The sequence below is a fragment of the Calliopsis andreniformis genome, unplaced genomic scaffold (assembly GCF_051401765.1).
Source record: "Calliopsis andreniformis isolate RMS-2024a unplaced genomic scaffold, iyCalAndr_principal scaffold0022, whole genome shotgun sequence".
Classification (NCBI taxonomy): domain Eukaryota; kingdom Metazoa; phylum Arthropoda; class Insecta; order Hymenoptera; family Andrenidae; genus Calliopsis; species Calliopsis andreniformis.
In genome coordinates, this window is record NW_027480432.1 from 11,769,980 (window position 1) to 11,821,780 (window position 51,801).

At 35.6% G+C, this 51,801-nt stretch overlaps 1 protein-coding gene across 2 annotated transcripts; it reads left to right on the forward strand.

The window, feature by feature from the left end:
* Positions 1–377: 377 nt before the first annotated feature.
* LOC143187208 (uncharacterized) lies at positions 378–43,300 on the forward strand. Of its 2 annotated transcripts, none has more exons than XM_076391286.1 (8): positions 378–909; positions 1,068–1,596; positions 23,370–23,637; positions 37,579–37,776; positions 37,921–38,088; positions 38,171–38,363; positions 38,446–38,724; positions 40,826–43,300. In XM_076391286.1, the coding sequence occupies exons 1-8, from the start codon at positions 787–789 to the stop codon at positions 41,066–41,068; spliced, it is 2,001 nt and encodes a 666-aa protein (XP_076247401.1). In that variant the 5' UTR covers positions 378–786; the 3' UTR covers positions 41,069–43,300. The 2 variants fall into 2 exon arrangements, with proteins under 2 accessions (XP_076247401.1, XP_076247402.1); XM_076391287.1 differs by having other exon boundaries at positions 861–985.
* Positions 43,301–51,801: the final 8,501 nt, after the last annotated feature.

A 51,801-nucleotide genomic window follows, 5' to 3' on the forward strand; every position in this document is an offset into this window, starting at 1 on the left:
AAAAGTGCATACAATTAATAAATTTTGTTCAAAATGTTTTGTTCATTGAGATTTATGATGGGTTCATCATAATGGAGTAACTAGATTACCTTTTAGTTAACAATTTTTTTTACCTTTAGGCAAATATGACAGTATAACGCTATTTGTTTGTTAAGAAGAGCAGAATGTCGCTTTGTTATTGTATACATGAATCTATCACACGTAAAATACTTTTTTACATATTTATGAGAAGAAAGTCTATATTCTTTTACTACAGAACAATAAAATATTTGTTACTTTATTTGACACCTATATATTTCTTTTATTCACTATCAATTGTTGTGTGAATGTAAAATAATATAACTAAACATTTCTAAAATTATTTGGGTAAGGTAAACCATGCAAACTTGAAAGTTCTAACTAACCTTACTGATTACCACTGTCATGTGGTAATGATTACCGATAGGGTTCTTATTCGCTTAAATTCATAATTATTTAATTGACATGGGCAAGCGTTCATTTAATCATCATAGTTTTAGTGTCATTAGCATATCGTTATTTTGCTACTGTTTTAACACAAATGCTGTTATTAATTTTTTGGCTATAATTCATGGTTCAATTTATTGCGCGCCAAATATTCGTGATCATAAATGAGAATCCCTGTCGAACAGAATTTATTTAAATATGGAAGAGGGGACTGGTTCTCTTACCTTTAGACTGCGCAGACTCGCAATGGTCCTCAAGTTTGCGTGGTCTACCCATCTATACCGTGCTGTGCAACGTGTATTCAGATTTCGTATGTGAATAATGACAGAGCCGGAACTTTGCCGGCTCTGTGCCGAAACCAAAGAAAATTGTATTGGAATTTATGATACTGAAGGGCAAAAATTAGCTATAGAAGCCAAAATTGCTAAATGTTTACAGATTCAGGTAAAAATATGATTCACACATGCATTTTGTTTCCAATGTATTAAACTTCGTACGTTTGGTAATTCCTTCCAGTGAGGTTATTAGTGTTTTCTAGTTAATTACTGATGCGTTACGTATTAAATAAAATATATTTTTCTAATTCAAGACCATTTTTGTAGGTGCTAATTACTGATGGATTACCTCTTACAGTTTGTATAGATTGTTGTATTCTGTTGAATCAGTGTAGTGATTTTTTTGAAAAATCTCATCAAGCACAAACATCTTTAAGGCAGTTACTTATACATCCCAAATCTGAACCGCAAACATTAGAGGCAGATGTAAACTACATTAAAAAGACAGTTGAGACATTACCAAAAGAAGAAGGAGTTAGAGAAGTTATTCAATGTCATTTATCAAATAATTACATTAATGAATCTAATATATCACATAGTTATTTCACTGAAGAAAATAAAAATAATAATCGACAAAAGTATGAAAATAAAGAATCAGAAGATATTGGGAAACAAAAGAAGTATAAAGTTCAAATGAAGAAGGCGTCATTTAAACAAAATAAGAAAAAATTGAAACGAAAAAATCAGAATCAGAAAGTGGATGATTCCAGTATATATCGAAACTTAGAGTTGAAAAATGATTGCAATAATTTGAATGTAAAGGCTCAAGTAAAAGTTCCAGATAATTATATGACAGGTAAATATAAAATAATTATCATTTAATTCAAAGTTTATTATATTCTAAAATGCTGTGATTAATGTTACATATATTTGATAATGCACTAAATTAAATGAAAGACTATTTTAATGTAAATTAAAAATTATAGATTACATTATAAAGATTTTTACTACGGTTATATCCTACAGTACTTCAGTATTTACTATGTTTTATAAAATATACATTTTTAATATGTATTTTATTCTGAAACCTTTGTTTAATACTAACAACGAGTGGTCACACCTGTGGAATCACTGATTTTAATAAAACCTTTTCTGGTAATTCTCAAGACAAACTAAGAAGATTTTTTACCAATGCTCATTTTTTATAAACATATTTAGCATTTTATTTTTGCATTTCTATGTATACATCTAATTTCTTCGAGCAGCAACAATGCCTGTAACTGTGAAGTTGAATGTTGGTAGATTCGTACCCCAAGGTTCTGGAGTTTAAATCTTACATTAGATAATATTTAAAAGAATTTTTTATCAATCCTTCTCTCGTTTTTATGTATTTATTTCTAAATTTATTTGTTTTCTTATTTATTTTTCGTAATACTTTGGATGGTATGCATTGTAAAACTATGTGAAACATAAACATTTTTGACAGTGTGAACATTTTATAAAGGCTAATGCATTACATGAACATTTCGAAAACATACTTCATTAGCATACTTGAAAAAAATTAATATTTCACTTATTAATTTTGTAGCGTGCCATGAATACCGTATTATATCTCCGAAAATCGGTGTCGATAATTGATATTGGATTAGCGAATGTATTTTTATTGCATCTTTCCTACTAGAAAGCTCACGCTCGGCTTGTAAAGCTTCTATGGCATTGTGAATTTTTATAATAAAATTTTTTATTTGTCTAAAGAAATAGACATCGCATGGCTGGCAGAACGGAGTGCAATGCAGTGCGGAGTGAATGATTTCTAGGGTTAACACCTTATCTACGCATGACGCCGTTTGGCGTCAAATTGAATACTGTCATCTGTTACGGATGACGCCGTTAGGCGTCATATGAATGTACAAAATAGCCGCGACCTTAGTTTCAGTTAAACTCTTAGCAAACGATGTTTAACTTAGTAAACATTGAAAATTGTTTTAATGCATATCATACTAAACAAAATTATTGATTTATCGATATGAAAGTTGTAATTTTATATGGAATAAATTTTTGTTTCTGCGGTTATATTGTGAAATATATGTACATATATCTATGTTTTATTTTTCATGAAATTTTTTATTTTTGATAGCTTCATGTAAGAAATCTTTATTTTTTTTAGTAAATACAGACATTTATAAGAAATAAGCATATATATGTTCTTCCCGTCTTAGCGGTAGGAAACCAATGTTCTGACCCCGTAGATAAGGTGTTAATGTGCAGTGACCGTCGTTATCTCTAAAAGAATTATTAAAATAGATAGTATCCGTTTGCTCGTCCCATGAATCTAATAGTAATAAAAATTTATTATTCCCACAATATGGTTTTATGATTTTTTCTACAAAACCGACAAAGTGTTTTTTTTTTTTGCCAGATTTTGAAACAGAGTAATAATGTTTTTGTATTCTTTCATTAATTCCTGTATGTTCTCTTGAATGCGAGGTCCGAAATTTCCCTTTATCTCCTGCACGTATAGAAAAACTCAAGGTATAAGTGTGTACCCGCTGTAGTTAGGACATATTGTGCTGTATAACAATGCGTTACTTTATTAAAATTTCCAAGATATATTTTTACAGCTTTCTTGCCCTTATAAAACAAACTTCTTCGTATGTTACGATATTCGCAGCCTGTCTGATCCGTATTTATTACAAAATGGCTGTCATAGTTTTTAATTGCAACTAATATTCTTCTTTGGGATTTTTCTACTTCACTTAAAATCGTTGAAAGATCTAGGACGTTTTTTGAATTTATGTATTCTGTAAAAAGTTATTCTGTGAGTATTTAAAAATTTTTTTACTCACGATTCGGAAGTTACAAAGTGGAAGTTCTCACTCTGAAATTATAAAACAGCAGCGGAAGCTCATTGTTGTAACATTCTCGTTGTTACAGGCTTTTTATTATTTCTTCTGAAAATCGAACGTGGGTGTATTTATCAATATACTTATATTTTTCCATCACTCTGCTCTCTTGTTCGATTTCCTTGATCCATTGCTGCAAATGATCTTTTCGCCGGAGAGCTGTGCACCCATTACGGTGTAATGTTTTCAAACTCCAATTAGGATGTTCTCGTTGCTCTGTTTACCTGTTTTTATTTGGTAATCTCTCTGCAAAATTTAAATTTACCAATGTACGGCGACTATTTTCCAATACATTTGCAATATCTTGCTGCGAGTATCACAACAAACTTTCTTCTTTGTTAGAGTGGTAATTAAAGTCAGCTTCCTTCTCTTGTAATTCCAATTTTCTTGCTACTTCAGTTAAACATGTACTATGTACTATGTACATGTATGTACTATGTCTCGTTAGTATTGAACGAATGCAGGAAATATACAGGGTGAGTCACCTGACGTTTGCACCTCAAATATATTTGTTGTTTTTAAAGATACGTCAAGTGTCTTAAGTATGAAGTTGAACAGTTTAATGAAACTGATACAATGCCAACAAAATTTTTGTTTCTTGTCATTCTTTTTTTTTTTTAGAGATATCAAGGTCAGCTCTATTTTTTAAAATGGAATCACCTCTTTTTAAATACCTATAATGATAGTCCTTTTTATTAGGAATTCAGTGACTAGGTAACTCAAGGTCATTTAAGGTCACGGGCAGAGAAAACGTATAAGATTTAAAATATGAAAACGGAATACGTGTGTTTCATAAATGTTCGAAATGATGACCGTTTACGTCGATACATTGGTATAAATAGGCTCTGAAGGAATGTTGAGCTGTGATAAGTATATTCGAGGTGATATTTGCACATGCTATGATGATATGTTGATGAATATCTTCAATTGTCGTTCGGAGTATTCATGTACACCGTCTCTTTTAGCAGACCCTACAAACAGAAATTCAGTAGATTTAAATCAGGCGAACGTTCTGGCCATGAAACGTTTCTCTTGCTACTCGTGTATAATGAGCAGAGTAACTGTCATGTTGATACCACAGATCATGACGGTTTTGTAAAGACATCTCTTCCAACAAAATTGGAAGATTTTGCAAAAATTGAGAATATTTTTGCCCCGTCATCGTTCCGGTAATGAAATGTGGCCTTATTACTTTGCTTTCAATATACCACACCACACATTGATGCTCCTTCGTCTTTGGTGATCAATTTCTTGAAGCCAGTGCGGCAACAGATCAAAGAGGGGTGTTCCGTAGATTAATTGTGCTGGAGGATATTTGAAAATATCCAATAACATTGAATATGACTTTAATATGTTAATAAGTCTTACTCGTGATAAACGTATTTTGCTTTCATATTTTAAATTTTGTACGTTTTCTCTGTCCGTGTCCTTGAATGACCTTGAATAATTATAGTCACCAAGTTCCTAATGAAAGGGACTATCATTGTAGGTGTTTAAAAAGGGGTGGTTCTATTAAAAAAATGGAGCTGATTTTGATATCTCTAAAAGAAATGATAAAAAACAAAAATTCTTTTGGTATTGTATGAGCTCCACTGAACCATTCAACTTTCTTCTTGAGACATTTGACGTATTTTAAAAAACAACACAGATATTTGCGATGCAAACGTTAGATGACTCACTCTGTATAGATATAGCTATAATATGACAAAAATAATAATAATAGTAATAACAATAACAACAACAACAATAAACAATAGAACAATAGAATTTACAATGGCAATTATGCAAGAGCTAAAGATAATCGCTGTGAAATCGAATCTTACTGTAAGTCATTCGTCCAAAGAATCAACAAAGCAATTATTATAAATACAGTACTATTTCGTCACTTACAAATCGTCGTTTCCGATTCATAATAAATTTCCGAATGCGGCAAGTGTGACAGACCGTGAATAAGTGAAACAATTTATCTAGCGAAACATACTAGCGTCAAATTATATTTCTGGAAAGAGATGGAATTAAAGTCGCCATATTCAAAAAGTATGAAAAGCGAAATGTTCATATAATGCATTAGACTTTACAAAATGTTCACATTGTCGAAAATGTTTATTTCGTATGTTTTTACGATGCATACCATCCAAGGTACTGCGAAAAATAAATAAGAAAACAAATAAATTTAGAAATATATATATAAAAACGAAAAAAGGAATGAAAAAAAAATAAAAAAGAACATTATCTAATATGAGATTTGAACTCTAAAATCTTGGTTGGTATGAATCTACCAACTATACCACTTACAAAAAAATTATTTGCACCAAAACTTGACTACTATATTTTATTAGTAAAAATAAGAAAAAAGTGTAATATAAACATAGGCTTATAAATACTGTATTAAAAAGTTATAACGAAAATACAAAATGGCAATGAACATATTGCTGATGTTTGTTTAATATATTTGCACAAACTTTATGTTAACTTGTTCAGGTCGTTGATATAACATTTATATGCCTATACTTATATAACCTTTTTTCTTATTTTTATTTATAGAATAACTGACAAAGTTTCGTGGAAAAAACTGGGACACTCTATATGTGACATTTTTTACTTATCTTAGTGTGTAGTTTCATCTGAAATAAAAACTTGCATTTATGAATCATTCTGCATTTTTTTGATAGTATGATAAAATGTTCTTTACGTGTTTGTACATTTCAGGTAACAACTTTTACTTTCTCTTATTTGCTTGATGCACAAGGGAATGTTCTCAATTGAAGATTGGTCTATCAAGAAAATATTGATGCTATTAGATGCCTCTTATTTAATGGAAAAATCACACACAATGCTAATGCATTATATAACTTATGAAGACATTGTATACAAAGTACATGAATTATAAAAGGTAAGTTGCAAGAAACAAAATACTTAAATAGTTATGCTAAAATTGAAGATAATAGAAAATGTAACAGGAGGAATGTTGTATTGCTCAAGGTGACAAATATTATGTTACAAATATAATTTCTATTTCATATTGTTTTTAAAATTACTTAAAGTTTATTTTAGGGCGAGAAACCACTGTAATGGTTAAAAATAAAGACTATTTTCAATCATTTTTTCCGATGAAATTTAAAGTTTTGAAAAATCATTAATGATTTCATAAAGTACATTTCTTGAGCTACTTCTAAAAATTTCATACAAAAATATTAATTACTCTAGTCATTGTAGGAATCAGCATAAGAGCTCTTCAAAAATTTGTTGAAAACGGGTGGACGTGTAACTTTTTACTGTAAGTTCTCAAAAGAGAAGTCATCCCTTTTTCTTAAACTCACGGTGGAGTAAAAATACGGTTTGATAGATTCGCCCACATTGAATTGAACACTTATTTAGTTCAGGTTATACACAAGATTTGGTGTTGCCCTGAAAATGGCGTTTCGAACGACTAGTGTCTTTCATGTTGCCCAATGAACGAGTACTTCCTACACTGTTTTCTATTCTATTTATTTCAGTCTTTTGGGTTATACTTGTGTCTTTCGAATCGCCTCTTTTACATTTTGGTTGTGATTAACATATAATATAAATACTTAGTTTACTTTCGAAATTATACATTATTATACTACTTTACCGTTTTGAAGGATCAGTTTTATAAAACTGTTAAACTACTAAACTAATAGGGTCATTCCACGCGAAATTGGACACGTTTTGGAGTAAGTTTTCGTAAATTGCTCAAATTTGAATATGTTGGAGTCTTTAACGATATTTAAACATACCTCAAAGTATTTTTCAAAATTTTGAAAATTGTCGATTTTACAGCTGTTTGAAGTTAAGTGCTAACTTCTTTTTAAAAAATTATAGCTATTGAACCAGTAAGCGGATAGAGATGAACTTTAAGTGCTAACTTTTTTTAAAAAAATTATAGCTATTGAACTAGTAAGTGGATGGAGATGAGCTTTACGGTGCTTATAGAGAAAACATTGAAGTTTATAAAAAAAATTATTTCGATTAAAAAAAGTTGTTTAACTTTTTTTTTTCAATTATTTTAAACAAATGCAGGTTTTCAAGATGGTGCGCAATTTTAAAAATCTGAAAAAAAGGAGAATATAGTTTGATCCTTCCCCTTGATGGACAAACATTCAAAAATATGGACATTTTAAAATTGACTCTATGAAAATTGCCGAAAATTGACGCTGCGACGAGTCGCACCACCGTGTCACCTTGTTCGCGAATAATAATGCACGTTCGCCCGCTGGAGTCGTCCAGGCTGCCAGCGACGATGCGCCCGCCGCGACGGTGCGACTCGACGCAGCATCAACTTTCGGCAATTTTCACAGGGTCAATTTTAAAATGTCCATATTTTTGAAAGTTTGTCCATCAAGGGGAGGATCAAACTATATTCTCTTTTTTTCAGATTTTTAAAATCGCGCACCATCTTGAAAACCTGCATTTGTTTAAAATAATTGCAAAAAAAAAGTTAAAAAACAACTTTTTTTAATCGAAATAATTTTTTTTACAAACTTCAATGTTTTCTCTATAAGCACCGTAAAGTTCATCTCTATCCGCTTACTGGTTCAATAGCTATAATTTTTTTAAAAAAAGTTAGCACTTAACTTCAAACAGCTGTAAAATCGACAATTTTTAAAATTTTGAAAAATACTTTGGGATACGTTTAGATATCGTTAAAGACTACAACATATTCATATTTGAGCAATTTACAAATACTTACTCCAAAACGTGCCCGTTTTCGCGTGGAATGGCCCAATAGTATCAAAATATCAATCACCAAATATTGATATTTCTATATCACATATGTAATTACTTTCTCTCTCTCTCTCTCTCTCTCTCTCTCTCTCTCTCTCTCTCTCTCTCTCTTTTTCGGGTTCCATTATTACCAAAATATCGTGACACTATCATAAGCTGAGTACGTGTCACCGCCATTACAAGCCTGGTTGGTCACTAATATGTATTAATTGCTTGTCTATTTATGATAAACATAACATTATTCTTTTTCTTTTATATATTAATATTGTTTTTAATTCGAAAAGACGCAGTAATTCTTAAAATAGCATAATTCTTATTGCTTAGCAAAACGAGTACGTTTGTTTCCGTTTCAATGCCTTTTTTTCTTAACTTGTTAGTTAAATCTATCCCTTCTTAGTTGTATTTATTGCATTTCCATACGACATGATTAATATCCTCCACATCTTGACCACAATCACACATCGGAGATTCAACCATATTTTTCCTATGTAGGGATTTTGCGAGATTATAATGATTTGCTCTTATTCTGTTCAGAATCGCTAGTGTTCTTCTTTGCAGATTACCGATTTTGGTGAACCATGGTTTCCTTTTAGATGTATTAATTTCACATTCTTCGAAGTATTTTTTTCCTTTGAAGCTGGCTTCCGTCTTCATATTATCATGGAATTTATTTTCCATGATTTCCCTTACATACATATATTCTCAGGTCGCACAGAGGGATCTTCCATGATTCGTTTGGTGCGAAAGTTGTAAACTTCTTGGCCAATTGATCAGCTTTTTCGTTTCCCTCGATTCCTTTATTTGCAGGGATCCAACATAACTTGATGTCGTTGCAAGCCTCCTTAAGTAGTCTAACTATGCGATCAATCCACCAGTTCTTCTCATTCCTTTTTTTTTCCTTTTTATCAGCATTTCCTTTATCTTGAAGTCTTGTATACTTTTAAGCACGCTTTCCGAGTCAGTGAAGATGATGATCATTTTGCTTCATGTATTGCGATCGCTTCCGTGGTGAAGATAGTTGTTTTGTTGTTTATGCTTATTCCAATCTCTGTTCAGGTATTATTGTTTAATGATGATTCCTATCCCATTGGACCGGCTGTTAAAAATTTTAGAGCCATCTGTGTAGATTTCGATCACATTCTCTGATGAGTGAGAGTCCCTCTATCTTGGTCAATTTTTTTAATTTTCCCGTTTCTGTATCAATTAGATTCTATAGACATTGTTCTTCCTCTGTATTATTTGTATTTTGAGCGGATGTTGTTTCTTCGATTTTATTTTCCTCTTCGTTGTCGGTGATATTTTTGAGCATTTTACTTTCAAGTATGCCTTGACCAGTCCAACGTTGATTGATCTTCCATATAGGGTGAGCGTTTCTCACAAAAATTCGATGTTTGTTACGATTTATTTTCTTCCTTTTACCATTATATTTAAGACATATCTACAGGAAAGTAATTCGATTCTCGTATACATGTCCATTACCCCGACTTCTAGGTTCATGATGTTCGAGGAAGTCGATATTCTATATCCTATAGCCGCTCCTATTCCTGCATTGTGTATTCTACGTATAATTTGCTTGTTGTTTCCATGTGTCGTGTAGTATTTCTGAGCTCCATATTCTAGAACTGATCTAACTAGTGCTTTGTAGAGTATAATCATGGTGTTAAAGACATAGCTATTAAACACATAGCAGTAGTCAGTATACCTTTATCGAAATTTTCACTCGGTTTTTTATCAATTTAAATTAAAATTTACAATTAAAATTAAAATTTATAATGGAACTCGATATATGTACACAATATGTGATAACTCTTTGGAAGCTGTTTGTTGAATGACAATTGATGCCACCTACGTCATTGGACAGAATTGTTTCGGAAATTTTATTACTCCAAAATATTTAGTGATAAAGCGTACTGTGAGAATGTTGTGTTTCAAAACATAAACAGCTGCTTCAAAATGTAAGAATCGAAAATGGAACGTTCTTGACAGTTACTGTAATGATGTCATGTTCGCAGTATTCGCAGTGAAAAACGGAACACTGCCTCAGTTGCATGTACGGATTTGAGAAAAAATTTGTTATAGAATGAACTTGGAAACGTTTCGGAAATTTATTAAAAAAATTAGCATTTCTTTTATCATTATGTAAGTACTACTTATTGAATGACAAATTTTGGATGGAACCATCACCCAAAATTTGAAGTAAATCGGATGAAAATTAATTGATTTATGAATCTATCCAGTTTGAAATATGTGGTTTCGAGAAAAACTTGTTTAAAATTTAAAGCGTCTACTTACAAGCATTACGCTACACTTAATAAAATTTTTCTTTTTTTGTTAGTTTTTCAAATTTTACTTGAATATTTTAGAGGATCATTTTTTAAACTTCAGACATTAATACTTTGAGTGCTGGTCCCGTAATTTCTCGGGATTTTCAATCTTCCTGTCGACTATCGGTCACTCAATAATGCGGGATTCGACCACTATTATACGTTTCACTAGGACTTAAACTCCCAACCAGCGAATATTTGGTCATCGAGCAATGTGTTAAAAAGAGAGAAAAAAAGTTTCATCTTTTTCAATTCATCACAGTAGTTTCGCGCCTTAAAACGAAGTATGTATTTTTAACTTTGTGTTAAAATAGCTGTACAATAACTTTAGCTGCAAGTGAGGAATATAAAGTACCGATTCTAGATGTTAAAGTAAGTTGGAAATTGAAAATAACCAAATTGTGTTTGAACCTTTGTATGTATAGTGAAATTCTACAATTTCAAACCAGATAATGCTTATAATGATAACTAGTCTCTTATAGTTTAATCCCTGTCATGAGCATTACATTAAAAATTATGTAATTTGATTTGCTGAGTTCGACATGGATTTTATTCATATTTAAGTATTTATAACTAATAAATCAAAACTTAAACCTAATTTCGATATTTTTTATTTTCATCTTAATGTGACATCTAGAGTTACCTCTTTAATTTAACCTTAGCTGTAGCCAAACATTCTGTATGTAAAGCAAGGGCAAGATTAGTGACACAATATGAGCGTGAACTGAAAAATTAATCATCAAGCAATTTTAAAGTGTGCATTATTGTTATTTAATTTAAGGGGGAACCCATGTGACGCGCTGAAAAGTAGGCGGGTTTTTCGGAATTTCTTTTTGGAAAATTATGTAATCGATAAACTAAAAAAAAAAATATGCTGGCAAAAATAAATATTTCTTTTATGAATACATAATATTAATACTCATCTGGCGTGTCGGCATTGAGGTCGTCAATAGTGTCGTATACGTATTAATTGAACCTAGTTTTAAAGAAAATAATGTAAAATTCAGAAAATGACAGTACTAAAAATGTATGTCATTAAAAAAACTGTTTATAGCCTTTAGTCTTCATGATAATGTTAAATGGAGTATTTGTTTATCTTACTATATTTGCCACCATGAATCGTACAATTTTATTCTTTAACATTTTCTATAATCTTCAGTCTTATCAGAAATATTTAAGTTCTGTTTCTTGTGACTTGTAATTAATGCAGTATAGTATTTTGTCTTTATAAGCCCGTGATTCGGATTCGTCAGCAGGTTTCTGAAGGTATGTCGCCACAATTCTGAGGTATTTGGTCAAGAATTTAAACGTTACGATCCGGAATCGGTCGTAGAAGATATCTCAGAGTCTCGAGTAGGGTACCAAGGGAGTACTGTGCCTGGTCCATTTCCGTGGGTGTGTTTTATTTTACACTGCGAGTAACTGGCACTACTGTTAATGGCGTTTCAATAGTGGCAACAGTGCACTGCGCAAACGTAGCTCCACATGTCTGACGTCACGTTCGGCTGCGTTCAGCTACTGCAGCTGAGAAGATAAAGTGAGGTAAAGCACCTGCCATTTCACAAGAATATATGCTTGTGTATTCTTCAACTCATCGAAAATGGCTTTCAAAATCCACATCTAAATAAGACGAAACGGTATTTTTATCGTAATTCCTGCACCTTATTCTTGATATTGGTGTTTTATGAACTTCTAATTTTTTTAAGATTTCAATATGTAGTTAATCTTCACTAGACTCGTCACTAGAATCTATATGTTTTATTATTAAAAATATAATGGTAGCCAATGTATTCTTATTGCTATTTTCACGCATTTTTCGTAAAAGAATGTATAAATTATAACGGAAGAGAAACCTCATAAGTATACTGTGGAGCGTTACGATTTAGAATGTAGCAGCAGCTTTGAAATGTATAAAGTGAAAACGGAACGCTATTAGCAGTTATGTATGCAGTACTGACAGTGCATAACGGAACGCACGGAACGCAATTTAGGGCAAATTTTCTTACTAGCAGATGGTCCAGTGAAAAATGTCCAATCCAACCCCAAAAAAGTTTGAATGCATCTGGTCTGAGTGACATTAAGTATCTTAGAGTACATAGCCCATTTAATTTTTTAAATGTTATCTGTGTATAGGGTGTATCAGAGAATATAGGATAGTTTTGCAGTACGTGTGAAGTACATGTCGAATATTTTTGACTAATCTACAAATTCACAAAATTTAATAGGAAGTGTGAGTAGTTCCTTTGTAAGCACAAATGACCGACACACAACTACACAGTTAAGTAGGTAATTTCCAATGTTTTTGTTAAATTCCGTGGTTTTTCGTAGGTGGATGTCAGAACACTTTGATTAAATTATCACTCTCTTCTGTTCGTAACATCTGAATTATAATTTACTCAATAACTTTACATTACTTCTACTTTTCGTAAATCTGCGTACTTGCTTTCTTACGGATCTCATACACATACACACACATTTATACTACGTACGTAGTGTAAATCTGCTTTGTAATACAGCATTTTATTTCCAGATGTGTATAAGTGTATTACCATACACATATCTCCATATAGAAAATACTTTAAAATAATGAGATAAGCTGAAATTGCAAATCGTTATAAAAAAGAAATAAAAAAAGTCGTTTGCACTTAGCAATGTGAGGTATCGTTTTTGAAACATTAATGGTTGAAAGTTAGAATCCAACTTCCTAAACACAATATTGCATTGTTAGATAACTGAAAATATCGATTTATGGTCGCGTAACATTTCTAACAGCATGATTGTTTTTGATAAACCAATTCTGAACAAAGAAGATTCCATTGTGGAAAAATATACATTATTATTCTGTAATAAAACAGTTATATTGTACATTGTATATTTTATAAATTTAGTTATATAATATTAGTAGTGAAAACATTGATATTTTTTCCTTTTATCTTAAAAACAGATCGATATGTATTTAAATATCGAATATATGTACATATTCGTATTTACAGTTAACCCCTTGCTAGTCCCGCAAATTTGGCGAAATCGGACCAAAAAGTAAAGTTTTTTTCATAAATGAGTATGACAAAAATTTAATTATACGTCACTGTATAAGTTTTCAATAGTCACGCGTTAGTCAATGCGTTGGACTTGACTGTCATAGGTTACGGGCTATATTGGCAAAGGGTTAATATGTACCGTATATGTGCCCATAATTATGAAAGTGGTCCAAGTCACAATTGAAAAAAAATGAGTTTATCAGTTATTTTACACCACATTATTTTAAACTAAATTTATTTAATGTAATTTTTACGATATCGTCAAAAATGAACCATTAGATGGTGGTTGTAATTTCAACATTATATGGAATTCATTTAGTGCTAATTATGAAAGTGGTCTAAGTCAAAAATTTAAAGAAATTATATAAACATAACTTGAAAATGGCGCGTGGCCCTCTTTGACGCGTTTCTGAACTACATAAGAAGCCGATAAAAGAAAAAATGACAAACTTATACAATCCTGAGCACTATTATGAACTGATAGAAAAGTGTAGAAGAAGAAATACATTTTCGATAAAACGAATGTCGCAGCCGAATTTTATGTCAACGAAATCACTAGAAGAGTCAACAACAAGAAGAGGAAAAAATACCGCGGGCGAATCTGTCTCTTGGCTGCAAATACAATGGATTAGATTCGTGAAAAATGAACCATATAAAATGTTCTATAAAACTTCTTTAGATGCTCCTGAATTCCACGTTTTGGATCTTTCACCTAAAAGAGGAAGACCCAAAATATACGGAAATATTAAGCTACTTCCTTTAGACACCACCACTAGACCAGTATCGGAAGAAAAACATAAAGATATTATGTGTTTACTACCATACATTCCTCCAGTTTTTCAGGAATATTTTAAAAATCTTAAAACCTCGAAAGGATAAATATGCATTACTTTTTTAGAATCATTAATAAATGTGCATGAATTATTTCATTAAAGTTATTGTTTCAAATAAAACTCATAGTTCTTTATTGATTTAAGTCATTTATAAGACATTCAGTTCATTTTGAAAATGGTCTAAGTCAATTTAAACTTTAAAAACAACATTTTCGTACGAAATTCACACAAAATTTCATATTCATAATAAAGGGCCTAGCCGAACAAGGGGGTCAAAAGTGCCCCCAAACCAAATCCGACTTCCAATGAATCATTCGATAGCTTATTACAAAAAACTAGTTTGTGGCAATTTTCAACCCTGTAACTCAACCTGGGGGTTAGTTATGAGGGTAAATAGAAAATCAAGTTTTTTGGAAATTACTCGCATCTTACTGAATAAAAAATTCGACAAAAAATCAGAGATATATCAGATATCAAGACACATGTTGTGGAATTTTTTGAGATTTTTAAAACGATAATTGAAGCCGTGAAAAATAAAAAACGCAAAAAAACGCCAAAAAACGCGAATTTCGCATTGAAGCAATCGCAGAACTACAATCATATTTTTACAGTAAATACATAATGTTGTTACTAGTATCCCTGATTTTTTTCAGATTTTTCGGTTTGGTGCGCCATTGTCAAAAAAATCAAAAACCGATATTTTCGTCGTTTCTTTCGCGTCAGAATAACATGTACGTTGAGTTTCCGTACATTCTTTATGAAACATATGTTTTGTGCAATGTTCAATGCTTTTGCACTCAGAAAAATAATATAAGAATTACAGAAAATAAATAAACTCGTCCGATGAAAACTATGTCGAGCGCGTTATGTTTCGAAGTGTCGACGCTATATCTGCAACAGCGTCAGTGGCGCAGCGACAAAGCGTCCGCTTGCCGGATCGCTGCATGTTTTTTACCTGCAGGTTCGAGTCCTTCTTGGACTCATAATTTTTTATGTTCATTATTATATTTTTTTTTTAGTTTCTAACTATGTAATAATGATCAACATTTACTTTTAAATGTTTTTTGAGAACATTTCAAAATATTTTAATCTGAAATGCCTATAAAAATAATTTTGGAGTGTTTTTCACGATTCCGCTTTTCTTATTATATATATGTTGTAGGTGTTTACCACAGCTTCAGTATCTAACGGAAGAAGCTATAAGGATCATTCCACTCTATATCTACTATCCCACTCTCAGTCAATAATACTTTTTTTTTAATAATCACATATTTAAGTACCTGTTTGATTGTTCGCTACTCATTTGTAGAAAAAAGTATTATTGTTCGATGGAAACCACGGGAAGGTGGTGGGCTTCTTCCATCAGGAAGGGGTAAGGATTGGTCTGCGTTAGGTCTGGGTTAGATATGGGGATAAGGGAAGGTGGTGGGAAGATACGGTTACTATTCGTACAATTCGCAACAATAACGTTTAATGCTAGTGTCACCTATTGAATTTGGAGTATAATCAATATGACGTCTGTAAGTATGTTCATTTTACCTGTCTTTTGTTCTTTTTTGGTATTTGATATTCGTCCCTACCATATTTACCTTAAAGCTTGTCACTGAGTTTTAAGTAAAAGTTTTTTAGCGAGACATAATTACTCTTCGGACAGAGGAGCGACTGCGTACACCATAAACCATTGTACTCAAAACAACGAATTCATGAAAATGGCACTCATAAAGCTTTTACTGTATTGAAAAAGGTCAGTCTCAAAGGGTACAAAGTTGGAGAGTACCGACCATGTGCGTCCCTTACTATGGGTTTATAACAGGTCAATTGCTATTGAGGATCTTGAACTGTGCTTCAAAACAAGAAGATATAAAAGATCCTTTAGTCTATAGCTCCCTTCCCACTCTCGTTACCTACCTTCCCCCCACCGTCCATTGGAAAATGTTTTCCTCTAAGCAAAAGTACGGAAAAGATAATCAGTCTTGGTTGAAATACCAAATACAACGGTCTTCATTAATACGTCGCGTGGTGAGCTTATTTCATTTTTAGTAGTAGCTATTTTATCAGTTTCTTAACTTTATTTTCCGCGTACATTCATCTCTTGTGTATTTTCCAATATATCCAGTCAATCAGTACAATTCGTTGAAAGAAAAACCTTGCACGCTAAATGCATTCGTTGTCATATTTTAATTCGTAAATCGCCTGGTCAGATCAAGAAAATCAAGACAAAAGCTGAAGCAATGAAGTGTTCAAGGATTTTGAGAATTTCCGTGAGTGTAGGTGACATGTTGTGTAATAGGTGCCGTGTTTATATGTATAAACAAGCAGTGACTTCCACCTCAGATTCTGATAGTTCTCAGGTATTTCTTCAGCTTGAGGAAACTTCCACCGGTATGTCTTCTATTGTCGAATCTTTTACTTCAGTCGAGTGCTCTTCTGCAGATACAGTGTTCTCTTCAATTGAGTCCTCTTCTTCAAATGAAATCATTCATTCAGTTGAACCCTCTTCTTCATCTGCAACTTGTCGTTTAGTTGAACCCTCTTCTTCAGCTGAAACTTTGTTTCCAGTGGAACCTTCTTCTTCTTCATTTGGAGTTGTTTCAGCTGAAGTATCTTTACCTGGAACGTCATCAGCCGAGGTACCTTCACCTGAATCATCAGTAGAAATGTTTTCACCAGATCAATCTACCTCTGAACCCATTTCATCATGTTCCTCAATTCAAGATCCATCATTTGTTTTCGATTCAAATAATATTGAAGTTTCGGTCGTAGAAATGCCATTTGCAAGAGTTATTTCCACTCACAAATACTGCTTTATTTGCGGTTCTTCAAAAAATATTATTAGTGTACCAATTGAAACTAGACAACAGGTCTTTATCATGCGCAGATTATATGTTCCTAAAGGAAATCGAGTCTGTCCTGGTCATTTGTTAAAAAAACGTTTATTTCAAGATGATATTACGAATTTACGCGTACATTCAAATAGTAGTACAATCGATACAAAAGAATTACGGAATTATTTTGAATATCTTTCGATTAATAGCTCTTCGCATATTAAAGATAAAGTAGGTGATTTTACACTTTCCGAAGAACGGTTAAAAGTATTTACAGGTTTAACGTGGGAAAACTTAATAAAACTTCGCGAAATGATGTCTTCCATGAGGAATTCTGAACAGCGTGATGTTACACAAGCTATAGTTGTTTTTTTACTAAAATTGCGTACCGGTAATTCAAATAGTATGATAGCTGCAATTCTCGGATTAGAACGCGAGCAACAAGTATCTGATTTTTGTAGATCCGTTATAAACTCGTTCGAAAAAGACATATTACCCTTTCATTTTGGATTCGGCGCGCGTTCTAGAAATGATTTAATAGAAAATGAAACTTCGCTTGTTGCTAAAAAATTGTATAATATAACAGACCAAATGGCACTGATTTTCGATGGAACATACATTCGGCATGAGAAAAGTTCTAATAACGAATATCAGCGGAAATCTTATTCAGGTCAAAAGAAGGTACCTCTGTGCAAACCTTTCACTGTTTGCACAACAAACGGTTACATTCTTGATATGCTAGGTCCATTTTATGCCACCCAAAATGACGCGGAAATTCTGAAAATTGTATTACAAGATCCTAATGGATTACAAACAATATTAAAATCCGGAAATATTTGTATTGTTGATCGAGGCTTTCGCGATATAACGTCTTATTTAGAAGAACGCGGTTATAGAGTTCTCATGCCTGCGTTGAAAGGCAAACGTAGTCAATTAACGACTACAGAATCAAATGCATCTCGTCATATAACGAAAGTTCGCTGGGTAGTCGAGGCAGTTCATGGCATTTTAGGTCAAAAGTATCAGCTTTTACATCATCAATTAGATAACAAACTACTCCCAAAAGTCAGTTCACTTTGTAGAATAGCGGGTTTTCTTAATAATACTTTCGGTAAACGCTTAAATTCGGATGTAGGTCTTTTTAACGAAATAGTAGACAGAATGTCCTCTCAAAATAGTATCGAGAATTCACTGGCAGTACAGGTTGAGAATCAACACTGGAACAGAAGAAAGGTACCCTTCAAATTGCTTTCAGCTTCTGAAGTTCTTGCTTTTCCGGAAATGACCGAGAAAGATCTTAAAATTCTGTTTACCGGTTCTTATCAATTATCTCAAGCGGTTTCGTATTTAGCGGAACTTATGGATGAAGAAAATAAAATTAACGTTCGTTGCCTTAAAGAGACCAATAATATTCTTAAATTCGAAGTAAAATCACGGCATATTAATAGTAAAACATATAGATGTTACATTGATTATACTCCAAATTCAATTGGTTACTCGGGAATTCAACGCTATTGTTGCGAATGTGCGAATGGTAACCGTACCGTCGGATGCTGTTCACATGTCGCAGCAATCATATATTATTTATCACATGCTCGGTACTTATCAAAAATTATACGTCCCGCAGAAATCTTAACTAAAATATTCAGCATCGAAAAAGTAGCTCCGGTCATTAACGCAGACAGCGATGAAGATTAGAAACATTTTTAGGAATTCATCCGGATCATTCCACGCTCGTACTTGCAACCCTTTACCCCGCCATGTAAACTCATCCCATTCAGGTTATCCTTTGAAACCTATCCTTATCCCCAAACCTAAGCCAGACCTAACCCAGACCAATCCTTACCCCTTCCTGATGGAAGAAGCCCACCACCTTCCCGTGGTTTCCATCGAACAATAATACTTTTTTCTACAAATGAGTAGCGAACAATCAAACAGGTACTTAAATATGTGATTATTAAAAAAAAAGTATTATTGACTGAGAGTGGGATAGTAGATATAGAGTGGAATGATCCTTATAGCTTCTTCCGTTAGATACTGAAGCTGTGGTAAACACCTACAACATATATATAATAAGAAAAGCGGAATCGTGAAAAACACTCCAAAATTATTTTTATAGGCATTTCAGATTAAAATATTTTGAAATGTTCTCAAAAAACATTTAAAAGTAAATGTTGATCATCATTACATAGTTAGAAACTAAAAAAAAAATATAATAATGAACATAAAAAATTATGAGTCCAAGAAGGACTCGAACCTGCAGGTAAAAAACATGCAGCGGTCCGGCAAGCGGACGCTTTGTCGCTGCGCCACTGACGCTGTTGGATATATAGCGTCGACACTTCGAAACATAACGCGCTCGACATAGTTTTCATCGGACGAGTTTATTTATTTTCTGTAATTCTTATATTATTTTTCTGAGTGCAAAAGCATTGAACATTGCACAAAACATATGTTTCATAAAGAATGTACGGAAACTCAACGTACATGTTACTCTGACGCGAAAGAAACGACGAAAATATCGGTTTTTGATTTTTTTGACAATGGCGCACCAAACCGAAAAATCTGAAAAAAATCAGGGATACTAGTAACAACATTATGTATTTACTGTAAAAATATGATTGTAGTTCTGCGATTGCTTCAATGCGAAATTCGCGGTTTTTGGCGTTTTTTTGCGTTTTTTATTTTTCACGGCTTCAATTATCGTTTTAAAAATCTCAAAAAATTCCACAACATGTGTCTTGATATCTGATATATCTCTGATTTTTTGTCGAATTTTTTATTCAGTAAGATGCGAGTAATTTCCAAAAAACTTGATTTTCTATTTACCCTCATAACTAACCCCCAGGTTGAGTTACAGGGTTGAAAATTGCCACAAACTAGTTTTTTGTAATAAGCTATCGAATGATTCATTGGAAGTCGGATTTGGTTTGGGGGCACTTTTGACCCCCTTATTCGGCTAGGCCCTTTGTCAATTTCTAACACATGTGTGTTACGTAAGATTATCTTATTACCTATTACCTATTACCTATTAATGGAATGTTTTCGATATATACACAAGACCGAACAAAATGTTATTAAGAAAATTATGACATTTTGTCTATGATTACTCCCAATGAATCATTATTTTCACACATTTAAGCAACTATCTGCAATTAATAAAAGCATTCTATTTTATGTTATAATATATTATGATCTAGAACGATATTTGTTATTACGTAACCGTAAACCGTAATATTAATAGATTTTGTTTAGAAGAAATTAGAAAGAGGTTATTTATTAAGGTTATGTATTACAAATAACGAATTCGTTATTAATATTTATTATATTATTTTAATTAATTACATAATAATTAATATCGTTGTATTTCATAATGTATTGTAATATGATACATAATGCTATTATTTACTGCATGATATTGTTTAAACCTAATAATCGTGATTTTTTGAATATCTTTCAACCGCGGTTTTATCCATCAATATCTGAAGTTACAGTATTTACGCTACGGTAAACTTTGGTACATCCTCCGCAATTGTGAGATTTACCACTATGGGACATCGACATTTTATTGCACGAAATGGGATTAGTACGATTGTCGAATATGCCAAATTCACAAGGGAAGTTTTTGAATCCACAGATTCCGAAAATTCTGAAACTTGGCACACAAGTAGTGTAGGTCCCCAGTAACACAAACCTATTTTTCGTTAGTGCTAGTATTGACTTTAAAATACCGCACCATGCCATTACCGAATTGCAGTATTGATTATTAATTTCTCTCCTCCAGTAAGGATTTTCCTGTTCCCACATTCGTGTGTGTTGGTGGGACGTCATTCCATTGGTATGAAAAATACATTCATCAGTAATAATTATTTTTCTGACGAAATCTTGATCCTGCGCTATTTTTTCCATTATCCACATACTAAATTCGATACGTGGTCCAAAGTCCCTGTCGAAAATGCGCTGCACCGAAACTGGCTTATAAGGCTTCATAGAATTTGATTTTAAAATTCTGTGAACGGTCGATTTCGATATATCACAATTACTTGCAACTGTTCGAACCGAACGTTTTGCATTAATATTAAATGCAGCCAAAACAACTTCCTCGCTGTTCTGTGATACAGTTTTTGATCGTTTTGTGTAAACAGAGCAAACACTCCCGTTGGATTCAAACATATCACAAACTTGTTTGATCTGAAAAAAATGAAAATCCTTTAAAAAATTGTATTTAGTTTGAAGAAAAGACACGATTGAACATTTAACCCTTCCATTGTTGAGCCTGCAAATTATTTATATTGTTCACAGAGGGGTAGAAGATACAAAGAAAGTGAACTACTGTCAAAGAAGGAGTTGCAAAAGAAATTACTAAACATAGAGATTTTACCGTCGTTGGACTTGGTTTCGGCCGATCAGGATACCGTTGATGGAAAACCTCGCTGACTTGACGATATGATAAATATCCATCACCTTGCAAGCGCACAAACTCCACTTTGTCTTTAGTTGTGAAAGACATTTTCTTTGCTTTTATATTAACACTGGACAGAAACTAGACACTTTGAACGTTCGAATATTTGTGGTAGAAAAATGGTTTCCTAGGTCTGAAGAAAATTCTGCAGAAGATGCTATTGGCTACTTCCCGAAGAAAGAAACTGTTTCCTATTGGTTAGAAAACTTTGAGGAATTTAATAAAAAATGTGGAGGAGCAATACCCATAAAATACAGAAAACAAAATTTGTAACACCTTTCCTTCTTTTTTGAGGAAATGTAGGTACTACGTACACTAAAAGACGAGTCACCTGGGCCATCTGTTTGTAGACGGAGATGTCAAATAAAATAATTTAAAATCGAGAAAAGGAAGTGGCTTGTGAACGGTGTCTGCTTGCAGTAACAATTCACCAGTCGCTCGCTAGCTCGCAAACCTTCCATAACCATAAATGGCACATTTCGTTGGTCGCATAGCGTCTTTGGGGTAAGAAAGTCCAACCGAAGTTAAGGGATGATCAGCCAACAATTAGACCTTGAAAAGATGAAGCCTTACGCGTTTGTTGCTGTGTTTGTTACTGAAGGCAACACGAGGGGTCCTTCATTTATGGTTATTGAAGGTTCGCGGGCTAGTGAGTGACTGGTAAACTGTTACTGCAAGCAGACACCACTCATAAGCCGCTTCCTTTCTTCGATTTTAAATTATTATTTTATTTGGCATCTCCTTCTGCAAACAGATGGTCATGGATATTTTTCGTATCGTCAAGTCTGCGAGGTATCCTATATATTATATTCGTACATAGGGTATAACATGTATATGCTTAAATATTTCAAGGATTAGTAGGATACCCTAATTGGATCACAAAATGTCCAACATAGTGTCCAATCTGCTTTCGCTTTGTAGTAATAATGTCTTAAAGTTGACATACCTATATGCTAAACTAACAATCAGAGGATTCTGTAATTCTATAGATGCATTGAAGGGCAGAAATAACGCGGAAATGTCTTAATGTACTTTGCTGCAACTCATATGCTTCATTTTTTTTAAACCTTAAAAATCCAAGATACTTGTTCCATTTCTGTACTTCAGTGTTTCAATAAAATTACAATATCCTTTGATTGTTAGTTTACCATATGGATATGTTAACTTTAAGGTATTATCATTGCAAAACGAAGATAAATCGGACACTTTGTATGTATGTCATAGAACATTTTGTGTTCCAAGTTGGATCTCCTACCACCTTTTAAAATATCGAAGGCTATATTTGTTACATCCTCTTTGTACACGTATGTCCGTACATATAGATAATTTAAATTTAATTTGTATTAAGATATTAAACTTCCAATATAGTAGTTATTTAAAAGAATTGTCATAATTTTATATTCAGAACATGAAACTTAGTTCGATTTTTATTAATCCATTTGTGTAACAATCTATTTCAACAGATCCATTCAAGATATAATGCTTCTTAATACAGGTACAGATTCAGATGTGGAAATTATAGAAGCTCATACTATGGCAGCATTAAAATTTAAACATAAAGATAGAGACAATTTGGACAAATATCCTTGGCTTTGCACAGATTGTAATGATAAGCTGCCAAGTTTAGAAGGACTAGAAGAACATCATGAAACTGTCCACAATCAGCAAGCAAAATATATGTGTGTATTATGTTCTAAAGTTTATGATAAATATTACGGCTTTCTTACCCATGTAAAACGACATAAAAGCAAAACGAAATTCAGGTAAATAAATTTTGTTACAAAGGAGGTTTTAAGTTCTAGTTAATACATGTACTTTTTAATTTTCAATTATTAAGAAGTACAGGGCTGTTCCTAGCGGAGTGCAAAAGGTGCCCCCGCACCAGGGCGGCCGCAAATCACTTATATGTAAAATTTTTATTAACAAAAATAATAATCAAGTATTTCTTTTGCATGATAACTGTAGAAAAATATGCATGTACAGATACAAAAGTATACACTACACATCAAATTCTTAATTGAATAATATTAAATTAATAAGGGCGGCAATATAGTTTTTGCACCTAGGCGGTCAACAACACAGGAACGGCCCTAAATAAACATATCAATTATTTAGTATAGAAGCAAATTATATAGGGTGTATCAGAAAATGTGGGAAATTTTTGTAGAGTAGATTCTATCTACGTACTATACAGTATGTCCCACGAAATCCTGGACAGCCGATTATTTGCTAACCTATTAAAGATACGAAAAAAGTTTTTATATGAAATTGAATGGCAAGAGGGGGCTGATTTATTGGCCGTAACAATTTTTTTTTATCATTATTGTTTACAGAGATATGAAAGATAAGTTTGGTTTTTTAAATGGGATTATATATTTTTTGTTTGATCAATAGATAATACGTTTCAATACGAATTCAGCAAACATTAATGCATACACCTTTTTTCAAATAGTTTTTAAGATATTACGCGTAAAAGTTTACTGATTTTCGGTGGAAGAAAATCTGCGAGACCAGAAAGCACAGTAGGGAGTCTCGACTCTCGACCACACTTAAGATGCTACGGGTTAACACGTTGCGTGCGGGGGTAAAAAGTGGTCGAAAAAGGTTTGTCCGATTGTATGCTAGCGCGCGGCAGTACCGCCGGGTCAATAATTCTCCGGGGAAATGGGCTCAACTCGATAGATCTACCCTGTCGCGCGTCGAACGTATTAGACCGTGCCTCTTGAAACTGATACGAAGAGACTGTGGTAGGAACGGCAGGCCTAAATCTTCCACCGAAAATCAGTAAACTTTTACGCGTAATATCTTAAAAACTATTTGAAAAAAGGTGTATACATTCATGTTTGCAGAATTCGTCTTGAAACGTACTATCTATTGATCAAAAAATATATATATATATAATCCCATTTAAAAAACCAAACTTAACTTTCATATCTCTGTAAACAATAATGATAAAAAAAAATTGTTACGGCCAATAAATCAGCCCCCTCTTGCCATTCAATTTCATATAAAAACTTTTTTCGTATCTTTAATAGGTTAGCAAATAATCGACTGTCCAGGATTTCGTGGGACATACTGTATAATGCTGGTAACTTGCAGCCAGGATGGCACACGGCATGAGGGGCATATGCCACGCTACTGGCAGAAATTAGCAGATGTGACCAATTGCGAAGATGCGTGTAACTTTACACAAAAGATGTATACAGACGACCAATTAGACGCGTTTTCCTTCCAGGTTTCAATTTACCAGCGTTATACAGTAGACTAGGAGTGACGAACTTCTTCTCCGCCAAGAGCCATATGACCCCTACCACTAGTCGGTCGGTTTCCCCTCCTGCCGTAACGAATAGAGAAGCTGGCAACGCAACGCGACGTGTCGCTTTGATGACCTTCGCGACATGTACAGAGATTGTTTGTTTTAAGTAGTGCGATGATATCATGACCGCGATTTATGTGTTTTAGTGAATCATTCTTTCTTCAATACAACAGATAAGAAAATTAATAAGTAATAAGACAAACATATACAAGAGTGTTTATAAGTATTGACAATACTTTTTAATGAGAACACTACGGATGAGTCATTTTCGCAACAAGAGATCGGCTATCAACAGAGATATTATTTGTTGCTACTCTTAATAAATGCAATAGGGACTTATTGATTAATGCAAAACGATACTGTGATTTTATATACTTCATAGCTGAAAAAAGTGCTCTTGCATTTATATGTAAATCCGAACAGATTTTTAGTCCTAAATCTATAAGTTCTGGATATTTTTTATTGGACAAAAGTTTAAAAAACTGTGCCCCTTGTTCAGTTCTACTGTGTAAGAACGGATCGCTTTGCAGATCACACAATTTTAATCTATATACAATCTCTTGCTGTTCAATTTGGCATCCTTTTGGGTTATTGAAAATAGTGAAGTCATTTTTTAGTAAGTCAAAATCCTTGAGTCGTTTATTAAATTCTTCTTTTAATTTCTAATAATGGAGATAGAAGTTCCGAAAAGCACGTGTCTAGATATTCATAAAAAATTTCCTTGCAAGAGGAAGAATGATGTAGTTTGGCTGTCATTAATTAAAAAATTAATTATTTGAGCTGGTTTCTTGTAATTTACAAAAAAAAAATAGATAAATAGAAGATAAGATAAAAAGAAGAAAAAAATACAAAAAAGAAAACAGCAAAGAAACCTAGCAAGAGCCAACAATAGGAGGATGTACAGGTCTTCAACACATAAAATATTTTTAAACAATTTTTATTTAATTTATTATTTCATCAATACTGTCAGACACTCGAAATCATTCAAAGACAAATCGTTTGCTCGGAGGCTCGGAATCGCAATACAAGGCACCTAGCTGTGAAATGAATGCACGTAATCCAGACGTTTAGCTAGAAAAGGGAACACTAGGTTGCCAGAATCGAGAAGGCATGAGGGATCCATACTGTAGTGGCTCAGTAGAAAAGGCGAGTAGGGGAAGGAGCCACTGGTGGCTCGCAGGCCGCCAGTTCGTCACCCCTGAGCTAGGTCTTGTACATTTTTGGAAAGATAACAAACCAAAGAAATGCAAATTCGATTTGCTACTGTGTAATCTCCTTTTGCCCCCTTGTTGTAAAGTCGGATACAGCAATGCAGAAAGATGAAGATCACTTGCTTCTCTCGCACTTGTTCTCCCTTCTCGTATCCATTTGCTGTAGTGCCAGAGGAAAAGGTGGTTTTCATTCGTCTACATCGTCCGACTTTAGTATTGACGTTCAAGCATGTGTTATTTACAATTCACAACTGAATGTAAGGACATGGTATCATGTATTCAGGAACTCGTCATTTTTAATTGGTACTTTTTCAAAAACTGAATCGTCGTTTGGTCGATGATAAAGGATTCTCCTCTTCATTTGTGATACACCCTGTATAGTATGTGCTTTACACGTAAGATTTCGGAAACGGTGGTACAAGTAACAGAACAATAATTTTACACGAAGATATTAGTCGAAAGTATAAAATAAAATTTTGATTTCGCTTCTTTTTGTTTCATAAAAACAGACTCAATTTAAACGAGTATATGTACGCCTAGATTTAAGTTTAGGTATTTGAAACTCAGAATTGCTCTCATCTCGGCATGTTCTACGTGAGATTAAAGCTCTAGTCCCGTATCTACCATAGATTCTAATTCAATTTTTTAAGAAACATAGCGCAAAATCAATTAATTTTATTCCGTACTTTTGACTTGTTTATTCAAGCTTTCTACATTTCTGTTTCCGCTACAGATTCTGAAACATCCTATAAACTATTACATATATTAAATGAATGCAAATGTTTTGTCGATTTCAAGTAATAGAATCTCAACAAAATCATTTTACGTGAAATTACACATTTTCTGGAGAAACATTTTGGATTCCGGTGAAATTTTAATGTATTGAATACATATAGTCCTTGGCAGTATTTAAAAGTATCTCGAAAGATTTTTCAAGATTATGAAAATTGTAATAAATAATTGTTGATTTTGCAACTGTTTTAATAGATTAGGAAATAATCGACTGTTTATGATTTTGACGGACACACATTTAATAAAAAAGGACCAAAGTGTTAACCCCTGAAGTACTAAAGTGATCAGAGTAGAATTGGATAAATGCCGATCAAAGTTAACTATGAATGACGTATTAGTTAGATAACTTTGCAGTAATGAAAAAATATTCTCAGAGACGCCAAACGCATACAATTTGCAAACCAAATCAAAGACTATGGAAATCTAAACATGTGACATCCATCCATTCGATGACACTTGTCTAGTTCCTGTGATAAGTAATGATGATAAAAAATTGGGTTAGTAATTGTAGATCTGCCCAGAATGAATACATACTGTTCTGGAATAATATGATTTTTGACTAGCTCAATAAATTTATCAGTAATAATATTTTCAAAGATTTTCACCATAATATTCAGTTCGGATATTGGTCTGTATTTTGATATGTAATTTGATATGTTATGTATCAGAAAATCTATGTGCTCATAGAAGGACTAGGACTGTAAATAGAATAGTGATTGAACAGAAAACAAAACACTGGATAGTAAGCATCTATTGGAACACGCGGATCCGTGACCAGAGAGATTGAAACGGATTCATCATTAGTAAATAATAAATCTAGAAATTTTCCATATGTATTCAGAAGGAAGTTTCTTTGGGTTAATAGGAGAGAATTAAAATGATCCAATAAAATATCAAATTTAGTTTTAGTTGATGTACTTAAAGATGTTAGAGAGAATATGTCGGTGTTTACCCAATCAATTTAGGATAGATTATCCAATCAATTTCTGATAGATTCTAGTCATCGCATATATGTGTGTTATGATTGAGATGTGACGTAAAAATTTCCCGCACAGTCAGACAATATTTATCATGTAGATGCTTAGCTGCCAATGGATGTAAATGAAGTGCTCCGATGCTATGACTAAGGCCAGGGCATTTAATTCGAATATACAATTGTTCAATATGTATTTCACTATTTCAATCCGTTCATTCATGAGGTTGTTTCGACTGGCAATAAGAACGCTGCCTCTGATGAACTGCCTATGATGTTTCTATCATATCTAAATATTTTATATTGTGATAAGTCAAGTTCTAAGTCAAGAATTAAATCAGTAAGTTAGGTCTCAGTAAGAACAATTATATCATATGATATAACATAGGTACATAAAGAGCGATGTAGGAGAGATTTTAGGACCCCCTGATCACGTTTTGGCTATTAACCTTTTCGAGCGGCTATAGTTGCTCTCCATAAGATATCACTGATATACGACGGGCGACTGTAGTTGCTCGTTCTCTTATTATAGAGTTACGAGATGTTCGTTCACTACTTATAATCTGAAACAGTCGGCAGGAAACGGAAACCATCCAGTCGCATCATAGAGAAAAGTCTATGACGCACCGATTTTAACCTATATGATTTCCATAAGAGTTTTAGTCACTTATAACTAATAAACGAAGCCTCAAACGCGAAATCGTTAGTCTCGATTTTCGTCTTATTTTGATATCTAGAATCACCCCTTAAGGCTATGCTGCCGTGTTCAGAAACAGTCTGTATTTATTAACACTTGTAGTTTCCTTATAGTTCCTAATTCTACAAACTAGAGTTTGTTTTTCTTTTGCTTTTTTTGCTTTTCATGTTTGTACATACATTTACTAGCTTGTATATTTCTACTATTTTATTCTTTTTGGTTTGTTGACCGTTGAAAGACAAACGGAATCTGTGAGATGTAACGAACCGTGCGTCGTAGTACATAAAACGTTCACAGATAGAGCGGCTTACCTGTGAACAGAGAGTGTAGGATTCGTGTGGCGTGCGGTTAAGAAATAAGTTTCATAGACTATGATTTCTCTTTAAAATAAAACATGAAATGATTTATTAACCTAAATGTTTTACACTACTAGAGTACTTAATACAAACTTCAGTCTTTTGATGAGATAGATTCTTATTAATCTACGAGTCGATAATTATCGCGAGGTTCTATATCGACGAAATATTAATGACTTATAATCTGAGCAAATGGCAGTGGTGATCAATGTCGATATGAATCGAGGAAAGGCCAAGGAGCTGGTTAAAGCTGCTCGGTATGGTTTGGGGTCGTTTGGATGTAGAGTGAGAACTGCGCTGTGTACTACTACTACTGTCTTCGTTCCCTTTATTTCTCTATCTGCTGATGCTGGCGCCGCCTTATTTATACCAGAAAATTGCCTCCCTCTTTTGGGCCCGAACGACTGCCCTCGATGTAGGAGTAGCGTCGTGTTACGCCTGCGTGTTCAGGAGTCATCACTGGATATGTGCTCTTGATTGGTTCGGAAGTCTTGGCGCATGCGTCTGGTGGTGCTTGCGCAGGCGTATTGAGAGTATCGCTCACCGATTGGTTTGCAATGTCGTTGCTCGATCGTAATCGCGTTGTCAATGCGTGTTTCATCACACGCCATAGGGTGTCGCTTCGTTGACGTACTGATTTTGTGCGCATGCGTAATGGGAATCGTCCTGCTGTGTGTGCGCAAGCATGTCGCTCGTCGCTGGCGCGATGATTTGATCTAGGGGATTGAGGTTAGGATATGCATTAGGAGTTTAGATCACTGCCACTGTCCAGATGTAATTATCACTCCTTATTTATTAAATGTAGAAGAAAAATTGTCTTTTAAAACTCGATTTCTTCATAGCCGAAATCGTAGCCGGTTGTTACGGAGATGTAAATATTCCTTGTACAAAAACAATTCGCGAGTATGGGTACATGCTGAGGACTTAAAAAGAAAAACTTTTATACCTCAATGGCTTGATATCGAAGATTTCAAGCCTTGGTTGCATAAAGTCCTCGAGGATCCTTTTTCGTATTTTTGTTCGGTTTGTAGTAAATACTTTGCTTGCAGTATATCGCAAAGTAGATGTCACGCCGATTCTAAATGCCACATCAAAAACTGAAGAAAGAATGGAACAGACGTGAGGTCAAGTAACGATATCAGTATGCAATCTGAAGAATCGTCTTTGTCATTTCTTGATCGAAAGAAATCTGCGAAGATTCGTTTTGCGGCCCGGATCGCCGACAGAAATATTTCGCATTAATCGGCAAAAGCGAATTATCAGTTTTTCCAAGACGTGGGGAAAGATTCCGATGTTTTTGAAAAAATAACATTCGGTCGAACAAAGTGTAGTAGTATTATATCGAACATTCTGTGTCCTCGGGAAACAGAACGCCTTAGTAGTATTTTACAGAACAATAAGTTCTCAATATTTATAGATGAAACCTCAGATATTACAAATGAAAAGTGGATGACGTTTCCTGTTCGGTATGTCGATCCCCAGACTATGGATATTCGAACGGAATTAGTTGAATTGATTAATCTCGACGCGAAGGATTCTAGCGCGGAAAAATTGTTTATTACATTCAAGCATGCTATGTGGAAAAGACAAATTCCGTTCGAAAACATTGTCGCCCTATCTTGTGACAACGTACCTGTCATGATAGGGCGACACTCGTCATTTAAGACTAAGCTTGCAGAAATTCGCGGTAATTCGTTTTTTACCATGCCGTGTGCATGTCATTCCTCGGCATTAGTAGTGCGTGCAGCATGTGCTACCATTCCCGAGGTCTGTGAAGAACTTCTTCGTAAAGTCGTGACGTTTATTTATAGTAGTCCCAAACGTTCGGCCATTTTTTGCCATTTTCAACAATGTTTTCAAAATTCCGATCGCAAAATTTTAAAGTTGTGTACTACGCGATGGCGTCACATCATTTATCCGTAGTTACACTTCTAGAAAATTGGGACAGTGTGTTACATTTTCTGCAAAAGTTAGTCTTGAATGAAAAATCAAAGTATGGAGAATATCTGTTGATCTCAATGCGAAATCCAGAAGTGAAAGCATATCTGCTTTTTTAAAAATATGTTCTCGAGTTTTTTAATAATTTTAATTTATTCTTCCAAGCTCGAGAAACAAGAATTCATTTGCTTCAAAAGACTGCGGAAACTCTTTTGTATAATATAGCAAGTAACTTTTTGAAACCCGCACTTTTGGAGCACATGGGTTTAGCAAAATTAATAGATTTTTCGCGAGGCGATAACCAGATCGCACTTGATCACATTAACGTAGGTCCGGATTGTGATAACTTCCCCTCCGCGGGTTGATCGAGGAAGGCAAAACCGACATCGTCGAAACCGTTCGTACAGTTTGTTTAAAATTTTACGTCGCGGCTGCTAATGAAATTCGTGATCGATTACCAATTAATAACGAATTTCTCAGCAAACTTTGTGTTTTTACACCTCGTTTAACATTAGATTCTACTAACAGAGACACTTCCTTCAGAAGTGTTCTCTTTATTCCTCAAAAGTCCGGCAGTTTTGACGAAGACGGTTTGCAAAAAGAATGGTCAGCATTGCATCTGGACTTCACAAATGAAGATCAGAAAAAATTTGTAAGTACGTATTTTAACAATTTTTGGAAAATGATTTTGTTAACCCCAAATAATGCCGAAAGATCATTTTTCATGTTGCCGTACATAAAGACTAAGAAACGTAATAAACTTAGTTCGACTTCCGTCAATGCCCTTTGCGTACTGAGATTGGCATTAAGGGCAAAGGAGGAAAATCTCAAACTATGCAAACAGATAAACACACATTTATTTCTTATGTTCTCTGTGAATTTGTATTTTCGTTCTGTTAAGGGCCTAGGATCAGATATATCAGGACAACGACATTACCGACAAAGTTAGACAAAAATATGGGTCTACATGAGTACCCTGTTCGTCCTTATATTAGAAGATTTTGAGCTGCAAAAGAGCTCATTCGATAGAGGTAGGTTCAGTGGAGAGCGCTCTCGTTATATGATGTAGTCAGATTGTACTGACGTTCAGGTACATGAATGTTCAAAGTAATAATCGAGAATTCACAATCGTGGAATGAAAGCATTGTTATTTAATTTAGAGACTATTCTGAGCGAAATCATGACTAGATCACTCTCCATTGAATCTTTCGCTCTCAAATAAGCCCTTTTCCAGCTCAAAATTTTCTAACATAAAGAGGAAAAGCGTATTCCCGTTTTGGTAATGGTTTTTGCCAGGTTATGGATGAAACAGAGAGAAAAAGTAACAAGTTTAGTTGGGCTAGTGCACACCAGACAGTACCTAATCAGAAATGCCTGTGATGTCCGTATTTGGCATCCAGGTTACTGAAAATTGACCCCTCCACTACATACCATGCAAGTCGTGTGTATCGTGCATGTCCTACAAGAAGTTCCATGAAAAGTCGTTCCCAGAGAAATTATTGAGGCACGATCAGTAGGTGATCGCTCATAGTTTTTAATAACATTTCTCACTGTCGAGTAGCTTAAATTTAAAGTTTTGCCAATTTTTCGATAACTCTTATAACTTTTCCGTAGGAAAACAATTTTATTTCGCAGGACTGCAGACAATTCACTTTTTTTCATACTTCATACTTCCTTTACTAAATGTAAACACAGACTGTTTACGGCTGCGCCATTGCCCTAAGGTGATCCACTACTACCTACGCCGCGTACATAACCGTTTCTTTCTTTCGCCTAATACGCTCCTTTTCTACGATAGCTACTCCACTCATGTATAACCCTCTTCATTGCGTTCGTAATATTTAGTTAATTACAATTTCCTTCAACTTATAGCGACGTGCCGTACGCCCAAAAAGGTAAATTATCTAGCGTGCAAACAACTAACGTAATTTATGACTCTCTCTTCGACGAAGCTATTTTTGAGTGAACATTCCCAGAGTTTCTTTTAAGTATGTTCCAGTAGAGTTTGTCAAGATGTCCTCAATAGCAATCTGCGGGCGTCATAAATTAGGGGTTTCCAGAGGGCACTCAGCACGGTCCCATCGTGTTTTGACTAAGTGGGCCTTGAACGAGTTGCCTGAAGGAAATCCCGGGGCGAAGAAAAGTTACACGGCAGAGACACCCCCACCGATAAACCAGCTGTCCTGAAGACAGTGAAACTGAGGGCGGTGTTTTGAGAAAACGACCAACCCTGATTGGAAATACTCTATGAGTGGGGTTAGCCAATCAGGGTGGGAAAGAAGATGTACCAGTGTTATAAAAGCAAAGAACGTAGAGAAAAGATACGTTTTCCAAAAAAGAGAGAACACGACGTGTTAGTATTCTCTCCGAGTCGTCGGATCTGTTTGCTTAAATAAATAGTACTTTTTGTCGTACAAAACATTTTGTCTAACAATCATTAGTCACAACCTTATCACCACCATAAACTATTAGTTCTATATACTTTTTTAATTATACATATTATAGAATTTTAAAATACATTAGAATAGGATACTGACTGCTCTGACTTACTGCGCATGCGTGTTACTCCAATTTTTCGAGTATATAAGGAAGTGCTCCAACCGCATCTCTTAGAACAGATTTGGACAACAAGAACAACGCTTTGACTATCTCGAAGGCTGTCGATACACTCCCAGTGGTTATTGGAGTCCACTCCGCTCGTGACACAGACCTGACGGCTGTAACGACTCAATGCCCAGAGGATTAAAGCTGTTCGATACTCCTTTTGGGATTGATAGCAAGAATGTCCAAATATTTATAAAATTCGGAGTAATTAGCCCGACGAACGCATTCTACAATTGCAAAAAGTCACAGACTGCTTCGTTTGAGACAAGATCTAGAACTTGCAACGATAAGTTGGAATGCGTCTCGAAAATGCTTAACCGAACATACATGTCGTAACAAGCGCAGACAAGCAACTTGACGTTGGTGAGAGTGGCAGACCGCTTCATTCATGACAATGTTCCGGCGGTTATAGCGACTGAACTTCATATAGACTGAAAGTCGCTTAGAGATGCTTAACGCATCTGGTGGTAATCTTTATAAGTGAGGCAACGACACAGAAGCTGTCAGATCAAGATCGATGTTCGACATAACCTCTCCAAATTTCGCGCCGCCTACATTACCGACACCGATAGAACATGTAACGCTATCCACACCCAAGCAATTATTATTACAAATTGGCAGCTTTAATTAATTATTCTTACATGTTAACCGTTCAGTTAACCATTCTATAGTACGAAAATATTTCACTAGCGTTTAGGTTAAGAATCGATTACAAGAATTATATCGATACTCGATATTTAAGTTACGCCACGCACTGCCATACTCAAGACTAGTTTAATGATAATTGATTATACCATTTCCTTTTCTTTTAATGGTCGATTAGCTAATTAATGAGTTTTGAATAAATTGTTAATGTTAAACAGATCCAAGTCATAGATTCCACTCCTCTGCTGCACGCCATATGAACTTCCACTATCCTAAATTCGTGAAGATGCCGCTCTCTTTTTGAAACCTGTTCCTTTTTCTTCACCTAGCGCTTTGGGACATTATACTCCGTAAACCAAGAGAAATAAATCATAGGAACAAAGTTTGTTTACATCCGTGTTCTTATAATAGCACAACAGAGAATTACTCTGAACTTTACATTAAAATTACAGATGTGCTAGTACTGTTTATTATTTTTTTTGTTATTATTATTATTGTTTCCTTTAGATACATTGTTTCGAATTAAAAAAATACACTACTTCTGCATATTATAAGACACTAAAACATATGCTTTGTATTAATATATCACCTTAATACACTCAGACATTTAAATAAAAGTTAGTGTGCCAATACTTTTTTGACCCACTGTAAGTCGGAAAATAAAAATATCTGGGCAAATCGTGTAGGTCCCGTGGCTCTTGGCTTACGCCATTTGTCCGCGATTTAAATAGTTGAATATACCGTTTCAAAATGGAGGGAATAAGGGGTGAACACATTGCTATCACGTTACATTTTATAGTAAATTTGTTTCGTATTATAACAAAACATATGTAAAACAAGGGAAAAGCCTCTGCTCACACTATGGATTTGCTATAATATGTAACGTGAGTTTACATGACGTGATAGTAATGTGTTCGCACCCTAAAGCTAACATTCGCCTGCTACATGCGGCTAATACAGTAGTGTGTGTAGTGGAGGGAGAATTACAGAATGACTCCATCTCGCATTCATTAAGCAGCCACGTTTTGTAGGTAATACTATTCCTGTAACGAAAACGGTAACAGCAGATACCGACCAAGCAATCTCAAAAAGTCGCGTGACTATCCTAAGTCCTGAAGAAACAGAACTGTACATTACTTTCACTTATTTTCAATTATATTGAATTCAATTTTATTTATATTCAATTCAATTTATTCCTTGGACATCGCTGACATGTAAATAGCTATCTGACTTGCTTCACCAAATTTTTATCCCTTTCTTGCTGTACATATGCTTGCCTGTTGTAAATACGACACGCGTGCTTGCTGTAAACACGCGTGTTTTTTGTAAATAGCATTCATAGATGAAACTTCGAGATAACTGTACATATAAATTTATACATATTAATTATACATTAAATTTAAATATAACAATCATCTCGGAATTCTGTCACTTGTAATATAGTAAACTCTCCCGTTTATGTTTTCTATCCTTTGGAAATGCAAAGAATTGCTTAACTTTTATGTCTCGTTTTTTTTATACTCACTTTATGATTTTGATGTATATTACATTGCATGTTTACGGTTACATAAACAATTTTTTACATTTCCCTTCCGATAAAAGAAATCACCACCTTCTTGCGGGTTTTATGGAGTGATAGCCTATACGTATTTTGTAACAGTTACGTTCGCTTTATTTGGACGTTCTCCTATCCTGAACAATGTAGCATCATCAATCAACTTCTAATGTTTCGCATTGACAAAGAAGTTGAAATGGAACAGAAAATCAATGTCAATGATTAGTCCGTCTGTGTCGAAGACAATAACCTGTCACAACAGCGGTCTTCGAAAACCCTGGTCCATTTCACTTAGACAATTGTCGTATGGTGGGTGAGGGTTAAAAAGGGCTTTACCATTATAACAATCTTAAAATTCATTTATCTTGGATACGTCATAGCTCAGCTTTCCGTGGATCAATTTTCTCCTATACTGCGTTCACTGAGAGAACGCAGTCGTTTCACGCAGATGGCTTCCATTGCCCCGACTGACTTTTCCACTGAGATTGGTGAAGGATTCAAGAGCCTAAAAGGACACGCCTTGCTTCTTTCTACTCTGTATACCTAGTGTCCAAATGAAACAAATGTTTCTATCTATTAAGAAACAATATTTATTGAGATATCAATGTATAAGAATCTACAGCTTATTTGATTATAAAGAAACAGCAGCGGTAGAACTGTTTCCTGGATTTCCTACAAAATGTTCGATGCGACCAGGTAGTTTATGACACGGGAAATCTAGGGTCGTTTATGGTATTGCAACGCAGTAAGAATTCTGACTAGTACCAGTACGTTTTCGGTCGACAGAGACGATATTTAAGAAGATTTTTATTTGCTAACAGAGCCGCATTAATACTTTCGGAGAAAATTAAAATCTAAAAGAATATCGTTTGCTTGCTCAAAATTTCTTTCACACCGTTTATGCGCTAACACTTGAAGAAGTGACTTTCTTTAGAAATGGTAGGACCTCCAAGGGCCCAACAAGGGGTTCATGGGTAGGGATGTGCTCGGGAGTGACAGAGCCAATAACTAATGAGCGTAGGCGTGAACTGCGCAAAGGGTACGAAAACTCGTCAACCGACAACTGCGTTCTCCCAGTGAACGAAGTATAGTTGCATTGGCCTGTTGCGTTGCATGCCCTATTACTGTCGTTTTCACCTTTTTGCCGAAAAATATTTTTTACGTAGTTTTTTACATGTCTACAGTTAGCCGATTGTTCGTAGCGGAAAAGAGACTTCGCTTTGCGCGCACTTTTACTTCTGTACTTGGCGCGAGACTCTACCGAGTCTCCTGTAGTTTTCTTAACACAGTTAAGAATACTTAAAATTGCAAATTTAAAAATAAAATTGATGGTATACCTAGTTCAGACTGTAAAGACAACATTTTTCGAAATTTTGAAAACTCGTTTCTTATTTAAAATATTCCCTTCGCTGGTTTTGGTACTTTTGATTATTTTATATTATATATTTATTTAATGTTCGCTGTGTTCTGCCTATTATTTAAACTAAGAAAATTTGCTGTTTGGTTTCGCTCACTTGATCGTTATAAACATAACATTGTTTAAAATCTACAAAACATTTGCACTCTTCATTTACATATAGCTGTATAAACATAGTACCTATTCATGTATAAATATAGTTGCGAAGATTGTGGGAAATCATTTGTACATAAAAAGGTGTTAGATTCTCACAAAGCAATCCATAGTGAAGAACGGCCTCATGTCTGCCAAACTTGTGGAAAAGCATTCAGACAGCAAAGTGCTTTATACATCCACAGCCGATGCCATTTACCAGAGACCATGAAAAACAGGTTTCCTTGTGATCAGTGTGATAAAAGGTATATTTTTACGTATTTGTCTATTTTATTTGTATTACTTTTAAATATTACAATCCTTTTATTAAAATTATATAATACTTTAGTCAATAGTTTTATACATCAAATTATATCAAAGATACGTAAATCAACGAAATAATTTTTCAGGTTTTCCACAAAGCCAAATTTAGTAACACATAAACGTATCCATTCTGGCATTAGAAATTTTACATGTGATCAATGTGGTAAAAGTTTCATTCAGAAAGGAAATTTAGAAGCTCATTTTTTAACTCACTCCGCTGATAAACCATATAACTGTACACAGTGCTCAAAAGCGTATGTTTTTTCTTTTTCAAAACAACGTACGTAACTTATACTTCACAAACATTTACATTGTACTAATGAACGTGGTTCGTAGTTTTAAAACACCGTTACAATTGAAAAAACACGAGACTGTTCATACTGGAGCTAAACCACACCAGTGTGCTATATGTGGAAGAACTTTTAGAGAAAAAGGCACATTAAGGGAACATCATAGAATACATACTGGAGCAATGCCATTCACGTGTGAATTTTGCGGTAAATGTTTTCGCTTTAAAGGAATATTAACTGTAAGTCAATCAAATAATATATATAATTATGCATGAAAAGCAGGTAATGTGAAAGCATTGTAATAACTCAGTATAATTTCAGACACACAGAAGACAACATACCGGTGAACGTCCGTATAGTTGTTTAGAATGTCAACATCATTTCACAAATTGGCCAAACTACAATAAACATATGAAACGTAGACATGGAATTAATACATCACATACAAAACATTTATCACAGACTAAAATATCGCAGTCGCCCCAACAACTGCAGCAACAACAGCAACAACAGCCAGAGCAGCAACAATCACAAACAGTCCAATCAGACCAACCAGATGATCCTCTTTCAATACCTCATACAGAATCATCAACAATCCAAGTAAGAGTTTATTGTTTTATTTAATACTACGACTTACATGCGATACCTAGCCTTAATCAATACAAATTGTAAAATATTTCTAAAAACATCTAGTATACAACATTGTTTTTGCTTCCTATATTTTATCTGGTAAGGAAAAAGTAAGGAAAACATTAACTGCCGACTGTGAGATAACTCGTGGTTATTGAATGTGAAATTAGATAGCATGACAATCAACGTGTTAATTTGCGAAAACAACATCTTTAGGATCTGAACAGGTAACTCGTTTGTATGGTTTTAATGAAAGGAGAATACAACGCGAAAAATCTCCCGTTTTATTTTTTTCCAAATTACTGAGGTCAATGCTATTCGCTTGGTCGAAAGTGTATATATTTATCCTTTGTGTCTTGCAGCGGATGTCAAAATACTTCTATGCATTGCTTAATAATAAGAGAAAATTTATCTCTCTTTATTATGGTATTACTTACTATCACGTATTTTCTCCGCGTCGAGCTGCCGTGTTCTCGAAGCAGGGATACATGCAACTTCGCCGTCTCCACCTTGCAAGTCGCTCGACAAAAGGGACTGTTGTCCAGATGGGTGTCAGGCATTTTTCGTGCCAGTTAAGCCTAGCTCATTGGAGGGGGCAGATCATAGGTCGGAAATGCGGAGAGGAGGTTAGAACTCGTCTTGAAACGCACTAAGCAGCTGAGCAGACAAAAAATATTGAAGCCCATTTAAAACACCGAACTTGACCTTCATATCGCTGTAAACTACAATGTTAAGAAAAATTGTTACGGCCAATTAATCTGCCCCCTTTTACCATTCAATTTCATGTAAAAATTTTTCCCGTATCTTTAATTAATTGGAAAATGATCGACTGTTTACGATTTCAGCGAACACACTGTATGTATACAGGGTATTTCCAAACATGTAGGACATTTTCAGATGATTGCTCCTAAACTCGAAGAGGATAAAAAGGGTTCAAATGTACATACGTTCAGAAACACATACCTTCTTGGTAACATGTTGGTCCAATACTCGCCTTTTTGTTATTTTGTACATATTTAAAAACTTATCAGTTATTGCGCTTTTGACTCTGATTTTTCTTAACAACATTACCAATTTTTCGTCAGTACGTCAAAGTTACAACAGTGTCAGGGTTTAGCGTCACGCAAGACCCATATTTTTATCCTATATCATCTCGGTTATCAGGGCATGTACATACACTCTGAATGCGTAACAGCCTTGAAAAATAACTCATCCATCTATTGCTTGATTAGATGCTACTTAATTGTCGTAACAGTTTTTTACAAATATATTGTACTTTACTTAGGAGTAATGCTAACTTATCACTCTGTTTTCTTTCTGCTTTCAATGTGAAATCATTGAATCATAAATCTAAGAATATTCGTGAATCTGTCACGAGACATAGCAACCGCATAAAATTGTCTGCAGAGTGCTGATTATAATCTCCATCTACTTTTCTTTCACGTGATTCTCGATATTGTTCCTAACATTATATGTATGTTAAAAAACGCAATTAATTCACAGTGATCAATCGGTTTCCATTGCTTTTCAGATATGGTACTATAGTATGTATGAATCTTTCGATTGATATATTTTATAATATTAGCAATAATTTTGTCATCTATAAAAAAATGAAGAAATTTGTTTATAGTTCCTATATTTTGACTTCCTCTATGCAAGTAACAAATACTTTAAATTTTATTTAAAATCAATGGAGAAAAGCATATTGTTACAGAATAACAGATACATGAAAAATAATTCATGACACTGTCCATTTTGCTCTTTTTCATAGTTCCAGTGTTGAAAATATTAGTTAGAAAACTTTTCGTGATTGTTATGGCTAAGAATAAGATTCTCTTTTCATTGATTTTAACCTTCCGATAGGTGTACCTGCGGCAAGTACCTTGCAGCACATCCACTCAATGAAATTTGCAGACCATGCTCACTAGAGAGTTAAACATATTTTGTTTCGTGAATTTATATTGAACATCTTATATAAACACAGTTTACTGAATAAATTCGATTTTGATTACTCCATAATCTTTTAAATCTAATTTTTTGTACATGTGTTTTGTCCTTTTTGCTTTTATAGTGTTTACAGGTCGTACAAGCTACCCCACATGCATCAACAACTCAGCCAATTGTTATACAAGCTATTCCAACTGCGACAATTCAGAACTTTCATCCTGACGTGTCTGGTTCTATTCAGGATACAGCGTTCCGAGAAAAGAATGCAACATACTTCAATGCGATACCAGCATCAATACAAAATTTTTTGTCACCTAATTTGCCATATAATTTTTATAATATTTCCAATGTTAATTACAGAGAATGATCTAATTAAAAGTAATTAGACTGAAATTATTTTATTTAAATTAATTGGAGTAAGTATATGCAGGACGTGCTAAAATTATTGAAGAAATAAATGGAAACGTCCTTTACCATTTTTTGAAGTCCGGGGCTTCGTTTTCGAGATATAAACAGCTGAAAATTAGGAAGTCGACTTTCGAGGCACTGTTTAAATTCTAGACTGCATTAATTATTCGTTCACGCAAAGCTTACTATACTTCAAACTTAATATAGTTACTATTTTTTGACCCCCCCCCCCCCCCAAAAAAAAAAAAAATTGCAGGGTCGTGAGGTGAGGAGATCGAAGTAGTCTAGTCTTCGAAAGGAAGACTTCTTATTTCATGGGAATTGTCATAACTCCATACATCTACATTGCAACATTGCAACTACTTTTATTAGTCTACAAAATGTTCTTCAATATCTGTGATCCTTGGTGGTTGGTTTCGACATATTCAGCGGTAATAAAACTTAGACTCGACAAATGTAATAGGGTCGTTGACCAGCTTCGTTTGAAATTAGATGGGTGATTGAGCTAGTTGATGGACTTTTTTCCATGTACTGATGAACGAATTCCACATTCTCAATAGACCGCGCCGTTCTCGATCTTCCTGCAATAGAATAATTTGATTGGAACTGTCCATTTTGATAAGATTTTCTACGTAGTGAATACTTTATTTAAAAATTTTTTGTTATAGTCAGGGATGCTATGAAACCTGCTGTTCGGCGACATCACTAGGTAGAGAGGGAACTTTTCGAATAGGATGGGGATTCCTAGCAACCACTGGTGAGGCAATCCCCACGGCATTCGAAAAGTTTCCCCTGTACCTCGTGACATCACTGACCAGTAGATTTCGTAGTATCTCTGGTTATAGTTTTGCGCTGCTGCAGAAATATTTCAGTTTGATTGGGCGAACACTACAAAGGTGATTGTCAAACGCCATCCTCATGTATTCGTGCGTGCAAATGCGACCACGCGCTCAACTGCCTGGGATTCCAAGAACTCAATCTTCAACTGTTTATAGCTAAAAAATGGAGCCTAGGATTAAAAAACAGCAAAGGACTTTTCAGTTAATTTCTATTTATAATAAACTTCCATGTTTCGGATTTTCCTGTAATTTTGAGACACTCTGTACAGTTCATTTCAATGCACATAATAACTCAAGGAAAATTGAATAAGACCGTCTAAATCAACGAAACTAATCTAAAAAAATGTATGAACTATTAAAATTTCGCTCAATGTCCTTATTCAACAATATTTCTTATCCAGCCACCTGGAAAATAGTTCTCTGTAGTAGTTAATAAATCAGTTGACGTTATAATTTTTAAGAGAAGAAGTTGTATAAAAGATAATATTAGTTACAATGTAACTCTGCAGTCGGTATCTTTAGAATAATATATGAGCAATTTAAACATTATATTTATGTATAAGTACATTATGTCACAATGTAGAATAAATCTAAGTCTGTAAGAAATAGTATTAGACTAATACGAGCGTTGTGTATAATCCACACAAATATATTTTTTACAATATTATACGAAATATACAATTCGTGGAGGACTTCTTTGATCAGTCTGAAATGTGTCATGGGTTGCATGTTGCCGGAAAAGTTGCTGTGTCCCTTCTATAATGTCGTCGTTATAGTTCTAAATTTGTTCCTATGTATTATGAGTAAGTCGTATCCGATTTCTACTGAAGCGATTATGTGATAGGTTACGAACAAACGAGATAAACATACTGCGTCGTTTAACAACGATCAAGTTTTAATACTTGTAACAAATGCTGCGCATGTTGCAATAGTTTTTACAATAATGAAAATTTGTATTCCCATACATCCCACCCTTGATTTAAAATAGTACCACTGTAATAAATAAAGTAAGTATATGAAGTAAGAAAAGTGAAAGTACCAGATGCGATTTTGAAGTTGCGGTCGAACAATAATGTCCTATAGTTGATCACCCTTGGTTTCCATTAAGGCGAAATCTTGAAGAATAGCCTAGAGTATAGACTAAAGTGCATGTGACGTGAAAAGGTGCAAAAAAAGCGCTAAAGTTTGAACGTCCATTCAAATATGTATTTACGTTAAAAGTACATTTTCTAGAGCGTGAAAAAATATTGGATGATAATGAACATAAAACAATTTTAAATGTCATTAAATAATACTTATTATCAATAATATTATTTTTTTGAGGAAAGGAAATAAATTGGTTTTTATTGAAGTGTAAATACATTAGTTTTTGTGAAAGAAATACTGGTTGGAATCCGCACCTCCCGGTTATGTGAGATTTCTACTCACTAAAACCACTCTGTCCTACCTAATCTAAACCCTTCTCACCAAAGCCTTTTCACTAACACTTGCAAGCCTATCTATCCACGGAACGTCGCATTGTCGCGTACTCTTGTATCTAGAAGAATAAAGAAAGTACTTTCTTTTCCTATTTTCCAGTCTGCAGCTACGCTGATGCAATGCTCCATGGATTTCAACTCCTTAACCGCACGCCACACGAACCCCCACCTTTTCGTCCATTGGAAAGCCACTCTTCCGTGGACAACGTAGCATCGTTTTAGGGACGTTACACCTGGTACAAAAACTAAGCTGTGATCGCTTCTGTGATGTTTATAAAAACTCCGACTATTTCGAAGCATTTCGTTCTAATAAACAAATTCTCATTAAACATACAAATCCTGAAAGCTAAACAAGTCGTTGCTGTTTTCGTTCTAAATTTCCATTATATACTTACAATTAGGGACACCTTCAATTCATTTATTTCGATGATTTTCAGATACTGAACTATTATTAGTTAAATAATGTCCGACTATCTACCGTAGCAAATTGTGGATATGGCCATTTGTTTGAAAGCAAGTGAAGGTGTTTTCATGAAAACAGTACGTCTTTGGACACAATGTTATCCAGACAGAATGTAACGCGTGCGAAGGCCGCGAACTCCTCACTCACGAACTCCCCACTCGTGAACTCTTCACCAGGGTTGCCATCCATACCCCTTACCTTTCCGTTCCTTGCCTAGCTGTGCTACAGAGCCTGCCTTCGGTTGCCCCACTCCTCTCACTGGGGAGCAGGTAGGGAACCTAACGGGTGTTCTTTTGTGCTACGCGACCCTACGGACGGCTTTAGCTTGCATAAGTATACGGTTCTTTCGGAACACCCGCTGGCATGCCCCACGCGGCACACATCAGCGTCAGTGAAAGGAGTGGGACAACCGAAGGCAGGCGCTGCAGCACAGCTAGGCGAGGGACAGAAAGGTAAGGGAAATCGAGAGACTCTCGGATGGCAACGCTGCTCTTCACACACTGGAGGCGGCTAGTCACCGTCGCGGCCGCAATGTGGCACCGCGAAACTTGAGAGACAATTCGCAACACCACAATATAAGGCACCACGAAAGCGCCAAAAAGAGAGGACGTTCATTTGTTAAAATCGTTCATTTTTATGACTGCGACAATTCGACAGTTTCGACATTCGAGCACTTTCTGTTTGTTTAAGAAAGCGATGATATAACGAGCACTTTATCTCGTTCGCGAAAACCGTTGTCTGTTGATATACGTGACCAACCGAAGGTCGCCTTCGGTTAGAGATTCCGTTGCGCTAATAACAAACACGGTTAATTTGAAGTATGACTCGTTTTTAGCTATTATAGTTGAACTCGAACAGGTGAACGACCTGTGTCAGCTATTCGAATTTCAGGCCCGACGTGGAGTGGGGACCAGTGATGCCAGAATCGTGGGGCGTGGGACAAACGGGCTACCCCCACCATGACGCCCACGGTCTCCCACTTTTGCGACCCTCGCTCTACGCAACATAACCAATTGCTCCTATCCGTGTACGCTGTCCGTTCGGTTTCGCTCGGCGTCACTCGATGATTGTCGTCGTCACTCGGCGACAGTGACGTTTAAAAGGCTTTAAACGTAAGTTTTCGTTTGTAACTTTGTAATTATGCAAAGCCAGAGGGCTGAATCAATTACCACAGGAAAACCTGTGATGAACAGGAACGCGAGGCGCATGTTCGCGTTTAATACACAGAAATACAATGCCGCACCAGTAGCCGAAAGTTGGGCCGATGAACCAGGACCACCCCAACCAAGACCATCTGGTAGGGGGAGGCCAACTTTCAGATCCAAGGGATTTAGGAAGGATGGAAAACCTCCTAAGAAGGTAGAAGCGGGTCCAGCGGTGATCCGCGACCCTGCTGAAGTGACTCCTATCGTCGTCAAGGCAAGTAAAGAGGTCTTGAAGGACGAGCCTATGTGGCAAGAGGGACCTTATACGGGCACGCAGCCCACTACGCGTATCTACTCCCAAAATATGGAGTTCTCTACATTCCCTATCCTATGTGAAAGGGTGTATGGCGATTTAGAAGCGGAAAACCCTCGCCTACGTAGGGAGATACCATTTTGTGCTTTTCAGCACGTGTATTCAAGTGTCCTAAATGCAGTAGTCATTGACCACATTAGAACTGTAAACGCGGAAGACCGGTATGCAGATGAAGAGTCTCCTTTAAACCTAATCCCTGAAGATTTTGTTACACCAGCACCAATCGCCGAATACTTCAAGATGATTGCGAATACTACAACTCCGCAAGGTGATATGGTTAAGGTGAATGTACCCGAAATTGGAATACCACAGGTAGGAATACCTGAGATAGAGGATGAAGCTGGCGCTTGTCGCCAAGATGCTATTCCCTCTGGAAGTTTCGGAAGGATCACGGCTATGGACCACAATAAGTACGAGTGCTACGTATCTCCATATGTGACCTCTAGGCTTGTATTAGATTGAACCTAGATTGAACCTTCCTCTATCGAATGAGCCCTTTTCCAACTCAAAACCTTTCAATATGTTTAACGTCCAGAAACTTTCCCCAGTTACTACTTTTACGACGAGCAGTTCCATATTTCATCCGTCCGAATGCATCGAAAGGACTTGAACGGTAAGCGCGACACAACCCTCGCGACCTTCGGCTTCGGGGTACCGCTGAACTTGCAGGCCAATACCTGTGATCATAAACGGCCACATCTGCGAGACACTCGTTACGGCCTTCGCTTTTCCCCATGAATTTGCTTGCCACTTTTTCGACCCGAAGAGGAGACTACCACCTCCACTAAAAAAAAGTAACCCAGGAAGATCCAACCTCGTTGGTGTCAACTAACAAATCAAATTCGAGTATTCCGACAAAGCTACACCCCCGAGAAGTCGCGTTGGAGGGATGCGAGGGCACGAGGAAAAAAACTTCGGAAAAAATCGTCAGTATCCAACATGCTTTCCTCAGCTGAAGGATATAATTTTTTCTATTTTTTCGCTGCGGAGTGCCAAGGCAATGCGGAGGCCGCGGAGCGGATGTACCGCGAACGATATCCTAACCGGCCGCCGCGAACGGCCAAGTTCTTTAGAAGCTTAGCCAATAGGCTATTTCGAACAGGAAGTGTCCTAGAAATAACGCACCGCGAGCGGGACTACCCAGTGCGGACACGCCATCAAAATCAAGTACTAGAAGCAATAGAAGAAGATGCCACCGTCAGCGTACGTGATATAAGCCGCCAGTTCGAGTAAGTATAATTAATAAATTAATACTTATACTATTTATAATACTATTTTTTTTTTTTTTTTCGTTTTATCTTGCCATCAATGTCTATCTTTATATTCTATACATTTATTATGTAACTGTTTCACAATTTATAGTTTCTTATTTTTTTCTTGTTTTATTTGTTTCAGTATCAGCCGATCAACGGTACATCGCATTTTGCGAGATCACCAACTGCACCCGTACAAATATGTACGGGTGCAAAACCTCCGCCCCCTAGATTTTATCCAACGGATGGAATATTCAACGTGGCTGTTGGGGGAAATACATCGTGAACCGTCGTTCCACAAGCGGATATTGTGGACGGACGAAGCACTTTTTACGAAAGAAGGGTGCTTCAATGCCCACAACAGCCACTTGTGGAGCGACGAGAATCCACACGCGATTCGCGTGTGCGATACGCAAGTCCGCTGGTCCGTCAACGTATGGGCCGGAATTTGTGGCACTCAAATCATCGGGCCTTATCTTTTACCTGATAGGCTCGATGGGGGCGCGTATAAGGCGTTCCTACAACATGTTCTTCCGGATCTCTTGGAGGATGTTCCATTAGAGGTTCGGAGGAACATGTATTATCAACACGATGGAGCGCCAGCCCATTATGATGCACAAGTTCGGGCCCATCTGACTGAAACCTTCCAGGACAGGTGGATTGGACGCGGCGGACCTGTCGCGTGGCCCCCGCGGTCACCGGATATCAATTCGTTGGATTTTTTCTTCTGGGGGTATTTAAAAAATGCGGTGTACCGTCAGCCGGTACAGACCCCCGAAGAACTGGTGGCGAAAATCCACGCGGCGGTGGCCAACATTTCTACAGAAACTCTGGAAAAAGTTCACAATAATATGGTGCGTCGCCTCCGCGCCCTGGAAACTTATGTGTCCGTACTTTTTACCGATTGCAGCAACTAATATGTCCAACTTTCGTTCATTCCTTATGCAATAAGTATTTTTGTACAATTTTCAATGTTTTGATACCCAGTAAAATAATGTACAATCTGTAGGAACTACGGAAACATTGTTTTTTATTATCTTACTATAGCATTACTTTACTAAATCGGCATTTTTATATTCTTCTTCCTCATTTTTTATTTTTTACAACTTGGATAGTTAATTTAAAAATTTGAAAAAATTCCATAATATGTGTCGGAATAGCTGACGTGTCCCTGATTTTTTTCATAATTTTCCATCTAATAGTTTAAGAGAAATTGGGCAATAACATTGAGATCTTGAGTTTCTTGTACAAGATTCGAGCACAGCGAGTAGGAAACACTACGCGTAGCTTGTGCCCTGTCACTGAACGGCCGAGCGCTCGCTATCCGCGCTTTCTGATTGGTCGATGTTTTTCATTAATAACTCGTTAACAAAACTTCAGAGAACATTTTTGTAAAGGAAAAGGTTGTTTAGAATCACCTCAGGAATCTCCCCTTTTCGGCTCCGCCACCTTATGTGGGACACCCTGTATAAACATGCAACTATACGAGCTGCGTGTTTCGTTCATATCCCACAAGAAGTCCCATGAAAAGTCATTCCGAGTGACATTGTGAGGTTCGAGCAGAAAGTGAGCTCGGCGGTTCGGACTAAAAATATAGATTTTTGTAGCTAATTTATAAACATTATATTGTTATAAAAATATTCAAACACATCGCAAAAAAAGATCAGAAAATACAGTTCCAAGTAAGAACATTGTTTTCACTATTGTAACGTCCCTAAAGCGATGCTACGCTGTCCATGGAAGAGCGGCTTTTCAACGGACGAAAAGGTGGAGATTCGTGTGGCGTGCGGTTAAGGAGTTGAAATCCAAGGCTTATATCTCTTTTAACAATAATTTATTCAATAAAAACTTATTCTAATCCTAACGTTAATACAATATTGATATCTATTCTAATCTGCTTAAATATTAATAAGATAATAAGATAATGAGGTTATATTATGTGTGATTATATAAATGTGAGATTATATTGAACGTGATTATAATTATCTATCAGTTATCTCGATAACGCAAGGGTTATGCAAATACGTTATGTATCGTTGAACGAGAGTAATATTATTCGCGATAGAGGATCCTCTGTACAAGGCGCAGTGTGTTGTGTATGTGTATGCAATAGATCCTGTCTCGTACGCTCTGGTCGCTGCCAAAGTTATAGGTGGCTATAAGCTCAAAGCGCTCTCAAGATTCCATGAAACATGTGATCTTTACCTAATTGCCGAAGCATCCGTAAGCTCTTCGTTATCCTTTCTACATCAGTCGCTACCCTGGAGAGAAGACTCTTCAGGAGCGGTCTTAGAAATGTGTCCGACTAGTAATGGCTTTTAGCGCTTGTTGGCAGGCGATTCGTCTGCTTCTGGCGAGCACGAACTCTATATTAAAGAAGCATCAATTACTATTTTCTAAAACGGTCGCTTACCTCTAAAGGAGCGGTCTCGATCTTTTAGTATATCAGCTTCCTCCAAGATGTCGCCCGTACTGCACTTCACAGGAATCGTCGTAGTGCACCTGGCATAAGGTTACTTCAGACTGAACCTGTAAAGGAGCATCAAATACCCTTGATCTCTGGAAAACGGTCGCTACCTCTAAAAGAGCGGTCTCGATCTCACTGGACGAGTATATCAGCTACCTTCAAGATCTTCGTCTACTCGGAACCTGATGCCAGGAGGAAGTGTGTCTCTTGTTGCTTTCGCAGCTCCTTATATACCCGCTAGTCGGAGTTCGCGCATGCGTAATGTCTTATTTTCTAATGGCGGTCTTATTCTAATCGTAAATGAAAACGTACGATATACGTTGTGTTTATGTTAAAATATAATTGGAACCTATAATATATGATATAAAAATAAGGTACAAAAATACTAATTAGTATTAAGATAATAGAATACGCGGTAACATAATAATAAGGTATTAGAAGGATACAAATATAGAGAGAGATGGTAATAGATAGAGAGAGATAGTAATGGATAGAGTGAGATAGAAATGGATAGAGTTGAGAGGCAAGACCGTGGATCGTTACACTATGTTTAAAACTCGATCACAAACTTTTCTTTCGTCTGCAAAAATCACATTCCACCATTCTTATTTTTTTGGAGACAAATCTATAACGCAGTGGTATAGTATATACTGATTGAGACTGATTTAATTTTATTATAAGTAATGAAGATATCAAGTAATGCATTCAAGTATATTTTGCTCTTCGAATATTTTCTTTATTCGCTATATTTCAACATTTATGAATTTAAAATGAAGTGTATAAAAATATTGTAGAGATTGTTGGTATTAATAATGACGGTAATATTGGTAATGTTACGTCCTCACTAGACGGCGGTCATCTCGAGCGGCAGAGATCAACCTTAGGGGTTCTTGCTCTTTTAAAGTGCTAAAGCACACCTTGAGTAAACTTTCTCTTATAAATAAGGGAAGGGGAGGATGGAGAGTGAACTGTATCGCTTGTTTGGGTTTAACAATTGTAAATGTATTTGGCGGTTCGTTGTTTACATACCAACTCCTTCTTCTTATGTTTGTGAGTATAAAGTCGCGGACCCCACCTCGCCTGTATAGTCGGTCGCTGGTCGCTCGGGGTTGCTTCGCGTTGCTAGTTCCTTTGTCTCACGCACTTCTCTACTTTGTACTTCGCTGAGTTACTCTACGCGGTCAAGAGATGGCGGATTCGAACTGCGCGGAATTCTTAACTATTCCCTTCGACTCTTTACACGATTTACCGTTGCTACGCGTTACGCCCTCACTGTTACGATATTACAGTTCTCGCGTCGCGGCGATGGTCAGAGTTTCGCTCTGATCTCGGGGTGGCTGAGCCTGATTTACAGGACTCTAACGACTCTAAATGATTCCAAAAAAAAAGACTCCCGATCGATTGGCTCGTCTGCTCTTTATAATATTCCTTTTGGGTCATTCTTCGTAATACCCAAAAGGAAAACGCTTATGTGTTATTTTCTTACATCAGCTCGGCGGTGTCGGTTATACTCGCTCGCATAACAATGTTGTGAAATGCATCAGCATTTCTCGCTTATTGACAACGGAAAAGGGGACCAGGTGAAGGCCGGATGTAACAGTAATACAAATAGTGAATTCAAATGCATTGGAGCGGGCAGAAAGTAAGAACTGTCGGAAGACATTTTCAATCGAAAGGCATTGGACACTTTTGTTTTGATTACCTTTTCTACTCCGCCTATACCGAAACACCGTGCCAATGATATATCTCAAATGGCTTCTCGGATCACTGGAATATCGATAACTATGTATAGCAATTTCAGCCAATGCATGGAACTGTTTACGAATCTACTTTTCATCAGAAGGAGGAGTTAAAGCTAGAACGAGTAATCTGCTCGTTGTACAGAATAGGTTTTTTATTTGCCACTGTTTCATACAGACTGAAGCACGCGAGTGTATTGCCTATACCTACTCGCAACAAGGGAGAAGGATAGCGACAGAGCGTAGATTCCTGGAAAACGGTAAATTCCGCCGGTTGACAAAAACACGAAGGTCGCCAGATACGGAACCCTGAAGTGACAAAACGTATATAAAAGAGAAAGTTTTTGAAACGAAAGTTTAACAACAAAATAGACGATCGCTTCGTTGAGTAGAAGGACCGTACCGATTGTCCTCGAATTTTCTTCCTCGATGGAACATGCCGGATCAGCGGCGATTACCTGCGCTAGTGTTTTCTATATATTTTATGGCTGCATTGTATTGCGCATCGGCGGCAACCCTCGGTGCCCGAGTGGAGATTGACCCTGCGTACCGTTGCTTATTGCGAGACAATATAACCCCTCCAAGTTTATTGTTGGGGAGAAGCCCATCGCTCGACGAAGACACGAAGATTATTTTAAAACTTACGTGTACAGAAGAAATTGTTATATTTAATTTAATACTACACAAAATGTCACGGCTAAAGACGTTTTGTCCATTATTTCAATTTATCGCTTCTTGTTACCTACTGCCCCTGCCACCCTGTAGACATTTTCGGGGGTGGGGTTCACTTTTCTCACTTACCTTCACATAATCCTTTAATGTGATAATAAGGGCTTCGTATACGGCAATCACTCTACGAGACACACTTTGTATCGACATCTTGAATAAATACGTCAATGACATAAATGAGTCCCCCGATGCCAAGAATCTGAGCG

Bases quoted from the DNA above. Each gene is read 5' to 3' on its own strand.
- LOC143187208 (XM_076391286.1), top strand. From the start codon at position 787: ATGACAGAGCCGGAACTTTGCCGGCTCTGTGCCGAAACCAAAGAAAAT. The intron at 1,597-23,369 runs GTAAATATAAAA...TTCTTAATACAG, and splicing joins TCCAGATAATTATATGACAG to GTACAGATTCAGATGTGGAA. The intron at 37,777-37,920 runs GTATATTTTTAC...ATAATTTTTCAG, and splicing joins TGTGATCAGTGTGATAAAAG to GTTTTCCACAAAGCCAAATT.